The sequence below is a fragment of the Anarhichas minor genome, unplaced genomic scaffold (genome assembly GCF_050575085.1).
Source record: "Anarhichas minor isolate MPS153535 unplaced genomic scaffold, ASM5057508v1 ptg000021l, whole genome shotgun sequence".
Taxonomy (NCBI): Eukaryota; Metazoa; Chordata; class Actinopteri; order Perciformes; family Anarhichadidae; genus Anarhichas; species Anarhichas minor.
The window spans coordinates 1,554,117-1,625,000 of NW_027466467.1; the positions used below are offsets into that span (position 1 = coordinate 1,554,117).

The 70,884-nt window shown below is 41.6% G+C and overlaps 3 protein-coding genes across 3 annotated transcripts in view; all 3 read right to left on the bottom strand.

Annotated features, from left to right (window-relative positions):
- Positions 1-2,087: 2,087 nt before the first annotated feature.
- Positions 2,088-4,783, bottom strand: LOC142954894 (zinc-binding protein A33-like). Its single transcript, XM_076096239.1, has one exon. It carries the CDS (start codon positions 4,529-4,531, stop codon positions 3,101-3,103), a length of 1,431 nt encoding a protein of 476 aa, XP_075952354.1. The 5' UTR covers positions 4,532-4,783; the 3' UTR covers positions 2,088-3,100.
- Positions 4,784-14,013: 9,230 nt separating this feature from the next.
- On the bottom strand, positions 14,014-16,809 carry LOC142954846 (zinc-binding protein A33-like). Its single transcript, XM_076096125.1, has 2 exons — positions 16,781-16,809; positions 14,014-16,249 (listed from the first exon to the last, which is right to left on the bottom strand). Exon 2 carries the CDS (start codon positions 16,230-16,232, stop codon positions 14,856-14,858), a length of 1,377 nt encoding a protein of 458 aa, XP_075952240.1. The 5' UTR covers positions 16,233-16,249; positions 16,781-16,809; the 3' UTR covers positions 14,014-14,855.
- A 27,984-nt stretch (positions 16,810-44,793) lies between these two features.
- Positions 44,794-70,884, bottom strand: part of rnf123 (ring finger protein 123) — a 105,659-nt gene continuing 79,568 nt past the window's right edge. Inside the window, 3 exon segments of the mRNA XM_076096003.1 lie at positions 44,794-49,075; positions 50,614-50,699; positions 69,322-69,416. Coding sequence (XP_075952118.1) covers positions 48,976-49,075; positions 50,614-50,699; positions 69,322-69,416 — 281 coding nt within the window. The 3' untranslated portion in view covers positions 44,794-48,975.

Consider the following 70,884-nt stretch of genomic DNA (forward strand, 5'->3'; position numbering starts at 1 on the left):
TTCCTCCCTCTTCTGCTCTTTTTTTTTTTTTTTTTTTTTAACATGCTTTGTGGCTGACTTTGTGTGTGTGTGTGTGTGTGTGTGTGTGTGTGTGTGTGTGTGTGTGTGTGTGTGTGTGTGTGTGTGTGTGTGTGTGTGTGTGTGTGTGTGTGTGTGTGTGTGTGTGTGTGTGTGTGTGTGGAAGAGATGAGTTGTTTGTGCCATGCTCCTTTTAAATCAAAGGCGAAGAGGAAGGCTGTGCTTTAATCATATTTCACGCCGACCTCACTTATCTCCCTCGCCTGTTGTTTAAGGGCTGTCACTGCAGATATATCGGCCGGCGTTTGACTGCTACAGCACGGGGAGTTCGGAGGCTATACACACACACACACACACACACACAGAGCCTAGAGTACATGCATATTCTGTATTCATGTCCTCTCACACACACAGCGAACAAATTATGTAAAGAAAAAGAAAACATAAGTCAAAGTGCAAAATGGCTGACAGGACGATGTAAAGGAGTGGGAATGTGTTAACATTTTCTTCGGAAATGCCAAGGTCTCACATTTATTTTACATTTCTGTCGTGAGCAGGAGGTCAGGCCTGCTGTTCATGAAGTGTTTCTGTGACAGCACACACACACACACACACGCACACGCACACACAAAGCCTGAAGGTTACAGCGACAGGGTTCCGACCTGAACGAAATCCTTGAAAATGAAGATGGAGGCAGCGCCGGTGCGCCGAACGAGTCAGAGAGCTGGGTGGGAGGCAGAGGCCACGTCTGATTGTGGGTTTTTAAAGGCCGACATCCACCTCAGATAAAATCGAGATGGTAGCTGTGACGTTCAAAATGACTCCCTGTAGCTTATATAAAAATGTAGAGGATACACTTTAAACTCCATAGCGTCACGGTATACTACTCTGATACAGATTTGTGTCCGTTTGGACCAGACTGGTTACTTCCAGTTCTGGAAAGTGAAGCCGATACATGAGTGGCCTTAAAACCTGCATTCTCTCTACTGACCATCAGGGGGCGACTCCTCTGAACATAACGAATGAACATAAGAGCAACAAAACATAAACATCAAATCGTATTGACCTGTGACTTCTTTGAAGATGAATCTTATTTCTTCCCATTAACACACACACACATACACTAACACACACACTAACACAGTGAACAACAACACTGATGTTGTCAGACTGTCAATCAGTCTTCAAAAGCTGAGACCAGGAAGTGGTCACATGTTCGGTCTGTTTTTAACTTTGAAAGGTGAAGTCAGAGTGACATCATCAGTCAGCACCTGCAGACTGAAAACACAAACACACACACACACACAAAGCTGCAGCTACTTGAGAGACAAGAGACTGAATACTACTGTGTGTCTGTCTGTGTGAACATCCATCAACCAAACTGTCAAACAAGTCTCAACAAACTGCAATAATATCCACAGGCCAACAAGCTAACAGGCTAACACGTAAACACGCTAACAGGCCAACAGCTAACAGACTAACAAGCTAACAGGCTAACATGTCTGACTCTGGCACATGAAGCTGTTTCCTGCTCCGCCCTAATCTCTCCGTGTGTGTGTGTGTGTGTGTGTGTGTGTGTGTGTGTGTGTGTGTGTAATAAGGGCGTGCACATGCAGGAGTGTGTTCAGCGTGTTGTTTTAATGTAACATCAAAGATGAAGCTGAAACTCAACATGCAGAGACTTGAAGAATCCAACATGTCCGCTCTCATTGTTACTGAAGTTAACTACCTGCTCCATTTCTTTATTTTACTCAACTGTAAACACAAGTAGTTATAATATTAATATTGTCGTTCCAGAGCTCTGTGTTGGCTGCTTCTGTTGCTCATTTGTATTTTTATTAGTTAAAATATGAGTTAAACATTGAAGCAGGAGACAAATAAATGAGATGAAATATGAAAAGAAGACAAATACTATCCTCTAATAACAACAAACTAATACCAATGAAAGGTTTTATACGTTTATTTAAAAGATATTTACATTTCAAAGACAGAATAAAGAAATATAATTATTTAATCATTGACACTGAGTTTAAAACATTTTAACATACTTAAATGAACAAATATGTGATTTTATACTGTAATATAATGAATTTATGTTTCTCTATAAATTACAGATTTAGTCGATAGATGATTCAATCATTTTTAACAAAATCCCAAAATGCTGCCGTCAAAGACAAAGACAGCAAACAGAGAGCTGCAGATGACGTCTTTTTGTCGTCCGACTCCGGAAGTTCCCTCGACTAAAAGTCAAAGCAGTTATTGATAAACTCCTCAAGTCTTTATTTGGATCCCATCACCTTCTGCAAAGTGGCTCCTGAGGTCTACATCTCTTTCCCCACATCCTCGATTCCTTTCCTCGCCTCCTCTCCTCGTGTCTTAGTCCGGCCCAGGGGAGACGGGAGCGGAGGAGGCGAGGAAGAGATGCAAGGAGAGAGGAGTCGAGGCAACAGATCTTCATGTAATTATTACATCGCTGCCTCGGAGCGTAATGTTGTTATGAACAGTTACATTTGTAGAGTCCCGCCATGTTAGAGATTATTCCAGCTGTGTTCAATGTCTCTGGTTTGTTTACGTTCCTCAAAGGATGCACCGATGTCTCCTCGCTCACAGCTCCTCCAGCAGGCCTCCTCCATCCTCGAGATGCTTTTTAGGAACTAGGACGTCCTTCAAGACGGAGCGCTGAGATCGATATCTGGGTCACACGCCGGAGGACACAGGAGACGAGGAGACGAGGAGACGAGGAAGCTTAAAATCAGGGAATGAGAGACTCCTGGTCTTCATGGCTCCAAACACATGAATCAAAATAATCAAGAAATGAACAATTTAAAATGAAACCAAACATAAAGATCAGAAACTAAGTGAAACATTTTTACATATAAAAAGGTTCACAATAGAAACAAAAAGCTAATTGTTGAACAAATTAAAAACAAAAATAAAATAAAAACAAACAATAAGTGAAAGAAAACTCAACATGTTTTAAGTAATGAGACACCAGGAGGACAGGTTCATCTTAACAGGTTAAATTCAGGGACTTTTACCTTTTAAGGAATAAAGATCGTAAATATATTCATCCTCTTCATCTCTAACTGCTCTGTTCCACTGTTACACAGACCTTCAGTGGTGATGTCTTCACTTTATCTACAGTGTAAATGAATGGAAACATCCTCTCAGTGAAAGTGTGTGTGAAGGTGTGTATGTGTGTGTTAGTATCAGGATCAGAGAACGACAGCTTTCCTCTGTTCCAGTCCAGATTCACTCTGATCCTCTGGAGCTTTTTCTGCACCAAGAGATCAGTGAGTCGACCTGGTAGTGACCATGCTGAGTATTTATCTTTATAGAACTGTATTAGCCATAATCCAGACTGTACGAGTCCCTTCCTCTGGACAGACTCTGCTGACACACCCAGTGACCAGCCTGTACTGTCTCCAACCTGGACATCCCAGCTGAGAGTCCCTGAGTTAAATCCCTCAGAGCCCAGAACAAACAAGTGTTCATCAAACCTCTCTGGATTATCAGGAAGCTGCTGTTCCTCTCCAAAACTCACACTGGTCAGATCTTCAGACAGGATGAGTTCTGGATGAGCAGTGTTTGGGTCCAGAATCAGAGGAGTGTAGGAGACCATGTCCTTCATCTTGTTCCAGATGTTGAAGGCCAGGTTGCCCAGGTGTTTGGCCTCGTCTATCAGAGCTCCTGAGAACAGCTGTGGATCCTCCAGCAGGGGGCGCTGCTGGACTCTTTCCACTGCAGCCTTGTAGTTGTTCAGGAATGAGACGTCTTCAGCTCTCAGCTCGTCCTCTGTGGCTCTGACTGTGTCTGAAAGAGCTGCTATCTCTCTGCTCAGAGCCTCCATCTTCTCCTTCATCATCTGACTCTTCTGCTCCTCTTCCTCCCTCAGTGCAGCCATCCTGGCCTCCTCTTCCTCCTCTAGAAACTGGTGAAGCTTCTTAAACTGCTCCTTAATCTGCCTCTCTGTGCGTCGGGCCTGGACCTTCATGTGTTCTGCTGTTTGATCAGACTTCACTTTAACTTCTTCATAAACCTTTAACTTCTCCTTTAAGGGCTCCAGAGTTTCCTGAAGGTTCTTCTTGTGTTGTGGAGCAGCTTCATCGATGGGTCTGAATCTGTGGTCGCTGTGTTTCTCTGAATCTCTGCAGACGAGACACACTGGCTGCTGATGGTCCAGACAGAAGAGTTTGAGTTTCTCAGAGTGCAGACTGCAGAGAGGCTCTGAAGCTCTCTGATCTCTCTCCAGTAAGAAGGACTCACACAGGTTCTTTAACACCAGGTTACAAGGTGGATCCTTTGAAGATCTTCTCTTACAAACTGGACACTCCTGAGTTGGTTTCTCTCTCCACCAGCTCTTCAGACAGTCTTTACAGAAGCTGTGGCTACATGACAGAACAACAGGATCTCTAAAGACTTCATGACAGACCGGACAGCAGAGATCCTCTTCTGATCTGGAAGACATTTTGTCTCTGAGTGAAGCTGAAAACACAGAAAGTACATCAGTCATGGCTCCCCTCCCTCCTCTACTAACTTCACTGTTTTTAGTCAAACTCACATTCAGTGTGTGGAGCGTCAGCAGGTTGAAGCAGCAGTGTTGTAGTTTTCCTCTTTTCTCTCCTGTAGCTGAACTCACTCAGAGGAAGTTGTTAGTTTGGTCTGAAGGTGAATCTGATCGTCTCTCTCTCAGTCTGTGTGTCTCTCTTTAGTGAGGAAGAATCAAAAACTGTTTGTCTCAGGTGAGTCAGGTGAGGGGTGGAGCTTTGTCACTCCTCCTCTGATAAACACTTCACCTGTAACACAGGGGTGTGTTTCACTCCTACACCCCCTCTACAGCTCACTGGTTAACAGGTTTTACCTCATTTTATCTGCATCAGGAACATTTTCATAAAAAGTCAGCAGCAGGTAGAAGTACTTCAGTACATTATTACTTCAGTACATTAGTACTATTACATTCGTACTGCAGTACTGGTTGTATAGAAGTCTATGAGAAAATGACTCTACTTCTCTCTTGATTTATTACCTCAGTAAACATTGTAAACATGAGTTTATGGTCTCAATCTCTAGTTTCAAGTCTTCTTCAATACAGCATGATGTTCATTTTGTACATTGTGGTCCATTTAGAGTCAAACAGCAGTGACTTAAAATGTTTCTCCCTTCATAGTAATTTGTGACAGACTGAGCTAAAAAAAAAAAAAAAACATGGTGAAATCTTTCAATTGATCAGTGAAGACTAAAAGTGACCAGAGACAACACACACACACACACACACACACACACTCACACTCACACTCACTGGCTAACACACAACTTGTTACACAAAAAAAACATTTTACCCTCAGAAAGATGAGTTACTACAAACAAACAACAGAGACACAATAATCACAGCCATCAATTTAGCAGAGGGGGAAAACTCAGTGTTTCACAGTGCTGACATCAGCAGACATCAAGCTGTACCACACTACACAACATGCATCACACACCACACGGTTATACACACTAATCGTAGGGTTGGTGCCAGGCGGCAACCTGTAGTTCTGAAGAGTGAAGCCAATGTTGAAGTCCCTTAAACCTGCATTCTCTCTACTGACCATCAGGGGGCGACTCCTCAAACATAATGAATGAACATAATGAGCAACAAAACATCAACATCAAATCGTATTGACCTGTGACTTCTTTGAAGATGAATCTTATGTCTTCCCATTAACACACACACACTGAACAACAACACTGATGTTGTCAGACTGTCACTCAGTCTTCAAAAGCTGAGACCAGGAAGTGGTCACATGTTTGGTCTGTTTTTAACTTTGAAAGGTGAAGTCAGAGTGACGTCATCAGTCAACACCTGCAGACTGAAAACACACAAACACACACACACACACACACACACACACACACACACACACACACAAAGCTGCAGCTACTTGAGAGGCAAGAGACTGAATACTACTGTGTGTCTGTCTGTGTGAACATCCATCAACCAAACTGTCAAACGAGTCTCAACAAACTGCAATGATATCCACAGGCCAACAGGCTAACATGTCTGACTCTGGCACATGAAGCTGTTTCCTGCTCCGTCCTAATCTGTGTGTGTGTGTGTGTGTGTGTGTGTGTGTGTGTGTGTGTGTGTGTGTGTGTGTGTGTGTGTGTGTGTGTGAGATAAGGGCGTGCACATGCAGGAGTGTGTTCAGCGTGTTGTTTTAATGTAACATCAAAGATGAAGCTGAAACTCAACATGCAGAGACTTGAAGAATCCAACATGTCCGCTCTCATTGTTACTGAAGTTAACTACCTGCTCCATTTCTTTATCTTACTCAACTGTAAACACAAGTAGTTATAATATTAATATTGTCGTTCCAGAGCTCTGTGTTGGCTGCTTCTGTTGCTTATTTGTATTTTTATTAGTTAAAAATATGAGTTAAACATTGAAGCAGGAGACAAATAAATGAGATGAAATATGAAAAGAAGACAAATACTATCCTCTAATAACAACAAACTCATACCAATGAAAGGTGTTGGAGCTATTTATTTGATATTGTATTTTGTTATTTCATTTATAAGTATTGTTTAATTATTGTAGATGTTTTATATATTAAGATTATTTTTCTCTTTAATAGTAATTTGTTTAGTTATATTGTTTTTTGGGTAATTACTGTGGGCACCTGTTGCTATATATATGAGTAGAAGGATAGGACCAGCATGCACCGGGGTGGGCGTATAGTTTTTACCAGCATATCACATCACAGGAGAGACAGCACGACAGGAGTTTTGTTAGTTCGTTTGTTTGTTCGTTTGTTTGCTTTATTCAATAAACACGAAAATCGGAATCCTGCATGGACAATCCACTCTCTTCTGGCTGCGTAAGAATACCGACCACGGTGCATCAGTGGCGTTTGATTATTGTTTGTTTAAATTGGATTAAGTCGACAAATGGCCACTACATAAAGTAAAAACTACGCCCTTGGACTCAAAGTAAAAACTTCGCCCTTGGACTCAAAGGACCGATCCCTCATCGTTGGACATTGGATCGTTTTGGATTTCGTATGGATGATCAAAGAGGATTGTTTCATTCATCACTCTTGGATTCAACGTCAGCGGGACAACTGCTTTGGAGCGGATCAACAAAGCGCTGAAACATCTCAGAAGAAACGGGTACGTGATACGACTGCCGTATAGGAAGACGGTGAAACGAGTGGAGTTTAAAAGTCCGTATTCACAGTGATGTACATGCTTCTGGATGTTTAAACCTGACTGCGTTGAATCGCTACAAATGAACATTGCGCAACACCCGCGCACCACTATCGGCGGCTTTCATTCATTAAAAAACCCGACTTCAGTGTGTGTGTGGTGAATTGGACCTGATCGGCCTGTTGGCACCGTTGCTGTTTTTTGCTGCACTTTACCTGCATTCACGTCCGACGGATTTGATTGATGTGCGACAAACAGTTTGGAAGAAGTGTTCAAAATGTCTGACGTTCAGTCGAAGGATGTTGAAACGCCTTCAGCAAGAAGAGACATTAAAATGACTTCTAAAGGCTTGGAGTTCTACACGGAAATGTACCAGCAAAAAAGGACTGCAAAATGCAAACAAGCCAAAAAGTGTTTGAGAAACATAAGTGCATTAATGACTTCCAATGAAAATGTAAATTCAGTGAATGCTGAGCTTTCTATGTTCATCAAGTGTTACCAAGATGCAAATGACATGCATACATCTTTTGTGAGCTTACCTTTACCTCAAGATGAAGTTACAAGGCAAAATCAGTACTTCAAAGAACAAATGACAATGTTCTGTGACTTCACTGAAAAGGTAAAATGCTGGCTGTCTGAAATGGGTCACCCATATGTGCAGCCAAATAAAGACTCTCTCGACGACCAAAGTGTTGCAGATGAAATAAACCCTGAAGATAGTGCTTCTAATGTGTCAAGTGTAAAGAGGACATCTGTAAAGACACATTCCCAGCTATCACGGATTTCATCTGCACGCATTAGAGCTGAGGCCGACAAGGCAGCACTGACGGAGCGTGTTGCTGCTCTAAAAAGGAAACATTTAATAGAAGCTCAAGAGGAGAAGTTGGAGAGAGAAAAGGAAAAGTTGAAGAAAGAAACTGATAAGTTGAAGAGAGAAAAGGAACAATTGGAACTTGAAACGGAATTGGCAGCTACAAATGCAAAGCTTCATGTCTTGGAAATCAATTCATCCCAGCGTGGCTCAAAATGTTCGGACGGAATGAACTCTTATTTTGAAAGGAACAAATCCAAAGAAGCAAGACAATTGAATCCCCATGCCTACACCTTTGTTCCTGTTAAAGTGGATGCTATTTCTGTGTCTGATCCCATAACACAACCACAAGTTGTTAGGCCTAAACAAAGGTCAAACACACAAATTGATGAGATGCTATTAAAGACTGATGCTCCAGTTCAAGCAACACAAACTGTGAATGAAAATCAAGCAGGACTTGTGCAACCTCAACCCCATCAGAATGACATTGTAAATGTGATGCAAAGACAAAATGACATCGCTGCTCTGCTGGTCCAGCAAAATCTGTGACAGATCAGGGATACCACCGAGCCAAAAATCTTCTAGCAGAGCACTTTGGAAACGAATACAAAATTGCATCTACGTATATGGAAAAGATTCTCAGCTGGACGCCTGTTAAAAGTGAAGATATTAAAGCATTGCAATCTTTTTCCCTGTTTCTTCGAGGATGCTCAAATCTAACAGAGCAAATGATGCATATGAAGGAACTGGACCTACCATCTAATATGAGGAGCATCATCTTGAAACTTCCTTATAAATTAAGGGAACGGTGGAGAAATGTTGCTTGTGATCTGCAAGAGCGAAGTGGCCAGAGAGCACTGTTTAAGGATCTTGTTGCTTTCATTGAAAAACAAGTCAGAATTGCCTCAGATCCACTTTTTGGCAACATTCAGGACTCTCAACCTACCAACTTGAAGGTCCCCAACGTTAGTCACTTGAAGCAAAGGAAAAAAGGAAGCAGCTTTGCCACCAACGTTACTGCAGTAAAAGAAGGAGTCATCACTCAGTACACAGGAAACAAGACTAAGTCTTCCTCTATTAACAACTGTCTGTTTTGTACACAAAGTTGTCACTCATTGGATAAATGCTCACAGTTTAAAGTGAAAGGACATCGTGATAAAATAAACTTTATCAAGGAACAGGGTATTTGTTTTGGTTGCCTGAAAGTAGGCCACACAAGCAAAGACTGCAGGAGTCGTTTGGATTGCAATGTGTGTCACCAAAAGCACCCAGGAGTCCTTCACATAGAGTGGCAAGATAAAAGAACAACCTTTCAACAAGCCCAACAGTCTGTGAGCCCTCCAAGTGTCTCAACCACCATGACTCAGACCTGCGGCCATATTGGGGCTGGTTATGAAGATAATTCCATCTTTTCTATTGTCGCTGTCAAAATCAAGAGCCAGAGGGGTAACAAAACGGTGCAGACATATGCCTTCTTGGATCCAGGGAGTTCCGGCACATTCTGTACAGAGAACTTGGCAAGAAAACTGAACTTGAAGGGTAAAAAGACCAGTATTCTGCTGAGAACAATGAGTCAAAAGAAGATTGTAAATGCACATATTCTGTCAGGTCTTGAAGTGTCTGGTATGAGCACAAATGATTTCATTGAGTTACCTGATGTTCTAACTCAAAAGAGCATGCCTGTTTCTATACTCAACGTTCCACGAGAGGAGGATCTTGATCAATGGTCTTATCTCAAGGATGTTAAGCTCCACGACATTGACGCAAGTGTTGAGCTACTAATTGGAACTGATGCTCCAAAAGTGATGGAGCCTTGGGAGCTGATAAACAGCCAGGATGAAGGACCTTATGCGGTCAGAACCAGAGTTGGTTGGGTCATTAATGGTCCACTTCGCGGCGGAAGCAGTAGGAGTAAGAGTGGCTGCCCTGCTGTAACAGCCAACCGAATATCTGTGGAACATCTGCAAGGAATGCTGGTTAAACAGTATAACCATGACTTTAATGAGAGATCAGAGGAGCAGATTGAAATGTCCAGAGAAGACATCAAGTTCATGAATGTTATGAGCAACACAACAGTATTAACTGGAGACCATTACTGTATTGACTTACCTTTCAGACAGGAAAATTCTGTCTTGCCTAACAATCGCTGTGTTGTAGAACAGCGCCTCCGAAGCCTGAAAAGAAAATTTGTCAAGAATGTTCCATTTAAGGAGGAATACACCGCATTCCTAAACAACATGATAACTCAAGGATATGCCGAGATGGTACCTGCTGATCAACTCGAACAAAGTGATGGAGAGGTGTGGTACATCCCTCATCATGGAGTCTATCATCCCAGAAAAGGCAAACTGAGAGTTGTTTTTGATTGTGGAGCAACTTTTAAAGGGACATCACTGAACTGCCAGCTCTTGCAGGGACCTGATCTTACTAACACTCTTATTGGAGTCCTCGTCCGATTTAGGCAAGAGCCCGTTGCAGTAATGGCCGACATCCAAGCCATGTTTCATCAAGTTCATGTCTCAGAAAAGCACATCAACTTTCTCCGCTTCCTCTGGTGGTCTGATGGTGACACTGCACAGTCTCCACTGGAGTATCGGATGAAAGTACATCTGTTCGGAGCTGTATCCTCACCAAGTTGTGCAAATTATGCTTTGAGGAGAACTGCAGATGATAATGTCCAACATTTCCCTCCAGAAGTGACAAATACAGTCAGACATAATTTTTATGTGGATGACTGCCTGAAATCCATGGCGTCAGAGGAGGAGTCACTGCAAATGATCAAAGATTTGAATGCTCTCTGTCATAAAGGAGGATTCAATCTTTCAAGATGGATCAGCAACAGCCGCACAGTGCTGCTGTCAATCGCTGAGGACAAAAGACCAAAAGAAATGGTGGAACTGGATTTGGATACAGACCAACTTCCAATGGAGCGAGCACTAGGACTAGAGTGGTGCATTGAAACTGACAAGTTCAAGTTCAGGACATCATTACAAGAACAGCCAAACACCAGAAGAGGCATTTTGTCAGTGGTCAGCTCACTTTATGACCCTTTGGGATTTCTAGCCCCATTCAGTATGCCAGCCAAGCTGTTACTGCAGGAGCTTTGTAGGAGAAACCTGGGGTGGGATGATGCTATTCCCCACTCTTTCTCTGAACAATGGTCTAATTGGCTGGAGGACCTGAAAAGGATGTCTGAGTTCAAAGTGGACCGCTGTATTAAACCCAGAGACTTTGGAGAACCTGCTACAGCACAACTTCACCATTTTTCGGATGCCAGTCAAGTTGGCTATGGAACTGTGTCTTATGTGAGATTGGAAACTGATGATAAAGTACATGTTGCATTTCTCTTGGAAAAGGCCAGAGTTGCTCCACTAAAGCAGACCACAATTCCTCAACTGGAACTTACAGCCGCAGTTCTTGCTGTTCGTGTGGATAAAATGCTTCGGAAAGAGTTGCAACTCAAGCTGGAGAAGTCGGTCTTCTGGACGGACAGCACAACAGTCCTTAAGTATATCTCTAGTGAAACCAGACGATTCCACACTTTTGTGGCAAACAGAACCTCTTTCATCAGAGAAGCAGCAGATGTGGATCAGTGGAGATATGTGGGTTCCAAGGAGAATCCAGCAGATGAAGCATCAAGAGGAATGAGAGCTGAGGATTTCCTGAAAAGCAGGAGATGGATAAATGGACCTGAGTTTCTCTATCATTCAAAGGAGTGGCCTAAACTGGATGTGAAGCTTGATGTGATTTCTGCAGATGACCCAGAGGTCAAAAGGGACTTAATGGTAAATGCTATCATCAAGGATTTGGAAAATGCCACCAACCACCTGATCTACTATTTTTCATCTTGGACTAGACTAAAAACATCTGTCGCTTGGTTTCTGAAGGTCAAGGAACTTCTCCTGTTATTGGGACAGAAGAGAAAGGAGTTTTGTGCTTCTGCAGGCATCAGGAAAGATAATCAGGAGCATGAAGTGGAAAGAAAAGTTCAAAGCTTTAAAGCCACACTCAAAGGACAAAGCCTAACACCTGAAGATCTTGCTAAGGCAGAGCAGTCAATCATTCAATATGTACAACGACACAAGTTCAAAGCTGAAATTGCCTCACTGAAAGGATGCTTTAAAAACGTCCCCAAAGAAAGTCCGCTGTACAAACTGGACCCAGTAATGGATGATGAAATCCTCAGAATTGGTGGTCGGCTAAGTAAAGCAGCACTGCCAGCAGAATTCAAACATCCAGTCATTTTGTCCAAAGACCTGCATGTATCCACGCTGATTTTGCGCCATATCCATCATCAGCTGGGACATGCTGGAAGAAATCACATGCTGTCAAGGTCACGGCAGAAGTACTGGATCATTAATGCAAACTCTGCTGCCAGGAAAGTCATATCTGATTGTGTTGTTTGTAGACGCAACAGAGGAAAGCTTGGTGAACAGAAGATGGCAGACTTGCCGGAGGAGAGAGTGTTTCCTGATAAAGCTCCTTTTACAAATGTTGGAGTTGACTATTTTGGACCCATCAATGTTAAAAGAGGTAGAAGTCTTCTGAAGAGATATGGAGTGCTTTTCACCTGTCTTACCAGTCGTGCTGTACACTTGGAAGTGGCATATACACTGGACACAGACTCCTGTATAAATGCAGTACGAAGGTTCATCTGTAGACGAGGTGCAGTCTCCACTATCAGGTCTGATAATGGCACAAACTTTGTTGGAGCCAACCGAGAGCTGAAGGAAAGTCTGGCTGTTTTGAATCATGGCAAAATTCAAAGGGCTTTGGTCCAGGATGGCATAAAATGGAACTTTAACACACCAGCAGCTTCCCATCAAGGCGGCATCTGGGAGCGCCTGATTCGTTCAGTGAAAGGTGTTCTCACCTCAGTGCTTCAACAGCAAATTCTGGACGATGAAGGACTCCAGACTATTTTCTGTGAGGTTGAAGCAATTCTAAATGACAGACCCATCACAAAAGTCTCAGATGACCCAGATGACCTCGAAGCTCTCACACCAAACCACATTCTAATGTTAAAGGGCAAACCAATCATGCCACCAGGACTATTCGATCAAAGTGATCTATACAGCAGGAAAAGGTGGAAGCAAATACAGTACATGGCTGAACTCTTTTGGAAGAGATGGATCTCTGAGTACCTACCTATGTTGCAAGAGAGACAAAAATGGACAAGGCCAAGAAGAAGCCTCACTGCTGGAGACATTGTCCTTGTTGCGGACACCACAGCTCCAAGATGATCTTGGATAATGGGGAAAGTTTTGGATGCAAGACCAGATACAAAGGGGCTGGTGCGGTCTGTGCGACTTCAAACCAGGACCAGCATTCTGGAGAGGCCGGTGACGAAGCTCTGTCTGCTATTGGAAGCAGCAGACTAAACATCATGGACTGATGTTTTCTCCACCTCTATCTTTCTCTACCTCTATTTTCTCTCTCTCTAATCTTTCTCTTCTTGTTTGTCGTAGGTGTCAAGAAGAAGATTAACTTTAGGTCATGTTTATTGTAGGAATAGCTCGTTTGAGAATAATAATTGTGATATTATGCACAATTAGGGGCCGGAATGTTGGAGCTATTTATTTGATATTGTATTTTGTTATTTCATTTATAAGTATTGTTTAATTATTGTAGATGTTTTATATATTAAGATTATTTTTCTCTTTAATAGTAATTTGTTTAGTTATATTGTTTTTTGGGTAATTACTGTGGGCACCTGTTGCTATATATATGAGTAGAAGGATAGGACCAGCATGCACCGGGGTGGGCGTATAGTTTTTACCAGCATATCACATCACAGGAGAGACAGCACGACAGGAGTTTTGTTAGTTCGTTTGTTTGTTCGTTTGTTTGCTTTATTCAATAAACACGAAAATCGGAATCCTGCATGGACAATCCACTCTCTTCTGGCTGCGTAAGAATACCGACCACGGTGCATCAGTGGCGTTTGATTATTGTTTGTTTAAATTGGATTAAGTCGACAAATGGCCACTACAAAAGGTTTTACACGTTTATTTAAAAGATGTTTAAACATTTCAAAGACAGAATAAAGAAATATAATTGTTTAATTATTTAACCATTGACACTGAGTTTAAAACAATTTAACATATTTAAATGAACAAATATGTGATTTTATACTGTAATATAATAAATTTATGTTTCTCTATAAATTACAGATTTAGCTGATAGATGATTCAATCATTTTTAACAAAATCCCAAAATGCTGCCGTCAAAGACAAAGACAGCAAACAGAGAGCTGCAGATGACGTCTTTTTGTAGTCCGACTCCGGAAGTTCCCTCGACTAAAAGTCAAAGCAGTTATTGATAAACTCCTCAAGTCTTTATTTGGATCCCATCACCTTCTGCAAAGTGGTTCCTGAGGTCTACATCTCTTTCCCCACATCCTCGATTCCTTTCGAGCGCTGAGATCGATATCTGGGTCACACACCGGAGGACAGAGGAGACGAGGAGACAAGGAGACGAGGAGACAAGGAGACAAGGAGACGAGGAAGCTTAAAATCAGGGAATGAGAGACTCCTGGTCTTCATGGCTCCAAACACGATGAACATGAACATGAACAATTTAAAATGAAACCAAACATAAAGATCAGAAACTAAGTGAAACATGTTTACATATAAAAAGGTTTACAATCGAAACAAAAATAAATTTATTGAACTAATTAAAAACAAAAATAAAATATAAAACAATAAGTGAAATAAAACTCAACATGTTTTAAGTAATGAGACACCAGGAGGACAGGTTCATCTTAACAGGTTAAATTCAGGGACTTTTCACTTTTAAGGAATAAACATCGTAAATATAATCATCCTCTTCATCTCTAACTGCTCTGTTCCACTGTTACACAGACCTTCAGTGGTGATGTCTTCACTTTATCTACAGTGTCAATGTATGGAAACATCCTCTCAGTGAAAGTGTGTGTGAAGGTGTGTATGTGTGTGTTAGTATCAGGATCAGAGAACGACAGCTTTCCTCTGTTCCAGTCCAGATTCACTCTGATCCTCTGGAGCTTCTTCTGTACTAAGAGAACAGTGAGTCGACCTGGTAGTGACCATGCTGAGTATTTATCTTTATAGAACTGTATTAGCCATAATCCAGACTGAATGAGTCCCTTCCTCTGGACAGACTCTGCTAACACACCCAGTGACCAGCCTGTACTGTCTCCTACCTCGACATCCCAGCTGTGAGTCCCTGAGTTAAATCCCTCAGAGCCCAGAACAAACAAGTCTTCATCAAACCTCTCTGGATTATCAGGAAGCTGCTGTTCCTCTCCAAAACTCACACTGGTCAGATCTTCAGACAGGATGAGGTTTGGATGAGCAGTGTTTGGGTCCAGAACCACAGGAGTGTAGGAGACCATGTCCTTCATCTTGTTCCAGATGTTGAAGGTCAGGTTGCCCAGGTGTTTGGCCTCGTCTATCAGAGCTCCTGAGAGCAGCTGTGGATCCTCCAGCAGGGGGCGCTGCTGGACTCTTTCCACTGCAGCCTTGTAGTTGTTCAGGAATGAGACGTCTTCAGCTCTCAGCTCGTCCTCTGTGGCTCTGACTGTGTCTGAAAGAGCTGCTATCTCTCTGCTTAGAGCCTCCATCTTCTCCTTCATCTGCTCCTCTTCCTCCCTCAGTGCAGCCATCCTGGCCTCCTCTTCCTCCTCTAGAAACTGGTGAAGCTTCTTAAACTGCTCCTTAATCTGCCTCTCTGTGCGTCGGGCCTGGACCTTCATGTGTTCTGCTGTTTGATCAGACTTCACTTTAACTTCTTCATAAACCTTTAACTTCTCCTTTAAGGGCTCCAGAGTTTCCTGAAGGTTCTTCTTGTGTTGTGGAGCAGCTTCATCGATGGGTCTGAATCTGTGGTCGCTGTGTTTCTCTGAATCTCTGCAGACGACACACACTGGCTGCTGATGGTCCAGACAGAAGAGTTTGAGTTTCTCAGAGTGCAGACTGCAGAGAGGCTCTGAAGATCTCTGATCTCTCTCCAGTAAGAAGGACTCACACAGGTTCTTTAACACCAGGTTAACAGGTGGATCTGACCTTGAAGATCTTCTCTTACAAACTGGACACTCCTGAGTTGGTTTCTCTCTCCACCAGCTCTTCAGACAGTCTTTACAGAAGCTGTGGCTACATGACAGAACAACAGGATCTCTAAAGACTTCATGACAGACCGGACAGCAGAGATCCTCCTCTGATCTGGAAGCCATTTTGTCTCTGAGTGAAGCTGAAAACACAGAAAGTACATCAGTCATGGCTCCCCTCCCTCCTCTACTAACTTCTCTGTTTTTAGTCAAACTCACATTCAGTGTGTGGAGCGTCAGCAGGTTGAAGCAGCAGTGTTGTAGTTTTCCTCTGTTCTCTCCTGTAGCTGAACTCACTCAGAGGAAGTTGTTAGTTTGGTCTGAAGGTGAATCTGATCGTCTCTCTCTCAGTCTGTGTGTCTCTCTTTCGTGAGGAAGAATCACAAACTGTTTGTCTCAGGTGAGGGGTGGAGCTTTGTCACTCCTCTGATAAACACTTTTCCTGTAACACAGGGGTGTGTTTCACTCCACAAACACCTACCACACCTCTACAGCTCACTGGTTAACAGGTTTTACCTCATTTTATCTGTACGACGAACATTTTCATTACACGACAGAAGCAGGTAGAAGTACTTCAGTACATTAGTACTTCAGTAGTACTGCAGTACTCTAGTACTTGTACCTGTAACTGTCCTCAGTTGAAGTCACAGCTTTGTAATAAAGGTAAATCTTACCGTCTGTCTGTCGGTGAGTCTCTTCACACTGAGAACTGAACAGTAACAAACTGTTTCCTGTTTGTCTCAGATGATGTCATGTAAGGGGCGGAGCCGTTGAGCTTGATGCTTTTTCCTCCAGAATGTAGAGAAAAGACGTACAGACGTATTGACTGTTAATGTTAGCTAATGACATCAAATCTACATCGCTTTAACCACTGCTGATTCAATTTAGTTTTCTTGTCCTTTGCTCACAGTGCTGGTGTTCGTAAAGCCCACTTTCATGTGATCATATGTAATTAACACACAACATCCACATCAACACCTCCTCCACCCGCTGCACTCTGCTGGACCTGATGCTCCATCTTTCCCTCTGTTTCACAGAGGCTTGTGTTTATTTTGTGCGTCTTTAATGCATTTTATCTCCTTTTCTGTCTTCCATTAACGTGTTCAGTGCCTCTGACTGCATTTATAATTACGCTGCAGACAGACAGTTAAATTGTGTGTCACAAAGGAGGAGGAGCCAGCAAACAGTGAGGGAGGGGTTGTAAACTTCAACTGTGTGAGCTAACAGGCTAACAGGCTAACTCGGCCTCCACAAAGTTTAAATTTATACAATTTATTAAACATTTGACTTAGTCAGCGGCTGGTTTTATTATCTTACCTGCAGCTATAAAACAAGAATATAAACACATTTCTGACTGATATGTGACTGCAGCATTAAAAATAACAATTAATATAATATACAATCATGAGTACTGTTCGGAGTATTTCCTTAGATGTAGTTGAAGACCACTGGATCCTCATGTATTCACACAATGGGTCCATCCTTCAGCTGCTGTCGTCGTAAATCAGGAGGTAAATACTTCCAGCTTGTGGCTCTAAATTCAATAAAAAGAACGTTAAGATGTTCTGAGTAAATCTGTCCCTGAGGTCTCTACAAGGCTGAATGTTTGTGTTCAACATGTCCTCACGTGTTGGCTCAGCCTGAAAGAGTGCTGTGTGTTGACAAAAACACTCTGAGGAGCGACCGTGAGAGCTGCAAACCAAACCTCCAATAAAAAGGAATCTGACCTTTCTCCTGAAGAGAATTCAATCAAAATTCATTCACAATTCATTCTTTCATCCAAAGGTTGAGCCCAAACACCCACAACCAAAATACTGAGAAATATAATACTCACAAAGAAAACACTCGCAAACATAATACTGACAAATATAATACTCACAAAACACTCACGAACAAAATACTGACTAACAAAATATTCACAAAATACTCGCAAAGAAAATGCTCAAAAACAAAATACTCCAAAATCAATATACTCACAAACTAGTCAAAAAACAAAATACTCACAATACTACCATGAAAAGGATTTCTCACAACCAAAATACAACCACAATAATCGCAAATGAAATATTCACAAACAAATTACCCACAAAAATAAAATATTCTGGACTGAAATACTCTCTAACGAAATACTCACCACTCAGACTTTTATTCTTCCACCGTTAATTAAATCTGCAGGACTTCCATGTTTGTGGCCACATTGTTTTTACATAAACGTTATTTAGACAGATACTGATTTAACTCATAACTCAAACTTTACAGTATTTGTTGCACACAGAAATCCTGCCGGTCAGCACCTGAAAAATAGTTTATTTGATCAAAATAAATAACAAAAATACTTAATTTCAAAGCGCTTCTCTTCAAATGTCATGGTTTAAAGTTTCATAATCATTATACAAAAAGTCTGGAGAGTTATCTTTTTCTTAAGTTTAGTTTAAACATCCTATAATTCATGAGGACCCGTATGGAGGCTAATGTCTGTCTGTTGGTCCACCACTTTGGTCCAGACTGAAACATCTAAACTACTGTTGAGTTAATCATGTTCCCCTGAGGATGAACTGTAATAACTTTGTTGGTCCTCTGACTTTTCATCTAGCGCCATCATCAGGTCAACATTGAAATGTGTCCAGTGCTTTGGTTTATTACCAAACGACATTACCATTCAGCGTTAAAACACTTGGTGAGCAGACTGTTCACTGCATTCCTCACTACAACCTGTCTGTGTCTGTACTTCACAGGACTCCCAGCTGTCAGGTCCTCAGAGACAGATGGTCCAGTCAGTGACGATCACACACACACACACACACACACACACACACACACAGACTTTACTATCAGATAAACAGAAGCTGACAGGAGCAGGAAGCCCAAAGGACCTGATGTTACCTCCAGCTGTGGAGTGACGGGGGTTAATCAGAAGAACAGACTGTTCAGAGTTAAAGTTGGGACAGACTCACTGACTGCAGCTTCCGTCTACAGCTGCTTCGCTGACTGACATCCAGCTGACGTCTTCACAGAGACACATGGAGACAAATCCAATACAAGGGATGTGATGTTTGTCTCAATCAGACGCAGCTTCTTCAGTGTGAAACTTTTGGTTTGGATAAGAAGATAAGACTAGAGACCATCTTGCAATGCGAACAAACCAACGGCTAACTGGGCCGGGGGCGAAAAGTGATTTATTGATTTCACGACCAAACGCTGGTAAGACCGGACCTCCGCCACAGACTGTATATAAGAAGTGGACGTAGTCATCGTGGCATCACCCATTGGAGGACTGCCATTTTGAAGCCTCGAGTTCGGTGATATCGCCGTCGCCATGTTGTTTTTAACGCATCCAATGAACAGAAGTGACCATATTTGAATGGCGAGTAGTGACGTAGAGACGCCATATACGGCTCTGGTAGCGGCAGCGACCTGTCAATCACAGTAAGCCCTGCCCTAAAGCATCCCCTGCTTTATGGTCTGTTTGACTCTAAATGGACCATAATGTACTAAATGAACATCATGCTGTATTGAAGAAGACTTGAAACTAGAGATTGAGACCATAAACTCATGTTTACAATGTTTACTGAGGTAATAAATCAAGAGAGAAGTAGAGTCATTTTCTCATAGACTTCTATACAACCAGAGGAGTCGCCCCCTGGTGGACACTAGAGAGAATGCAGGTTTTAAGACACTTCAGCATCATCTTCACTCGACAGAATCCGAGGTTGCCTCCTGGCCTCCCTCAGTGTGTGCACAGACGTCCCTGCAGAGGTTTCTTTCCTTGCTATTAGGCGGGTTTATCTGCAACAGTTTTCTGTTCTTTCCTGCATATTGTAATTTTTCCCTCTCTTTGTACAAATGAGTCCCTTGTGTCCGGTAGTCCATCACAGCGCTGCTCCTCAACAGGCTGCTCACCTGTATTTCTTGTGTATTTGCTATAGTAATGATAGTGAAAACCAATTTGTACAACAACTTCACCTTCTGGAGGAAAACTGAGAGGGGAGGAAAAAAATAATAATAATAAAAGGACGTCAAGAAATAAGTGATTGCCACCTCGATCCCAGCTGGTCGCCAATTTCCGTCCTTACCAGCGTCTGAAAGCTGCGGCACAGACGGGCCCCTGAAATCCATCCATTTCAAATGAAACAGTTGTTGCCCCCCCCCCCCCCCCGTGATTAATACGTCTCGCCGGTAGTAACACGGAAAAACCTTGATGTACCTGTCAAAAGTGGGCAGAAAAATAAACGACGAAGAAAAGAAACACAAGTCTGAAAATGATCTTTTGAGTGCAGCGGGTCGCTCGAGCTGTGTTCAGCTGCTGGAGGCCTGTGAGAGTTAATCCACATGCTGTGTCTACAGGTACAGGTACGGAGGACGCGTTTCAGGGTTTTTACTGTAAGACATTTGAAAACACTATTCCTATATAAAGAATGAAACCATAGCTGCTTCCAGTTTGACGGTAGAAGCAGTAAATGTTATCATCGCTTGTTGACAGACTGCAGTTATTTAAACCAGCGGTAAAAGAACAGAAAGCTGTTCTCTGTGAAGTGAACCTTCATCACAGCTCAACGTGTCACATCAGGAAGAAAACACTTTGCAGTCAACTCTTTGCGTGGTTTGCACGTGCAGAATGTTCTTTAAAAAGGATCATTAAAAATGCATCATTAGCTCGCATCAACAATCTGCAGCATTTAGAAGGTTCCGTAGCGCAGTTGGTTAAACCCTAATTACCAAATGTGCAGATGTCTCTGGGCAGTGCCGTCCTACAGCCCCGTCGATAATGCAGCCTCGGGGGGATTTTGCTCAAACCTTTTGGCCTCTGCCTTCCACGGGTTGCATCGGAGAACGCTTGGATGTCTTTTGGTCCAATTAATGTTCTGGTCCAGCCCTGATATGTTCCACTGTGTGTACTATTTACTGTAAACAACGTGTCCTCACACAACAGTTCACATGATATCTTACGAAAAGTTACTCCTCATTTTTCCCGTGTATTTCTGCGAAAGTCCAGCAACACGTGTCGATATCAGCTCTACACATTCATACAGGCTTTTCAAAATAAAGTTCCATCTTCACAGGAAACACAGTTAGGTTTAGGCACAAAAACTAACTTAGGTTTAGGAAAACATCGGAAAATACTTAGTCAGGTTTAGGAAAAGATCGTCGTTTGGGTTACAATAACCACGGAAGTGCCGTCACCGAAGTACGCAAGTGACACTGACAAAAACATCGACGTTGACTTCTGGTTCCATGCAGGGAACGAACATCGGTCTCCTGGCTGAATGATCTGTGTTTGTTGGACCCATCCACTCCCACCCACGTGCTTTAGTATTCCTTATACTTCCTCGTTCATGATTACGTGGATAACGTACACATTTCGTGGGATATCTTCAAATTACGGCGCATTATTTGTTTGTAGCTTCTGTTATGAATGCTTGTTGAATCCAGCCTGCTGGAAGCACGCGGCTAGTTGTTTGTGCTGTGCAGTGAAATGAGTTTGGTCGATTATAATTCCTATCGTTGTGTGCATATATATTCTCAACTCTATTGTCATGTAGATGTTGTTTAGTTTCAGAGTAGCAGTGCTCTATGTGTTCTGGATTTCATGCGTTCTGTGACTTTTTTTTCTTCCATCCGACCTGCCGATAATTCCTGATTTACAAATTAGGCATCGTCAAACATAGAGGAGGGTGAGACAGCTCTGCGTTGGCCAGTGGCTGGAAGTTTTACTTTGCTTTGATGTTTACAGCGTCGAGGGTTCTCTACGGATGCTCGTGTCTGTCAGTCCTCCACTTTGGTTCACACTGAAACATCTCAACAGCTCTTGGATGTATTGTGGTGAAACGTGGTTCAGACGTTCATGTTTCCCTTCAGGATGAATTGTAATAACTTTGGTATGCGACATGAATCTTAAACTTAATCTGAAACACAAGTAAAACACAACAAAGTACAATTAGTCCTGTTGGATTTGAAGCAATTCTCTACATTGTGTCTTACTTGTGTGATAATAGTGTGTGATTGCCTGTATGATTGTGTGTGTGTGTGTGTGTGTGTGTGTGTGTGTGTGTGTGTGTGTGTGTGTGTGTGTGTGTGTGTGTCTTTGTGCATGACTTTCTACGTGCGCGTGATTCCTCGCTGTGCCGCAGCAATCCTTCGTTGTCATTCATGGTCACTGAGCTCTCGCCGGGGAAGCCTTTCATAATTGATTTGTTTAACCGATCGCAGCGGAACATAATTGACCGTCAGACGCTGGAAAAGTCTCGGACCAAAACATCCGAGTCAGAAGCTGCAGCCCTCAAGATCGCTCAGGAACATAATCCTCCGTGAGGTTTACGAGTTCAGCCTCTTTGGTCGAAATGCTGCAGTTTTATGTATTTTTAACGCGGTTGTTTCTGTGATGATAACAAACTTTATTCCTGCAGCACATTCCTGATCAGAGATGTAAACTGTGTTGCAGAACACCAGAGAGGCAAACACAAATATTTAAAGTTTGGACTTTGTAATTGTTGGTTCTAAGACACGCAAACCACCTCTTACCATCTATTGTTAAAATGTCCTTCAGAACCAAACCAGACTAAACCAGAGAAATAGCTGAGATCCAGAACAGAAAGACTAATTATTAACCATCTCTGTGAATAACTCTGTTCCCTGCAACTCGTCCACTTGGCCTTTTCCTTTCATGACAACATATTTTTAGTCCACTCCCACAGTAAATTAAGGGAAAAAGAAATCTCCTTCAATGCATAGTGTATAAAGATTATCAGATGAATGTCAGAATTCAAGTTGCAAAAACAATCAGCCACGTGCCGTTGAATTGATGAAAATGAGTTTTAACAAATGTCGATTGACAAAGAAAGAAGAAGTGATCATATGAGTGCATCGTGGGACACTTGATACCAAATTTGTTTACCTGCAAAGTCGTTTATGTGAAAGAAAACGCAAATTTATTTGCAAAAAATCAAATGTGATCTTTTTTTGCTGTGTTTTAAAAAAATTAAATAAATTTAAGTGTTCGATTGTTGATGTGAAGTTAGATTTAGGCAGCAGAACTACTTTTTCCAGACCAGATGAAACTTTATAACCATCTCTGTGAAAAACTCGTCCACTTGGCCTCTTCTCTGAACCTAACTACGTAGTTTTGTTGTTTAGGTTTAGTTCTGATAACTGAGGATGATACAGAAACATTTTCATTGTTTTATGATCATTGAACATCAGACTAATGACACCAGCTGTGCTGTGAGATCGACTTAACCGACATTTAAAATACGAGATGACGGAGAAGTCGAGGTTATGAAAGGTTGTCACATTCAGTTTACGCCATGAAACATCTGATGCTTAATGAGCTGCAGATGTGTACTCCTGCAGTAAAACAACTATAATGTAAATGTGTCTCCTCCTGGAGAACAGATGTTTCTGAAAGGTTTCCTGTGCAGAAGCTGTTCAGAGTAATCCACCTTCAATTATCTCCAGTTTGAACAAACAAGAGTTATCACATCATAGACTCGTACTCATGAAACGAGAGGTCAACATTGAGTTATTTGTTATTTTAACCCAAACGATGATCTTTTCCTCAAACTGAGTAGTTTTGTTGCCTAAACTTAACTAAGTTGTGTTCCGTGAAGACGGAAGTTTATTTTGTATTCATGTAACGAGCGGAAATTGACTCGTGTTGCTGGCATCGTAGAAAAACACACAATGTGGAGTAACTGTTGCGTTAGATATCATACGAACCGCTGGATGAGGACACGTTGATGATAAACCTAAAACTACAGAGAGAGGACTTCTCTGCTCTACAATTGAACTCTGTAAAAACACACAGAGGTTTCTGTGTTTACAGTGAGCAATATTATTAACTACAAACAGAGCATCTTGTGTTTTATTCATCATATATCTGTCCTTCTACTTCTTTTATTCTGGATGTAAGCCAGACACGCGACCCTTTCTCTGCTTAGTCAGACTGCCCTTTCAAAATAAAAGCCAGAGCCACAATAAAAACAGCAGGTTTGTGTGTTTCCTCTGCAACAAGTGTGATCTGCAGACGCAGCTGCACCGCTTCTGTCTGCTCAGCTCTCAGCGCAGCCGCTCTGACACAACTGACTCTTTCTCTTCCTCATAACAGATTCATTCTCTTTTTTTGGCCCATTTTTCAGTTTGAACTCCTCGGTAGTTGTTGTTTAACAAAAAGCACGATGTCCTGAGGAAATAGCATCGTCGACACCGGGGACAGTTATTAATCGCGGAAATAGCCTCAAAAGTTGAGTATTCTCCCCTCCGGATGTGGGGATTTAAACTTTAATAGCTGCGTTTAAAAGATAGCAATTTATTTTTTTATTTATGGTCCAGATGTCCTTCAACTTTATTAATCCCTTCCTCCATCCTCATCCCTCTTCTCTCCTCTGCAGCATCCCTCCAGCTCCTCTCTCTCTCACTCTCTCTCTCTCTCTCTCTCTCTCTCTCTCTCTCTTCTTCTTGTCCCCCCCCCCCCCTCTCCTCCTCCCCCCCTCCTCTCAGTGTGCAGCCCTGATGCAGTAATGGGGCAGTCTCAGTGGATCAATGACTTGGAGGGGAGAGACAGACGGAGACAGAAGAGGTTTTCAGGAATCAGCCTGCAGGAGATAAAAGAGAGGAAGGTGAAGGAGGGAGGGAGGGAGGAGGGGGAGGAAGGTGAAGTAAAGGAGAAAGCTCTGTCCATCGATGTGTGCGTATCTGCTCCCATCACTTCTGCTTTCTATACATCGTCCACTGCGACCCTGTTTGTGTGATTCGCTGCCACTCTAACACGCTGAGAGTCATAAAGAGTTTAATAAACCTACAAGCAGATGTTTGTGTTGAGACATCGGATATATCGGCTGAATTAAATGTGTTTTTTCAGTGAAACATTGAGCAGACACCGTGATTTATAAATATATAGTTTGACGGGCCTTTATTATTCTTCTTTCTTCCATAAAGATGGTGAATATAATAAACATTAGAGAACAGACGGTCACATCCAGCATTCGTAACTATACCTACCAGAAAATAATGTGTCGTAACTCGTAGATATCCCTCCAAATTATTTTGTATCTTATCAACGTAATGGTGAACAAGGACTCGTACCTTTTGTACTTCAGTAAGGTACTTTTGTGGTTATTTTAACCCAAACGACGATCTTTTTCTAAACCTAACTCGGTAGTTTTGTTGCCTAAACCTAACTGAGTCTCTTTATTAGTTCATTTTGAGTTTATTTTGAGTTTGTGTTGAAAGATTTGATGCAAGAGGATGCGTTGCTTCAGTTCAAGTGCGCGCTTGAATGCATTTTGAGATGATTCTGGCGCCCCCTGTGGACATCAGCGGTAGTATTTCCCATGAGCTCCACCGCCTCCTGTCGTTAAGATGACGATCAGGCCGGAAATTACATTTTTGCAGGATGCATAGTGTGGAGGTGATGAATCTGTTACTATGTAACATAAATACAAATGTTGAGACAAAGCAAAAAAAAAAAAAATGATATATTCTTCTTCTATTTTTTTTTTTAGCAATTGGCTTGAAAATAGTTCTCATATGCATATGTTTTTTCTGTTTCAGTCGTCAGATAACTGAACCAGGATGATACATTATTTTATGATTGAACACGTCAGACAGCTGCGCTGTGAGATCGACTTAACCTGCATTTAGAGATGACAGAAAGTTAGAGATTACAAAAGGTTGTCGCATTAAATTTAAGCCACGGAAACATCTGTTGGCAACCTAATGAGCTGCAGATGTTGTATTTATGCAGTAAAACTTGTCTTTAAAACAACTATAATGTAAATGTGTCTCCTCCTGGAGAACAGATGCTGGTGAAAGGTTTCCTGCGGAGAAGCTGTTCAGAGTAATCCACCTTAAATCATCTCCAGTGTGAACAAACAAGAGGTATCACATCATAGACTCGTACCCATGAAAGTAAACACCAAATTTATGTTCTTGGGGGGGGGGAATCAAATCCGGTCAAGTGAGAAAGAAGAAGAAGTGACAGAGAAGAGACGATGGAGAGGGAGGAAGAGGAGGAAGAGGAGGATGGAGACTCTAAAGAGAAGTGAAAATCACTTTCATGCTCCAGATGGATGTCTGGGTCGATGGGGGTCTGCAGAGCCTCACAGCGGTTCCTGAACACGAATCCTCCATAATAGGCACCGAAGGGAGAAACGGGACACACACACACACACACACACACACACACACACACACACACACACGTCATCAGGTCCTTCTGTTGATTCCTCTTCCAGAGATATTTATGGTCGAGAAAAAGAAAAACAGTTATTGTCCGGCGGGCCAGCGGGCGATTTATCCCCTTTAACTGTGGCCCCTCTTCTTTTTTTTTTACCTCCTCAGCGACGGGACGCCACATCGCAAGAAGTCAGAGGTGACGGCGGAGTCCAGAGCTCCGGCTTCTACACAGAGAGCTAATGATCCGTCGGCTGCAGGAGAGAGCGTATCGCCTCGAGCCAGAGCTGCAGCTGAGAGACGCTCGTGAGGGATGGAGTCGGTCAGTCTTCCTTTTTCTTAACGGCCGTCTCGTCCTTTTTGTGTTTCTGTCGTTGGTGTCGTGGCAGATTATACAGTTAATGAGGCACCAAAATGCACAAACACTATATTCATCTATCAAGTCTCCTAAAGGTCTTTGATGCCATTAACAGTAAAAGAAAACATCTACATGCCATAAATCACATTCCCCTTACAGGTGCCCTCCATGTAAGCAGGAACATCCAAACTGCAGAGGATCTAACGGCGCTTACAACATCTGTTCCTTAAAGATGTCAAAGCTATAAGATTACATTTCAGAAACCCTTTAAAACCACAATTTACATGACATCGGTTTGATTGTTTTTAACTCTATTGGATGAGAACGAAGGCCCGACCGGGACTGGATTCATGAGGTCAGCAATGATGTGTTTTTTTGTACATTCATTGAAAGATAAATGTGTGTTTGGGGCAATAACGAGTAGACTGACGTCCCGGTCACACCGCCTGCGTGAGCAGCACGTGTGCTTCACAGAAGCTCTTCTTTATTTTGGCGGCCATGTTGACAACTCAGAGATTTGAGGCCTATTTCTCCTCGTCGGTACATTGACATCATTCAAGCAACATTACTACAGTTTACATCTATATCTCTAAAACATGTCACAGACATGAAACATACTGTCATTTTTAACTCAACACTTCCTGTTAACTTCTGTCTGTTGACAGAATCCCCTCATTTGTCAACACAAAGCTTTTATTCTGAAATATTTGCAGACCAGTGTCGTGGAAAATGCAGCGACTTTTGCACAGCTCCATAAAGTAGTAGGGTACCACCTTTAATTCAGGATTTTCACTGTAATTTACAAATTAGTGCAGCTTTCTTAACCTTTCTCCGTCCAAAAATAATATTAATGACATTTATAATTAATTGCAAACCCAGCAGCAGCAGCAGCAACGCTTATTGTCGAGACGCCACACACATAAGAGACGCAGCGGTTCAGCGATGCAGCCGTCTGCTTAGTTTGGGTGTTGCTACCAGTCCGGTCTCTGTACGAGCACTGGGCACACTGGTCTGGTTGTGTGTTGGTCTTTGGTGGAGAGCTGGAGGAGAGCGGAGCCACTTAGCTTCCACCAAAAACAGGAGACAATTTCAAGAGACCTGCCAACCTCTGAAATCAGGATCAGACAATCTAAACGTCAATAACCGCATAGAGCACACCTTCAATTATCAGCACTCTCATCACAAACTGCCTCATTGACTGTTTGAATCCGCCTCCCACAGTCGACATCACGGAGTCTTAATAGACGTCTGAAGGTGGTGGAGACTCTGACTCTGTGTTGTGTTGTTTTCAGTGAATGTTTCTGTTGGTTCAAGTCTGTTCGGTTGAATAGCTGTAGATTTATTACTTGGACTGCGAACAGACGCTTTTTATCTGAGTTTCCTGGTTTTATTTTGAGCCATTTCTTTGGTTTTCGGTTGAGTTGGTGGTTGAACCCGGAGAGGCATTTTGAGTTGTTGTTGTTTTTCTCTTGAGGAAACTGAACTAAACTGGTGGTTTTTATTCAGAGGTAAGAAGTGCTGGAACAAACGTTTCTTTTTATTGGAATGTTTGAACTTTTTAGTTCCGCACACTGAAGCGTTGCACCTCGTCCTCACATCCTGTGCATGTTAAGTTTCTGCAAACCAAATGTTTCATATCAGTCTAATATCACGTGTGCAGGTCAAACAGGTGAAACGTTTAGGTTCAGGCAGCAGAACTACTTGGTTGAGTTTAGTAAAAATATTGTGTTTTTTTGTTGAAATAATAATGTAACAAGCGTAAAAACGTAACTACCGTAGATAATTAACATCCGCGCTGAGCGGACCTTCTTAACTAACGTGACGTAACAAAGCGTTTGAATTAAAGTCAAGCTCCTGTGTTCGTACACTCCTCCTCCCACTAGCCATCAACGGTCTTTCTCTCTCATCGTACTAATTATTATAACATGTAACCGTCAATAACTGTCGCGTTAATGTACTACGTCACTTGCAAAAGGTTCACACACACACCGATTGGGCGACGGTGGCTAAGTGGAGAGCAGGGCCGTCCTTCAATCAGAGGGTCGGCGCTTCGACCCCCGGCTCTGTCGATGTGTCCTTGAGCAAGACGCTTAACCCCAACGGTGTATGAATGTGATAGAATCTGAATTGTAAGTCGCTTTGGATAAAAGCGTCTGCTTTTATTTGTTGTGTTGACGTTTATTATTTCCGTGAGATAGTTTGTACGATTTGAGTTCAAAATATATTTGAGCTGACGAGCATTCTACAACCATCCTGTGTTATTCTATCATACAAATAACAAAAAAGAAATGTTTAGATAGTCATTGTGATTGTGATTGAGGTTAAGTATGTAAAGAAACAACCAACATGCGTGCGTCTCGTTATGAAACGCACAGATGGACGTGATGAAAATTGCAAATATACATTATTAATACAGCGAACATACAGAGGTACTGAGATATGTATGAGACGTCAACACAAACATACAACTGTCAACAGATCTACAAAGATGTTGTGAAAGTAATGATTAGATATGTATGGAATGTGCAGGTTTGGAGGTCAGCGCTGTGCAGCAGCTCACCGCAGGGAACCCGGACAAACATGTTGCAGAGCGCAGACACCTCCTCCCTGCTCGCTGTCTGACAGGAACCATTGTGCAGCCAGACGGCGATGACGTAACTATTTCTTTTACCTCTGTAGTCTGTGGAGTCTGCAGACACTCCTGCCTTTGTGTGAGCTGCACACTGTTAATAACTTCCACCTCCCTACTTTATGATACAGCGCTGATTTCCAGCCAGCCAGTTGCTACGGGATACGAATAGCTCAGCTAATTTGAAAAATAGAAATTGTGATTTAGTGTTAAAAAATGAATCCATGTATCGAGTCAGTTTTAAGTCATGAGCTTTGTTTTGATTTGTGTGAATCTTATGTGTTTAGTTTTTATCAGGCGGCAACCTAAACCAAAGCTTCATGTGTTAAACCTGCATTCTCTCTAATGTCCACCAGGGGGCGACTCCTCTGGTTGTATAGAAGTCTATGAGAAAATGACTCTACTTCTCTCTTGATTTATTACCTCAGTAAACATTGTAAACATGAGTTTATGGTCTCAATCTCCAGTTTCAAGTCTTCTTCAATACAGCATGATGTTCATTTAGTAAATTATGGTCCATTTAGAGTCAAACAGGCCATAAAGCAGGGGATGCTTTAGGGGCGGGGCTACACAGTGATTGACAGGTCGCTACCAGAGACATATACGGCGTCTCTACTTCTATACAGTCTGTCATCTTTATACATCAATTTCATCCAATGGAAATCTACCTGTAGCACTAGACTTTAATGATGGTGCAATAAAAATACGTCGTAGGCCAAACTCCTAAATGATTCGTATTTCATGTGACGGGTTAACGTGCTGTCAGTTAACGGGACAGACGAGATAAAGGAGCAGAAATAAAAGGATTGACTCTGCTGCTCTTTTTTCTGCAGTGGATCAATGAGCTGCCTCAGAGGTGATCCAAGAAACAGATAACACGTCTGCAGAACGAGACAGAGACCCAAACTTATCTGCACCGTCAGACCTTTCTGTGCGTCACGCTGCCAATCACACACGCACACACGCACACACACACACACACACACACACACACACAAGCAAAGACACACTTTTACTAAAGCACAGACAAGACCTCTTACAGCACACACACATTTTCCCTCAATTAATTAACTCTCCATCATATTACAGTTCATATTTTTTCTCTGGTAGCTACGTACGTGTGTGTGTGTGTGTGTGTGTGTGTGTGTTTAAAATGTGGATTCCATTTTTGATGATTCAGCAGCAATACAACCAGTCTGTAGGAATAAATACACTATTTTTTAAAAATTGTGAGGATCTCCTTGTACTATTATGGACACTTATTGAATACTTGGCGCAGTGGGAGCATACAAGAGATTAAAAGAGGACCTAAGATCGAGCCTTGGGGGACGCCTGATCTCTCCAAATAAGATGCCAAAGTGTCATTTCACAACATTTAGCCTGTACTGAATGTAACATAACCCTGTCAGTTTAAATATGCTACACTGAGAGCAATTGTAAATAAATAACCAGAAAAACTAAATATGGTGAGCGGGAGGGAAGGTGGATGAGTCAGGAGACCGGTGATCGTGTCCCATGTGGAACCAAAAGTCTTGTTTAGAATTGTTTAGAATAAAGTCATGTTTTTTTTCCATTCTGATTTGATGTAGTTTACGTACGTGTTTTAACGTCGTTAACGTGTGACGACCCTCCTCCTCCCTTATACCAAGTGTCCCTGTTGTGGTTGCTGATGTGTTGCAGGTGCTGATTGGAGGGTCGTCAGCTGAATGAGCCACACCTGAGCTGAAACTTTAGTTTCATGCAACAGAACTACTTCGTTAGGTTTGGAAAAAGCATCATGGTTTGATCTAAGCTTAAACTGCGTATCATAAATGTCCTTAAAAAGTGTCTTGCTATTTATACGCCTTCCCATGAGATCACGTGACCCTTGTTAGCACACCGTACGTTGGAGTGGGTGCAGAGAAACTAATGGCATCACAAAAGGTAGAAGCGAAGCCTCAATATCAAACCTACTGTGTGAAATTAAAAAACAAAAATCAATCACAATGTGTTGACGTTTATCCTTAAGTGGATCTTCTGTCGCGTCTGATTCAGGATTATTTATCTGTGGCGCTCTCAGAGGATTCAGCCCGTCGCTCACAGACTGATAATGTGGGCGAGAATCGCTGCCAGGCAACGATCAATACGGAGTCATTTAGACTTCTAACCTTGTGAACAGACACAGCAGCTAACCAACTCCATCTGGAACAGCTGAATCACAATTAAACGTCTCCGTGTGACTGATTTAGTGACGTGAGTTAGTGACGTGAGTTAGTGAGTCTCGCGCTGACGTCAGAGCACACATCAAAAAAAATGTATATAAACTGTAATCTGGATCAACACAATACACATTTCATGATAATAAGGTGCAGTTAGAAGTTTTATATTACCCACCTCCTTCTCAACGTCTGCTTTTAACACACAAACATCATACATCACTCATTAATTAAGTTCACTTCATTCTTTGGTCTCTATACGTTATCTTAAGCTGAATAATTCAGTTTTAATGTCAAACACTCAAACTGAGTTACAGCTGATATCAACTCAAACTTCCTCTGCAGGGTTTTTTTTCTCTGAATCAAGAGTCAAAATCCTGTGTTTTCCTGCTTTAAGTTGGAAGAGTTTTGGTTTGCATGTAGGAGATTTTAATTATGATCATGTTTAATTGTACAAACTATAATCATTCATGGGCTGACTGTTTACATGCACCAAATATTCAGATTTGCTCTTATTATTCCAAAGACAATATTCCTAATAAACTGTTTACATGGCTGATGAAAATGAATATTTCCGTTTACATGCAGCCGTCCATACTCCGGTTGACGTAAAACGACCCCTCATCACGTAATAAATCTGGAAAAGTTGAACGTTAACAGCCGCTTGTACCTTTGTGCTTCTTTGCGTCTTTCAAAGTGTTCCACCGGTGGAGGAACACTCCCTCGGCCTCCCTCTTTCATTCCTTCAAGCACCTTCTTGAAAAGGTTGACGTTGGGGGATGGGATTGATACGTACCCAGTGGCAAGTTTTCAGCTTAACAACAAAGCTCCATTAAAATGTTTAGTTGCTTTACTTTGGTTTGGACGGGGCTCAACATGAACTTTGTACATACTTTATTTCCCTCCTTTTTTTTTGTTCAGGTTCGTCTGGTTGTTTAGCTGTTGAATCAATTTGCACATTTGTTTGTGTCTTACCAACAATTGGTTAAAAAAGAGCATAAAGAACTACTAAGAGACCATAACGACCGATAAGTCGACTAATTGACCAAGAAGAGAAATAATCAGGGTTAGATCTAAGAAAAGACGTTCTCCGGTATGAAGCTATGGAGGATGAATCAGTGAGGAAGCAGGAGGAATGTTGCTCTCATGAGGATCGGGTGAACTGTACTGCTGGAGCAGAAGGAAAATCTAAAAGAAAATTGACATAATTATAGATGCAGCAATGTGATTCCTGTGTTGTGGGAGTTTCTGTAGAAGTTGTGCAGCAGCAGTTGAGAAAAGTTTTGAGGCTCCCAAACTCCAAAATAGAAAAGGGTAAAGCGTGGGAATTAGAGGGGAAGGAGTTATTCTGTTACTGTAGTTGGCTGCAGAGCAGCGTTGTAATCAGTGAAGGGTTATCGGTGTGTACCGGAGAGACGGGTTGAAGATGTGAGAGACCTTTGAGAGCAGTTATAAGATCCGATCTGGTTGATCACCAACCAGCTTGAAGCGTAGACACAATGGAGATACAGCGAACACAGTATAGAATTAAAATGATGGGATTAGATATAACACAGATATAGATATAAGACAGATATAACACTTACCAGCACATAAAGGAGTCAAAAGAGTTCAAAGGAAGCAACAAAACAAATGGCCTTACAGTACTCTTTAGTAAAATACAAGTTAAGGCCACAAATGAAGCACGAGGAGAACACGGAGAGAGGAAACAGTGATATCCAGGTTACGTTGAGGTAATAGTACAAAAGCTTGTTTAACGGCCTCCGGCCGGCTATTACAGAAAACATAAGAAAGTTACTTTAGTTACATCGGTTGTGAATCTAAAGCATAAAGCAAATAAATAATAAATAAAGCGAGTCGTGAAGGTTAGAGGAACTAAAAGTAGGAACGTGTTTCTTAAGCGAGTGAAACAGGTCGGTGCGATCATCTTTCCTTTACATCAAAGCTGAGGCGGGAGTTCCTGTCATGGCGGCGTTGTCTTCATGCTGAACACGACTTTGGGTTTTCTGTGAACACAATGGCTCCATCTCTGAACCTCCTGATGTCTGGTTTAAAGTGAGACAGTTAAGAGATGTGAGGGGAAGTTAAACCTGAAGAAGAATCCACACATCAGCTGTGACTGAGGAAGAGGAGGAGGAGGAGGAGGAGGAGGAGGAAGATTAGCCCACGTTACTCCGCTGATTACTGGAGTTCAAATAAACCTCCACCTACACGTGTTGCCAAATGAACGATTAAATACTTTAAAGCAGCTTTAAATAGATGTTTTAATTCCACAGCGGAAAACAAGCTGTAAACAACTGACAGATAATCACCGTACTCAGAATGAACAGAAGGGAACTGTTTAATATGCTCAATATGTGCATAAATACAGGCAGCTAATGCCGTGAAGCACACGGAGAAGCTTTGAATCAGGTTCAGCATCAGGAGGGAAAACTTCATGACATAAATACCATGAATACTAATAATAGGATAATAACACTGTTGATAAAGAGCATTGTGACACATTTAACACTCAGAAAAACTACTTCAAATATTCACGTGTAGTCGCGTGAAACATGTAATTATTTGGATGTAGGTAGTTATATGTCAAGATCCACTGAGGGAAGAAGTAAAACATATTCTATATATCACCTTACTGCGTCACAAGAGCTTCACGATTAAGATAAAATAAAGACGCACGGAGATGAAAATAGAGAATACGTTTATATGAAAACAGACCGATTTAACTGCACAGGATGAATATAATCAAGCACTGTACTTGAATGGCACTTAAAGGAGCAGCGTGTGGGATCTAGTGACATCTAGTGGTGAGGTTGCAGACCCGTCCGCTCACTCCTCCCTCTCCTAGCGTGTCGGAGAACCACGGTGGCTTTCAGGTAAAAAACGTGAAAGTCTCTCTGGAGCCGGTGTTTAATTTATTTATTGTTATAAATTAAACTACGCAGCAGTCTAGACGTTCGTTAAAGTGAGAACCACCTTTACCAGCTGCAACAAAAATGTACTAGTACTTAAATGTATATTTTGATGCTAATACTTTTGCTTCAGTATAAATGTTTTAACTGAGGTATTCTACTTTTATTGACGTAAAGGACCTGAGTACAACCACTGAGTATTCTTCTTGCCTCCCTTTGTAAGATCACCGTCTCTCCATGAGGACGTCTGTGTTTCACGATGTTTATGGAACTCTTCTATGAACCGCCCGAGGTTCACATTGGACTTTCTTTTTAAGCAGCAAAAATGGATGGCTTGTTTTTGAAATGATGTTCTGACATTCATGTTCCCCTCCGGATGAATTGTAATAACTTTGGTGATCCTCTGATCGGGTCAAAGTTTAAACGCGTCCGTTACTTCGGTTTATGAACAAATACCTGCAGAACTAATTGCATCTCCACGTTCAGAAGTGTGACATTTCTGTTCACGTCTGTGTTGCTGCTGGAACTGTGTGCAGCAGCTCTGCAGCCGTGAATCACAGCTCAGCCTCGGATGTGGCAGCATCATAATTGCATCGTGTTTTTCTGTGTGTGTGTGTGTGTGTGTGTGTGTGTGTGTGTGTGTGTGTGTGTGTGTGTGTGTGTGTGTGTGTGTGTGTGTGTGTGTGTGTGTGTGTGTGTGTGTGTGTGTGTGTGTGTGTGTGTGTGTGTGGTGCTGTTTGTGCACGTAGGAAGTAAAGGGTTGAAAAGAGACTCAGAGGGCTTCAGCCTTTAGAAGGGGGAGAAGAGGAGCGAGTGAAGTGAGGCATTATGGGTCGCCGGTTGGTCAGGGTCAGCAGAAAGTAAAAAAAACAGCTTTGTAGTGAAACCAAAGCAGAGAAACTCTTTACTGGAGGACCAGGAGGCCGAACGGAGACGTCTCATGACGTCTGACTGGACCGGCTTTGTCTCTTTTAAAGGGGACACATCAGGACAGACTTTTGTTTTCAGTCCTCGTGCATGACGGGCACCTGACTGTTCTCAAACAGCTTTCGTAGCTAAATTTAAGAAAGAAATAATGCAAATGATATTCGTAGATATCTCGAAATATATGTAATCAGGAACCAGGAAGTACAGACCTCAAAAATGTACACAGGGCGGTCAGGAAGTCTTCTTATCGGCTCCATCATCTCTGAGACTCTGCTGCAGCTCCGAGCTCAAACTACAATAACCGACTTCCTGTCGTCGTTACAACACGTGCGTGCACCCGACCCTTCACCTCTCGCTCTATTTCTGCCTCACCTCTCGCCCTCCCTCTGAAACCACAGCTGGCCTCTGTGTGTTTAATGAGCTCGTACCATCACTGGGTGCCAGATATGACTGTTAACATTATGACAACTGTTTTCAGTATATTAATAGGAGACAAACACAGAACAGTATGTATCACAGTCAGTTACAGACGCACACTTTATATTGCTCTGTTGAACACGCTTAAATAAATCTGTCCTCAGTGATGAACTCATGTGTTCATTGTCCATCGTTGGCCATCATCACGTATCCGTGAAATCACAATTATTTACAACAAACTGAAAGACGTGATTTGTTAAAACTCTCATAGCAGTAATTTTTTGCAAGTTTAATATTTTGTACTGAAGTTGTTTGTAATAATTGAGGTTTGCTCTACTTTTCACTGTATGCAGAGCAGAAGCAGAAGCACTCGTTCACAGCAGACCTGTTACTGCTGCATTGGCAAAAAACATCTGAACATAAAAGTAGTAGCAATATGTCTTTATAAAATAGAATATAGATTTTCTTCAGTAGAATATATACACCAGTTGATATGTTTTGATGGCAGTGTTGCCGGGTTAGACACTGATGCACTGGTAGACAAAAGGTTTCTTTAATGGGATTCTTTGGGTGCCTTCTGATCGATTTAAGGTCACGTGGCTGTTAGTGAATCTCTTGGTTCCACCTTAAATCACCGATTCCCCTCTCAGCCTTTCCTCTGAAGAACAAAAAGACTTCATTTTCACCTCATCTTACAGAACAGCAGAGCCCTCAGCGGCTGCTGCATCGACTGGGAGACTGGTGGTCAGATTGTCAATCAACATGATTGATTTGAACTGCAAGCTTGATGAATATACAGGTCGTCCCTGAGGTGTGCCCTCTGGCCCGATGGCGTGGATTGAAAGTCTCTTGGAGGCAGTGCTGTGTGTGGTTCCCCCCCCCCTCGCTTTTCATACAGAATACACAGATGTTAATGTGTTTCACTTTTTATTAGACGTTTATTTGTGACATTAACAATCATACGCAGTACAACGTGTAGTAAAATACATGTTTAGCGTCATGAAAAGTAAAGCTGGCCCCCAAGTACATTTGCCATAAAAAGAACAGTAATGTCGGCGTTAACAAAAGTAAGTCGGCATCTAGAACAGTAATGTGGATAAAAGTAACGTTAGTGTAAAGAAATGAATGTAAATATTTTATGATCCTCTCAGCATTCGTCCTACACCTGAGAGTTCACATCCAACATCACCAAATGAATAATACATTAGTAAAAATATATATATATATATTCTGCAGAATATTTGATATTGAAAATAATCGTTAGTTGCAGTGAAGCCGAAAGTGTCCTAAAACTTACAGAAAATGACTCTACTTCTCTCTTGATTTATTACCTCAGTAAACATTGTAAACATGAGTTTATGGTCTCAATCTCTAGTTTCAAGTCTTCTTCAATACAGCATGATGTTCATTTAGTACATTATGGTCCATTTAGAGTCACACAGACCATAAAGCAGGGGATGCTTTAGGGCTCGTTGCGAAAAAACCAACAAGGTGACGGCCGTAATCCAAGATGCAGTCCACAAACCAACGGGTGACGTCATGAATACGTCCACTTCTTATATTCAGTCTGTTGCAGCCCCACTCTTAGTATCTGAACTTAACCTGATTTTTTTTAAAGAATACTGTCGTTGCGTTATCGGGTATTAAGTCATAAAACAAAAATTTGTTGCCAGTAAGCATTTTCTTTGACACGTTCAGTATCAACATTTCGTGACCTGACGGATATTTAAATGAACATTTCTTCTTCATGTGAATAGAAAACATTAACGGTTCATAAACCGACTCCCCCCCCCCCCCCCCCCCCTCAGGGTGAGCCAGCAGCTGAAGCTCACTGTACACATCATTAGTGACGACTATTGATTGTTTCATTACGAAGCTGATGAATGGAGAACAAAGCTGGAGCTTCTGGGAGATCATGCGTGTTCAGAGCCGATGACTGAGGGCGTGTAACACTTCATGGTACTCTGTTTCACAGCCACACATTATTCTGTGGCATTCAACCCTCAACATGTTCAACATACAAGGATACCTTCTGAACAAACAATAAACTACTGAAGGAACAACCGTCAGAGCAAAATGTGAACTTATTTCTCTAAACATTAACTATGCAAAGTGATCGTAAGGGTAAAAAATCTAATTATTATCATTTTTGTAAAGGAACAGTTCACTCTCCTGCTGTTTAAAACAGTTCAAATACATTTTGTATTTCTAATTATTATTTAAAAATCACAAATAAAAACAGAAAACAATGATATGAAGTCATGAGAAATTGGCGTAATATAATAATGAGACATGACTTTAAATAATGATTTGCTTTACATTATGTGTTCATTTATTTCTACAGCATTTAGGCGTAAATATATATAATGTGTGTTCATATGGAGGACCAACAATACGTTCACTGGTTAGACAGCAGTGAGTTTAAAATCTCTTTAAATGCTCATTAAGAGGAGACGTCTCATTAGTTTCATACATGAACAACATTTGAAGAGGCCTCATGTTGTATTAATATGATGATGTATTAATATGATGATGTATTAATATGATGTTGTATTAATATGATGTTGTATTAATATGATGATGTATTAATATGATGATGTATTAATATGATGTTGTATTAATATGATGTTGTATTAATATGATGATGTATTAATATGATGATGTATTAATATGATGTTGTATTAATATGATGATGTATTAATATGATGTTGTATTAATATGATGATGTATTAATATGATGATGTATTAATATGATGATGTATTAATATGATGATGACGAGCAGCTGTTTGAACTTCAACAGGAAGTGGAAGCTAAAGTTGTTATAAACATTCAGAACATAATTTACCTGATGAAGTTTTTCTTTGGTTGTTTGACGTGTTTGTTGATCACATGATCACATGATCACATGATCGATCAACTATCTGCTCAGAAGTCCGTCTGTCTTTGAGCTGTTCTGAGATCAGATTCCCCAACATGTTGATGTTGTGAAACTGTAGTCAGCTTGTTTTAAATATTACTTCTGTTGTACTTTACATATTAAGCTGTCGGTGACATAAAACGGCAGAATGAGTAACTCATCTTCCGTACTTTTCTTTTCTTCTTACGTAGAATCTAAAGTAACGCTGCCTTTCTGTTTCTGTCAACACTTTAAGGACGTGTTCGTCTTGTTTGAATAAACTTTATTAGAACTGTCGGTGCACAAACCCGTCCAGAGGTTCAGCGTTCACGCTCAGTCTAAAGATAAATCTCTGAATATTCCAGAAATCAAAATTAAAACATTCCAGATTAATAAAACACACAGCTGAGCTTCAAGTACTACTCAAGTGTTTTATTACCTTTAACTTTACTTTGGTACACAAGTCAATGCTGCTGATAATACTTCTGTACTATTGAGTGCAGTACTTTTTTACATTGCTGTATATTAGTACTTCACCACTGCCAAAACCTCTTAACCCCATGTTAGATGTTCACACACACACACACTCACACACACACACACACACACACACACACACTGAATCAGCTGAAATCAGACCAATCAAACAGCTACAGGGTGTGTGTGTGTGTGTGTGTGTGTGTGTGTGTGTGTGTGTGTGTGTGTGTGTGTGTGTGTGTGTGTGTGTGTGTGTGTGTGTGTGTGTGTGCGCGTGTGCTTCTATCTACCTCATTACATCAGTGGCCCTGGCGAACATAATCAGAATTCAGAACTGGAAATGAATCACAAACTGTCTCTCGCACAAACACAAAGTCTCAGACAAGCACACACACACACACACCTACCTACACGTACACACACAGACATGCGAGACACACTTAATCCAGTCGTAGTGAGTGTGTGTGTGTGCGCGTCACCTTCAGAATAGAATGAAATGAGCTGTCAATATGTCATTTTAAGATGCTCGGCAGAGGAAGGAATGCAAAAGTGAAACGAACATAAATCACACACACACCTACACACACACAGACACACACCTACACACACACAGACAGACAGAGACACACACACACAGACAGACATATGAGATGAAAACCTTCCTGATGACAGACATTTGTTGATTGGACTTCTCTCACACATGAAAACCCACAACTATACAGACAGACACACACACATGTACATATTGTACACACAGTACACACACACGTGTACACACACATGTACACACAGAGAGATGGAGGTCCAGCCTCAGAGTGTTGAGGCCTCGGTGAAGCTCAACACTTCCATCTGCTGTCACAACAGAAGCAGGAAGGAGGAACGTTGTCGTGGTTTTTATTAAAGTTTTGTTACAATTAAACTCCAGTTAATCAATTAGTGGAATCCATAAAGAAAACAATCTCTGGTTAATACTTCATGATGAGTACAGTACAACAGTAAAACCTGCTTTTACATTAATTCATGAGCAATAATAGTTTTATACTTCAACTACATGTTCCTCGTATAGTTATACTTTTACTGAAGGAACATTTTAAATGCAGTAACGTATCTTTACAGTGTAGTATTACTGCAGTAAAAGTCCTGAATACTGTTTTTATACACGCAAGAGGTGGTAATATTTAGTTTACTCTGAACTCCTCCGTGTGACTGAAGCAGCGGAGCAAAGTACTCTGTATACTCTGTATATACGTAGTATCTGTGTATTTAAAGTACAGCCCCAACTTTTTTTTGGGATGACGTCACGTTACGTTACAAAAACACTTGGTCAGGTTTTGTAAAAAGCACCGGAGTCTAAAATAACAACATGCGTTTATGTTCAGGAAACAAAAGCACGACAACACGTTGGGACATCCCACCAACATAAATGGACTTTTTCGATATTAAATATTACGTCGGTGGCATCGTCACGCGGATGCGTTTAATCCGAGTCTCCACTAGGAGAAGGATCCGGATTGACTTTCCGTCGGCATCATTTTTTGTCCTGAGACACAAAAAAAGGACAATTCACGTCCATGTAAACCAAACCCACAGATCTCATTTCGTGACTGTATTTCGTGACGCTGGGCTACGAGCTGCTGCATCTCCGCTTCATCCCGCACCGATGGAAACAGGAAACTTGTGTAACATGTGTTTGTGCATCAAACACCAAGCAGCTGGTTGGTAGTTTGAGTCTGAACAGGTCAGATCTTTGCTGAAGTCATCACGTTCACTCGCTGCTGTTTTCAGTGTTTACTGATGCGGAACTGTTTTACCAGCGACGCTCTGACACAGAACGATGGATCGCAGCATTCAAACAATGTGACGAGGTTTTACCACCACGATGAAATATGTCCTCCTGAAGCAAAGAGAGAAAGAAAGGTTCCGACCGACGGGAGGAAAACATGAGAAACTGTCTGAGCCTGCGGGAAACGTATCAACGTGTAATGAGCTTTCCGGTGTCAGACCGCCCCGTAACACATGATGCATGTGACACAAAACACGGCAAAGTGAAACATCTGTGATGTTTATAGACCCGAGGCTGTGAACAAACACACAGATATGAAGCACAAGTGACCAGAGACGCTTCACACAAACAGAAAGCAGAGGAGCGTTAAACTCTCAGCTTATGTTCAACTGTAGAAATAGAAAAGACAGCGTTGGAGAAGACCCTGTCCCCCCAGGTCCGGTGCTTGGACAGAGAAGGGGGGGTAAGGAGGTTGGCGTTGGTGGATCTGAGGTTGCAGGAGGTCTACAGGTATGAAGGGGTTCAGGGTTGTGGAGGACTTTGTATGTAATGAGGAGAATCTAATACTGGATTCTTTGCTGTGTGTGGAGCCAGTGGAGGTTTTGAAGGACTGGGGCGATGTGGTCTCTGGTGGACTGGGACAGCAGACGGGTTCTGGATGTGTTGTAGTATTTTGATGATGTTGGTGGATGAGCCGTACAGGATGCTGTTGCAGAAGTCCAGTCGAGAGGTGATGAAGAGGAGGAGGAGAGAGGAGATGTGTGCACATAGAGACTAAAGCCACTCTCATCATCACTTTAGTATCATCATTATTATTATTATAACTCTAAACATTTAATATCATTATAGTGTTTTAGTTCACTCGTGTTTGATCGAGCTCCAGACTTCCTCCTCCTACACTTAAATAATATGAATCATCATAATAATAATAACTGACTTCTACAGAATCACACACATCAGTCTGGTTCAGTATTAAACTTTTTGTTCTTCTTCAGTCTCGATCACCTGCGTGCGTCTGTGATGTGACGTAATAACACGAGGAGAGCACGTGTTCCTGTCAGTGTGCTGTGCAGTCTCTGTCCTGTAGGGGGCAGCAGCACTCCGTCACTCCGTCACACTGCAGCCGAACACAGCAGCTCATCTGAACGCAACTCTCTTTATTTACTTCTTTTATTTTCTGTTTTCACTTCATAAGATTCTGATATAGTTAATAATAATCCAATACTACTGCTACTACTACTATTAATATTAATAATACAAATCATAATAATAAACATGTTTATTAGTCATTAAATTACTTACGTGAAATATTTTATATTTTTATTCCTCAGGTTTGACATTAAGTCCTCAGGATTACATGTTAAATTATTATTAATATGAATTATTTTTACTTTAATAGAAACATATATACAGATATTTGTGTACTTTAACTGTATATGGACATCTAATAATACAACGTATGATAATTATGATTTAAAAATGCTAATAATAGCAATAATGCTACTACTAATATTAATAATTATAATAGTAATAGTAATAATAATGCTGTAGTTTATACCAGCAGTGTGTGTGTGAGTTTAGGACAGTAGGTGGAGACAGCTCTCCATATTCACAAACACACACAGTGTTCACAAAGTGCAGCTAATATTCATCATTAGAATATTCATCATTAGAATATTTATTATTTATGCATTTTAATCTGTCTTCAGTCTAAACTCTACTTGTCAGTTATGTTTAATAAATAATCTGTTTCACTGAAGTACAAACTTCTGATTTACATCAAATTAAACAAGAAACAAACTCGGACAATAAAGAATTATATTTTTAATAAATGTTAAATGATGTGATTGAATGTATATTTTTATATGAAGCACTTTTAGGTAAACTGTCTGTATCTTGCATACGAGACATAAAGGCACACGTTGTCATGGAACGTCCCAGGTTGTTGGTCACATGTTGCATCTCTTTGTGGTTCTTTTGTGTCTCTTTTTGGGCATTTTGCCGACATGAGTCTTTTTGATTTTAAGATCATTTTTTGGGCATTAATGTCTTTATTTGACAGCAGCAGTGGAGAGGACAAGGAATGTACATCAGCGCCTATGTGGTCTACTCCCTAACCACTCGCTCGGTCTCTTTGTGGTGTTTTTGCCGACTATTCTGTGTGAATCAATATTATTTGATTGAATAATTTTGCTCTTAGGCGAGTGCGATCATGTTTACTCTTGAATGTGTAAAAAAAACAACATTCAATGCAAATGGTGAACACAAAGCTGCTGTGGACCACAGAAACCTTCTGTCTTTGCTCCGTCTCTCTCATTGACCCATTTATTATCTCACACACACACACACACACACACACACACACACACACACACACACACACACACACGGTTGTCATTAGTGGACAGGTCATGTGCTGCTCTGCTTCCATCGATCTGGGGAAATAAAAAAAGAGAAAGAAAGCTCCTGTTCCACTATAAATACACTCGGCGCTGCCATCGGTGTCCTTGTGCTGTTCTCCTCCATCTTTGCCTCCTCGTCCTCCGTCTTTCTTTCCGTCCCCTCTCTGCTGCAGCTATTTCTGTCTCGATCTATAAACTGTGGTCAGTCGGCCGGGTGTCGGGCTGCTGGACGGACCGACGGGTGACGCTCACAGAAACACTCTTGTGACTCCAGTTTGATCAGATCAGACCAGACCAGTGACTCGTGTCACGTTTGCCATTTGAGGTCGACTTTGCCATTTAAAGGACAGGTTTGTTCAGCTGTCCACATGCGTTTAAAATGTACTTTCAGTGTCAGTGATGGAGGAAAGAAACCACAATCCCTGTTCTGTGGAAACTCTATAATATATATTATAAGAAGTTATTATGAGCAAATAGAAAATCATGTTTCAATGTATACTTATGGGCACCTGGCTGTTTGAGGACAGACTTGAATAATTGTCCTTTAAAGTCTATTTATCACATTTTGTATGATTACTTAACATGATATTCTAGCATATGCCGTCAACATATATACTCCTGTATAGTGTTTTTAGTTCTATTAAACTTATTCTTATACATGTATGTATATATGTTTATGTACTTATGTGCATTAATGAATGTATGAGTACTATGAACAATACTGTTAAAACGTTATGAATCAGCCGTTATCTTGATGTTTCTCTTCTGTCCTTCAATTATAACTATTTTAACAAGTATAAATCAGACAAATTAATGTATTATTTACACTTTACATAGTTTTGGCCCCAAAAGGAGAAGAATGAATTTATTAAACTTGCGTTTAGTCGATGTCCACAACGTTTTACATGACAGAGAATACTGATGGAAACTTGTTGAATTTGTTCTACGATTAAGAAAACCGTCGGAGACCATCGATCATTATTGAACCACAACGTCGCAACAGAACTCTAAATTATATATTTAGTAATTTTTTCGACATACTGTACTGTGACTTTATTAAGACTTTTTTCAACAAACTATTCTGTAGTTTGTGTTGCGTGTTGATGAGGTTGGATGTGTCGAGGGATTCTAAGACTCATAAAGAACCATTTCCTGTGTGAAAGGTCTCCTCTAGTCCCGACAGTCCAAGGGCTGAACCAACATTAGCAGAGGAAGGGTCTGCTGGAAGGCTGGCCATTCTTCTTAGATGCTAAGAGGAGCTTTAAAGCTTTTACTCCATCGGTGGATGATGCTGCGCTCATCGCTCTTCCCACCAATTACCCAACAGCCCCCTCTGTAAGAGAGAAGACCTCGCTGGTGGATCTGTGAAGCTGCAACGTGACCAATCGAAGGACTCTCTTCACTCCGGGCAAAGCTCGGTGGGAGGAGCCGGCCTCCGACTCTCAGAAGTGCATCAATGGAGGGATCCTCCTCCTCTCTCTGACCCCGCCCCCTCCAGGAAGAACAGCACACACAGCAGCTGGTCAGTTTCGGATAAATAATTTAATGCAGTTACAATATATATGTGTGCACTCTCACTCACAAAGGAGAAGTAGAAAGCCGATGAGCCCGTCCATCCCGACATCTCGCCCCCCCCTCATCCCCAAAACGGGTAAACAGGAAACAACAAATAAAAGGGTCGGTGTAATATTACTCTCTGTAAACCGGCACAACAAACAGTCTGTTCACTCAAACACATGCTTTGGATATAAGTACCTCTATCGTCTCGTATAGTGAGGAGAACACTGAAGACCCCACAACTTAAAACTAACACTGACCTCACGTCAACACTCAGAGAGCTTCAGATTCAAGCTGAGCTTTCATCCTGTCACGACAGATAAACAGAAACATCATCATCTCACCGGAGATTCACTCTCGCTTCAGATCATCATCAAGACTTTGGACAATAGAAACTTAGACAGAAAAACAAAACAAAAAAACAATTGTGGTTAATATTCAAAAACGCAACAGAGACGAAAATGAAAACAAACAATCTGTGAAATAGTGAAATAGTCCTCGTGTGCATTTAGCATTGTTTTGTTTAGCATTAGTTTGTTTAGCATTGTTTTGTTTAGCATTGTTTTTCAAATACTTTTATTCTACCAGCAGTAATATTCTGCAGGATTATTTTACCAGAACTAAAGTTAAAGGGGAATAAACTCGTATACATTAGTTGTCATCAAGTTAACCAATATAATAAGTTTGTTTCCCATTTACACGTTTAATTCTAACTCTGGGTAGAACGATCGGGTCACAGCTGAATGCTGGAAAAAGAAAACCGAAAAAGAGAAAATCGGTTATTGAGACGACAAACTGATATTTAGATTTCAGGACCGTTTGATCCCAAAAGTAAAACAAAGATAAGTTTATATCTTAAAGTCCAGGTTCAGTAAACAGTTAAACACATTATTCATGTTGGAAAGACTGAACTATACTGAAAAACTCATGTTTATTTTTAATACCTTTTATTTTTGTTACATATATTTAAATTTTTAATTGTATCCGTTACGCTGAAGCTTTCCTAATGCCACAATTATTAATTTCACTTTCCATTTACAAACTCATATTTCACAATATCAGTTTTGTCACCTCAATATCCAATAACACTATTTAACACTTTATTCATCTTCACGCTCCTGAAGACAGACACAGTTCTAACAGTCAGAAGGCTTTCAACATGCAGGACACGTACAAAAAATATATATTTATATATTTGAAAGTATGTTTGTTATCAGACACAAATATTTAAGACTGACGTCATTTTCTGTCTCAATGAAATGCAGCATAGTGAGTTACACTTTCCTACAGATCAATCATCTCACTGACAAACGATAATAACCGCTTTCTTCTTGATCATTTAATAAATTATGGAGTTGTTTCTGTTCCAACCAGATCACAAACTAAATGTTCCCGTTCAGAGAACTTTAGGATTTAGAAAAGTACGTCTTTTGTTCGGTAAATGCTCAATTTCATGACATGGACAACAGATGTTATGTTTTATTGAATCAGTTTAAAGTCAAATACCAGCCAGTGATGGTTTTAATATTATGAAACGACATATAAGAGAACCCGGTTCTTTACCCATAACTCCTTTTTGTTTTCCAGACGTCTATCCAACACATTATGATTGACTTTGCTTTTAAGTGTGTGACTGTACGCTGTGTGTGTGTGACTGTACGCGACTGTACGTTGTGTGTGGCTGTACGCTGTGTGTGACTGTACGCTGTGTGTGGCTGTACGCTGTGCGTGGCTGTACGCTGTGTGTGACTGTACGCTGTGTGGCTGTACGCTGTGTGTGACTGTACGCTGTGTGTGGCTGTACGCTGTGTGGCTGTACGCTGTGTGTGGCTGTACGCTGTGCGTGGCTGTACGCTGTGCGTGGCTGTACGTTGTGCGTGGCTGTACGTTGTGCGCGGCTGTACGCTGTGCGCGACTGTACGCTGTGTGTGACTGTACGTTGTGCGTGACTGTACGTTGTGCGTGACTGTATGTTGTGCGTGACTGTACGTTGTGTGTGACTGTACGTTGTGTGTGACTGTATGTTGTGTGTGACTGTATGTTGTGTGTGGCTGTACGTTGTGTGTGGCTGTACGCTGTGTGTGACTGTACGTTGTGTGTGACTGTATGTTGTGTGTGACTGTACGCTGTGTGTGACTGTATGTTGTGTGTGACTGTACGTTGTGTGTGTTGAAACTGTTTGTCAAAGAACCTTAACGTCTTTAAAGTCTGTTTTCAGTAACGATGGCTGTAAACCTGCTCCCTGCACCAGTGGTGGTAAACATAGTGTGTATTTGATCCTGTTTGCAGTACGTTGATGTGAAAGTATATGTGCACACCTGTAGGATGGGTCATGGATGGATTATGAGACAACGGGCTCCCGGACTCAGACATATAAAAAAGGCCCCGTGTCTTTTTGTGGTGGATTCGAGTCTCTAAATGTTTTGAGTCTCGTTGTCGTTTTGAGTCTCGTGGTTGTTTTGTGTCTCTTTGTGGATTATTTGTGTTTTTTTGTGTTTTATTTGAGTCGTTAATTGTTTGTTTTTTTGTCTCTCTGCAGTCCTTTTGTGTCTCTGATTGACTTGTTTGTCGTATTGATTCTCTAACAAGTATATTAAGTCAGGCTCGTTAAGTAATCCATACAAAGGTAAACTGATGGTTGAGTTTTCCATTGTTCTGCCTGTGTGTGTGTGTGTGTGTGTGTCTCCACAGAGGTAGAGGTGAAATATGGCACACGCCTGCCATCCTGTAAGAGCTCGTCTGTGTGTGTGTGTGTGTGTGTGGTGTACATGTACCGACAGGTAGAGGTGAATTGTTGTGCTAATATGACACCTAGTTCTCACACTGAAGGACGCTGCTGTCCTCCATCGAGGACTCTGTTTTATATATTGAGGGCTGACTCGGTTTAGTGTGTGTGTGTGTGTGTGTGTGTGTGTCCTGTTCTCTTGGTAAGAAAAGACAGTCGCTGCAATATGACCTGTATTTAAAGTAGAAGTCTGTAAACTGTATCACACTACAGTTCAGTAAATGTTACAAACTCAGGCTGGAATCTATGAAGGACGAAGCTAGAAAGTAAGTTAGAAAATAATAACTTACGACAACAGATCCTGTGACAGCCGCCATGTTGGATATCAGAGCGTGGAAGAGCTTCATCAACAGCTCAGACGATCAATCAAACAACGAGACCTCGAACTGAACGTCGAGCGACACTCAATCTACGCAGAGATAAAATAGGGCTTCGTCTGCTCGGCATCAGACGCCTGACTCACTGGAGGACTGTTCAGGACGTGGCCTTTTCTCTCTCCCAATGCATGCTGGGAGTTCAGGCTCCACCCACAAATGACCCTGAACAGGAGAAGTGAGCATATAAAAGCGATGGAGGGGAAGTATTTGCTTTATATATAGAAGTTCGTACCTGGATTTCATAAATCTGACCCTGAAATGAAGCGATGTCGTGAACTAACGAGGCCGTATTAAAGACGACGCCTCGGTGTGGACGTGAAGTGTGAGGAGTTCAAACAAAAACAGACTTCAGATTGTTTCATTTAATATATGTAAGGAAAGGAAATATGTCCGTGCTGCATTAATGTGTGTGTTGCATTGTGACTCCTCTGTATCCTGCTGTCTAGTTTAATCTACATCAAAGCATCACATTCTATCAGATCTTCATGTGAGAACCACGTATCTCTAAAAACAAGAGCAGCGTAGCGGCGATGCTTTTTCCAGCTGATCCAAGAGGCTTTTTAAAAGGTTTATTTAGCTTCATACGTTTTAACACAAACACATAAAAGAACACAAACACATCTGGAGATACGTGGTTTTCACTGATGAAGTAAAAAGTACAATAACTACCTCTGAGATGTCGTGGAGGGGAAGTAGAAAACCACTGCTTTGAATGGCTTTACGTGGATTAGATATTATGTATTCATGACCAATAAATAAATAAAGTATTGTTCTCATGACGTATCGACTCACACTAACTGTGTCCTCTGTCCACCGTGAAGTCAAACTCAAGATAACTTCCTCTCAAACCACAACTGAAGATCGACAAAACAGCCTCCAAGATCTGACACGTGGGATGTTTGAGGGGCTTTGAACGGGAGACGGTTTGACACATCGGCCCTTTACACAGGGAACAGCTAACGTGTGTGTGTGTGTGTGTGTGTGTGTTAGGAGGCGGCAGGCTTGCTGTAGTCTTCCACCCCGGTGATGGTGGCTTTGCAGAAGAAACAGTCCTTGTTGTTCATCAGGTGCTGGTTGATACAGGCTCTACACAGAAACAACAGAAACACATTTAAATCATCATCCCCATCAACCCACGATCGCCCGATGACCCAATCACAAAACCTCAAACAGCAGCTTCCTGCTCGCGTGATCATAGTCTATATATGACAAAGTAAAAGACAACATTTAGACTTTTTGATGGTTTACAGACTTCAGAGCGGTTCAAATGAGTCTGGATCCTTGTAGACCAGCTGCTGTAATCTAACAACAAAGGGATCTGGATCTGTTCATATGGATCAATGATCGGTCATTAGAATCAGATCCCTGGGAGTTATATATTTGCTCCCTTCTTTTCTTTCGTGCTGATCCGATCTGATCCGTGAGTCTTATGATCCGTCGCCACATCTCCCCTCATATTTCCCTCCTTTCTGCTAAAAAGCATGAGCTTCTACAACAGCAACGCCGCGTAATGCAGCAGTGAAGGAGAGTAAAGAGACTGAATGAGGAGCAGAAGAGAGAAAGAGAAGTGAACACAGAGCGATGTACAGAAGTAAAGGAGAAAAGAGGTGAAGCGTCCACAGCGCTGACAGATGAGGTGGGAAGGAGCCGGAGTTTTGGCCTCGGAGCTGATTACAAATCAGCAGTGTGGTTTACTCCTCGTGACAGCGCTCTCAATCAGCGCCCAAATAATCCATACGGCTGCTGAGCTGGCGTGCAGGCCAAGCTAAATCAAGCGCACCTCCAGGAGAACATGAAATATGCATCGAGGTATGAATTGAACCGAGGTCTGCTGCCCACGGCGCTGAGGAGGGGTTTCAGCCACTATCAGCTGTTACCAAACAGCTGACTCACACACACACACACACACACACACACTACACACGTGTGTGTGTAGTGTGTGTCAGCTGTTTGGATCGATGAGGCCCTCAGGAAAGAGGCTCCATCATCTCAGAGGCTGAGGGCGAGTGAGACGACATAACGGACCTCAGTGGAGACGTTTAGGAAGAATCCAACATTATTATTTATAACAGAATCAATTTGTTTACATTACGTGTTACAGTGTTTATAAATCTTTGATTTTTCTGTATCTCGTCTGGCTGTTTGCGTTGTAACTTTTAAGTGACGGGATTATTTCTTCATTCTGTGTATATATATATATATATATACAGTATATACACATATATATATATATATATATATATATATATATATGTATATATATATATACAGTATATATAGATACTGAATAAACACCAACAGGAAGCTACAGAATGATGTAAAATTAATAAAACATAAACATATTAATAATGAAACCTGCTTTATTTAATCATTATTGTTTAGGTGTGTATGGCTGTATTCATGTATATATACACGTTTTATTCTTAAATACATATTTTCTGGATCATGTCTGAGCATCTCACTTCGTGACTCCTGCAACACAAACTTTTTTCCTCCAGATTCTGCAGAACTTGTGTTTGTGAGTGAGGAGGCAGGAGATGAAATGTGTGTGTGGGGTGTTACACATGAAAGAGTGTGTGTGTGTGTGTGTGTGTGTGTGTGTGTGTGTGTGTGTTTGGACTCACTTGCAGGACTTGTGGGAGCAGGGCTTGAAGACGGCGGAGATGGAGTGAGCGTAGCAGATGGGGCAGAGGTCTTCTTCACTGGTCGGCTATGACGGAGAAACAAATCAGTTTGTCAGAACATCTGGAACATTTTTATCATCATCATAATAATAAAAGGAACAGCTCAACATTTAGTGAATCCTCTTCTTCTCTTTCTTGCATGTTAGCGTAGCTTAGCATAAAGACTGGAAACGGAGGGGAACAGCTAGCCCGGCTCTTTAAGGTAACACGGTGAAGCTCAGAGATTAATGTGTTAATAAAAACATCTTTTAAAGACAAAGACGATACATGAAGGTTTGTTTAACCGCCTCATTATTGAAAAGAGAAACCAGACATTTGTTCTTTTTAATCAGCAGAATAACACCATGACTTTCCTATTGGTATCTTTAGCCCCAGTGCATCATGGGACGTCGAGTTAACACCACAAGTGTCGAGAAAAACGCCTTTCTGGAGGGCGTCATCATCATCACCACCACCATCATCCTCATCTTCACACCCTCTCTCAGTCTTCTTCTTCACTTTTCGTCCATCTGTTCACTTCATATGTTTTAGCTTCACAACCTTTCTTCACTTTCACTGACTCAGACCCTCCTCCCTCTCTCCCCCTACTCTCTCTCCTCACCCTCCCTCTCTTCTCTCTCCTCCTGCCTTCTGTCCTTTACCCAATCTCCTCGTCCTCCTCTCTCCGTCCTTCACCTCTACTCTCTTCTCCGTCCTCCATCCTTCCTTCCTCTCTCCCCCTCCCTCTCTTCTCCCTCCTCCACTCATCCGCCCTCTTTCCACCACCCAGCCTCCTCATCCTCCTCCTCTCTCTTCTCCATCTCTTCTCTCTCCTCAACTCCTCCTACCTCTCTCCCCCATCCCCACTCTCTCCCCATCCCCACTCTCTCTCCTCCTCCCTTTCTTCTCCCTCCTCCACTCATCCTTTCCTCTACCTCGCCTCCTCATCCTCCTCCTCTCTCCTTTCTCCCTGCTTTACCCCTACTCTCTTCTCCGTCCTCCATCCTCTCTCTCTCGCCCATCCCTCCTCTCTCTCCTCCTCCACTCATCATCCCTCTTTTCTCCAACCACCTCCTCCTCCTCTCTCCTCTCTCCCTCCTTCACCCCTCCTCTCTTCTCTGTCCTCCATCCTTCCTCCCTCTGTTCTCTGTCCTCCTCCCCTCCTCCTCCCTCTCACATTGGAGACGCTGTAAACAATAAATAGAGTGCTGCAGGATGATGTATTTTTGTAGGCCAACAGAACTTAGCATCACTGGTTCCCGCCACAAAAACGTTTAGTCGTCTCATTTAGACTCTTTTAAAAAAACGTAAAACATCTAAATCCACCAGATGAATATTTACGGACCATCATATCGTAGACAAAAACTTAAAAATCTCTTAATCTTGTGTTATTTCAGCCATTTATCCAAAAAAACACATTAAAAAAACAGGAAGTAATTTACATATTTTAGGACTCATTCCTGCTTCCTGTTCGATGACATCACATGAAGGACTCTTGACTCTCATGCTGCATGTTAAGAGTTTTACTGTTTAACGGCCTCTCTCACATAGTTTCATAGTTTATTAAACAGATTTATTTGAGACTGAGATGATACAAACATAACAATGATGGAGAGCGACGTGTTTAATTATCTTCAGATTAACGTGAGGAGGTTCAGGTCTCAAAGGAGCTCTCCATGTTTTTTCCGATGAAACTTTTACTTTCTATCTTCGACTTTCACTTTCCTCCCGTCTGTCGTATCCACACAGAACGCTGTCTTCACCCCCCCCCCCTCCTCATCCTCTCCTTTATACCTCCTCCATATAAAGTACCACCTTTCCTTTTTCCTCCCCCGTCACTCTTCACCACCCACAGCACCTTCACTGGCTGTCAAACTGCTGCAGAGCTGGAACATTACGCAAGAGGGAAAAGAGCGTAATTACAGGTGAAGGATTGATTGAGCGCTTGTGGAATATTATTATTATATTAGAGGTTAAATCAGGATTTCTGTCTCGAGGTTGAAGAGGTTTAACTGTCTTCATGCAGTTCAGGTGTTTTACAGTGGACAGACGTCTCTGAAACCTCCTGGAAAACCACCACAGAGACTCAAAACCATCGCACAGACTCAAAACCACCACAGAGTCAAAACCACCACAGAGACTCAAAACCACCGCACAGACTCAAAACCACCACAGATTCAAAACCACCACAGACTCAAAACCACCAGAGTCAAAACCACCGCAGAGACTCAAAACCACCGCATAGACTCAAAACCACCACAGAGACTCAAAACCACCGCACAGACTCAAAACCACCACAGAGTCAAAACCACCACAGAGACTCAAAACCACCGCATAGACTCAAAACCACCACAGAGACTCAAAACCACCGCACAGACTCAAAACCACCACAGAGTCAAAACCACCACAGAGACTCAAAACCACCGCATAGACTCAAAACCACCACAGAGACTCAAAACCACCACAGAGTCAAAACCACCACAGAGACTCAAAACCACCGCACAGACTCAAAACCACCACAGATTCAAAACCACCACAGACTCAAAACCACCAGAGTCAAAACCACCGCAGAGACTCAAAACCACCGCATAGACTCAAAACCACCACAGAGACTCAAAACCACCGCACAGACTCAAAACCACCACAGAGTCAAAACCACCACAGAGACTCAAAACCACCGCATAGACTCAAAACCACCACAGAGACTCAAAACCACCACAGAGTCAAAACCACCACAGAGATTCCAAATGACCACAAAGAGACTCAAGAACTACCACAAAGACTCAAAAAAGACACTTAAAAACGACCACAAAGACTTGAAACGACCACAAAGAGACTCGAGAGTCGTACTTTGTCTTCTTCTGCTGCTCTCTTTGTCCTCTTCTCTACCAGCAGCAGTTCTTTGTCTGCCTGTCATGCTATTAGACTTTCTTCACTCCCATTCATTCATCAATGCTCCAGTTTCTTTCTTTCCTTCTCCTCTTCATCAATCTCAATCCCCCCCCCCCCCCCCCCCCCTTTGCTTTCACTTCTTCAATGTTCACACCTGGTCTCCTTCTCCGTTGATTGCTCATGTAAGTCTCTCAACAGCTGGACCTTTTGACACCTGCAGTTGATATTCATCTCACATTGTCAGCTTTAACCGGACCAGCTGACTTTGTGTGAGCAGGTAATCGTTTAGCGTCTGCAGCAGTTTGACCGCAGAATATCAATGAAGAAATGATCTGCTGTCAGAAGCCAATCTGTGATGTTCTCTTCTTTTCTCGCCTCTTTTCTACTGTGAATAAAACATCAACACCTCCGACAGCAACTACTCCCTTTCTATTTTAGTAGCTTTTGCTTTTAAAGCGAGAGATGAACATTTAGTGTTCCTCTCTTGAGATGGAGGATTTCGTTCTGACTAATTTAATTGGACCAACAACATGAACACAGATGCAGAAATGTTGGATTCCTCGTCCATCCAACCCCAACAACTAAAGGCCAAAATCTAAACTTTCATTGTTAGCAAAGGGTTTAGAAGAGATTTAAGTCCCAATTAAAAGAGGTTTTATCATTTATATCTTAATGACTTACAGTCTGGTTTTAGAAAATAAAACCGATGAAGGCTGTCGTCTGTTTGATGGTTTGAAAATGACTTGAGTGGCACAACATAGTGTCCACGGTGATGGTCTATTTTCTAGCTTTTTTAATTAATTTAAAAAACGGTGTCCCTCAAGGGTCCATATTAGGTCCCATTTTATTTATAATTCATATAAATAATTAGCGTTGCAATGTTTTTAATAGTACATTTATTTTGTAACTGTCTTATTTGTTATTTGTGTTTTTATGTGAAACTGTAATGCGGCTCACTTGGCCGAGACTCACTTGTAAAGATATTTTGAATCTCAATGGAAATATCCTGGAAACATGAAGGTTAAAAATGAAATAAGATCCATAAACTGGAAAGTAAATATATTGAACATTAATCGGCAATCGTTTTGATAACCAAGTAACCATTTCAAGCTAAAAAGCAGTTGTTTCCAGCTTCTCAAATGTGAAGATTTGCTGCAGTTTCCTTTTGTCTTATGAGATAATAAACAGAATGTGTTTTTGTGAGTTTTGGACTGTTGGACGGTCAAAACAAACTATTTTATCACCTCATGCTCTGAATTTATAGACCAAACAAATAATCCGGAAACCAGTCTTCCGACTTTGTTCTGAACTCTGTTTCCTTCATTCATGTAGATTTTAGAGTCTTTGAGTCCTGGTCAGTCTTTAAGCTCACCTACTTCCACCTTCACATAAGCAAACCGACACCTTCTGCTCCACTGAGTCTCTCTTTATTCTGCCTCATTTAAAGGCACGATATCTGCTATATTATATTTTGTAATCAGCCGATCCCTCCCACGTGTCTCATCTCCTCAAGAGGTTTCACTCAGTGGCTTTCACTCTGCTCCTGTACATACTAACGATCAGTGTACTCACACCGTGCATCGGTAATACAGATCCTGGAGAACTTGTTATATGTTGGAAATAGTCATTAAATGTTATTAAAATAAAGGTTATAATCTACAAAACAGAAACCATTCAGTTAAATTTAGTCAAGTTTGTAAAGACGATTAGATGACATGAAATCACTTTTCCTTTTATAAAGATGGACAGATTTCTCGTCAAAAGACTTGTTTGTAGCTGCATCAATTACAGTCATCTCTACTCGTTGGACACATCTGTATGAGGTTCACACATCTGGTTCTGAGGAAGTTCTTAATGTGACTCGACAGTTGCGTCTGAAACAGACGGCTGACAACAACCTACAAGAGACATTCAAACAAAAAGGAAATCACTCTGACGCAGAGACGAAATATAAAAGACTTAATCAAATATTAATTTAGCTCAGAGTCCAAACCAGGTGTCAGGAGTCAGTCCTACCGTCAGGAATACGGATACATCAAAGTGCAATAGAGCCCCTTAATCCAGCTGTCAATTAGATGAAATTTGAAGTCGCACAATTCAAAAGTCTCTGTAAGCCTTTTATCCTTTCCATCGCAAAATGTGTTATAATCCAAAAGTCAAACAGAGTTCAAAAGGGGGAGATGAAGAGAGGGACAGAAAGGATGAGAGTGAAGGACGAAGACGAAACAAGAGACAGACAGAAAAGATGAGAGAGTGAAGGATGAAGACTAAACAAGAGACAGATGGAAAAGATGAGAGAGTGAAGGATGAAGACGAAACAAGAGACAGATGGAAAAGATGAGAGAGTGAAGGATGAAGACGAAACAAGAGACAGAGACAGAAAAGATGAGAGTGAAGGATGAAGACTAAACAAGAGACAGATGGAAAAGATGAGAGAGTGAAGGATGAAGACTAAACAAGAGACTGAGACAGAAAAGATGAGAGAGTGAAGGATGAAGACGAAACCATAGACAGAAAAGATGACAGTGAAGGATGAAGACTAAACAAGAGACAGATGGAAAAGATGAGAGAGTGAAGGATGAAGACTAAACAAGAGACTGAGACAGAAAAGATGAGAGAGTGAAGGATGAAGACGAAACCAGAGACAGAAAAGATGAGAGAGTGAAGGACGAAGACGAAACCAGAGACAGAAAAGATGAGAGTGAAGGATGAAGACTAAACAAGAGACTGAGACAGAAAAGATGAGAGTGAAGGATGAAGACGAAACCAGAGACAGAAAAGATGAGAGAGTGAAGGATGAAGACTAAACAAGAGACTGAGACAGAAAAGATGAGAGAGTGAAGGATGAAGACTAAACAAGAGACTGAGACAGAAAAGATGAGAGTGAAGGATGAAGACGAAACCAGAGACAGAAAAGATGAGAGAGTGAAGGATGAAGACTAAACAAAAGACAGACAGAAAAGATGAGAGAGTGAAGGATGAAGACGAAACAAGAGACAGAGACAGAAAAGATGAGAGAGTGAAGGATGAAGACGAAACAAGAGACTGAGACAGAAAAGATGAGAGAGTGAAGGATGAAGACTAAACAAGAGACTGAGACAGAAAAGATGAGAGAGTGAAGGACGAAGACGAAACCAGAGACTGAGACAGAAAAGATGAGAGTGAAGGATGAAGATGAAACAAGAGACAGACAGAAAAGATGAGAGAGTGAAGGACGAAGACGAAACCAGAGACAGAGACAGAAAAGATGAGAGACTGAAGGATGAAGACGAAACAAGAGACAGAGACAGAAAAGATGAGAGAGTGAAGGATGAAGACGAAACAAGAGACTGAGACAGAAAAGATGAGAGAGTGAAGGATGAAGACTAAACAAGAGACAGAGACAGAAAAGATGAGAGAGTGAAGGACGAAGACGAAACCAGAGACTGAGACAGAAAAGATGAGAGAGTGAAGGATGAAGACGAAACCAGAGACTGAGACAGAAAAGATGAGAGTGAAGGATGAAGATGAAACAAGAGACAGACAGAAAAGATGAGAGTGAAGGACGAAGACGAAACCAGAGACAGAAACAGAAAAGATGAGAGAGTGAAGGATGAAGACGAAACAAGAGACTGAGACAGAAAAGATGAGAGAGTGAAGGATGAAGACTAAACAAGAGACTGAGACAGAAAAGATGAGAGAGTGAAGGATGAAGACGAAACCAGAGACAGAAACAGAAAAGATGAGAGAGTGAAGGATGAAGACGAAACAAGAGACTGAGACAGAAAAGATGAGAGAGTGAAGGATGAAGACTAAACAAGAGACTGAGACAGAAAAGATGAGAGAGTGAAGGACGAAGACGAAACCAGAGACTGAGACAGAAAAGATGAGTGAAGGATGAAGATGAAACAAGAGACAGACAGAAAAGATGAGAGAGTGAAGGACGAAGACGAAACCAGAGACAGAGACAGAAAAGATGAGAGACTGAAGGATGAAGACGAAACAAGAGACAGAGACAGAAAAGATGAGAGAGTGAAGGATGAAGACGAAACAAGAGACAGAAAAGATGAGAGAGTGAAGGATGAAGACTAAACAAGAGACTGAGACAGAAAAGATGAGAGTGAAGGATGAAGACGAAACAAGAGACAGACAGAAAAGATGAGAGAGTGAAGGATGAAGACGAAACCAGAGACAGAAAAGATGAGAGAGTGAAGGATGAAGACTAAACAAAAGACAGACAGAAAAGATGAGAGAGTGAAGGATGAAGACGAAACAAGAGACAGAGACAGAAAAGATGAGAGAGTGAAGGATGAAGACGAAACAAGAGACTGAGACAGAAAAGATGAGAGAGTGAAGGATGAAGACTAAACAAGAGACTGAGACAGAAAAGATGAGAGAGTGAAGGACGAAGACGAAACCAGAGACTGAGACAGAAAAGATGAGAGTGAAGGATGAAGATGAAACAAGAGACAGACAGAAAAGATGAGAGAGTGAAGGACGAAGACGAAACCAGAGACAGAGACAGAAAAGATGAGAGACTGAAGGATGAAGACGAAACAAGAGACAGAGACAGAAAAGATGAGAGAGTGAAGGATGAAGACGAAACAAGAGACTGAGACAGAAAAGATGAGAGAGTGAAGGATGAAGACTAAACAAGAGACAGAGACAGAAAAGATGAGAGAGTGAAGGACGAAGACGAAACCAGAGACTGAGACAGAAAAGATGAGAGAGTGAAGGATGAAGACGAAACCAGAGACTGAGACAGAAAAGATGAGAGTGAAGGATGAAGATGAAACAAGAGACAGACAGAAAAGATGAGAGTGAAGGACGAAGACGAAACCAGAGACAGAAACAGAAAAGATGAGAGAGTGAAGGATGAAGACGAAACAAGAGACTGAGACAGAAAAGATGAGAGAGTGAAGGATGAAGACGAAACAAGAGACTGAGACAGAAAAGATGAGAGAGTGAAGGATGAAGACGAAACCAGAGACAGAAACAGAAAAGATGAGAGAGTGAAGGATGAAGACGAAACAAGAGACTGAGACAGAAAAGATGAGAGAGTGAAGGATGAAGACTAAACAAGAGACTGAGACAGAAAAGATGAGAGAGTGAAGGACGAAGACGAAACCAGAGACTGAGACAGAAAAGATGAGTGAAGGATGAAGATGAAACAAGAGACAGACAGAAAAGATGAGAGAGTGAAGGACGAAGACGAAACCAGAGACAGAGACAGAAAAGATGAGAGACTGAAGGATGAAGACGAAACAAGAGACAGAGACAGAAAAGATGAGAGAGTGAACGATGAAGACGAAACAAGAGACTGAGACAGAAAAGATGAGAGAGTGAAGGATGAAGACTAAACAAGAGACAGAGACAGAAAAGATGAGAGAGTGAAGGATGAAGACGAAACCAGAGACTGAGACAGAAAAGATGAGAGTGAAGGATGAAGATGAAACAAGAGACAGACAGAAAAGATGAGAGAGTGAAGGACGAAGACGAAACCAGAGACAGAAACAGAAAAGATGAGAGAGTGAAGGATGAAGACGAAACCAGAGACAGAAACAGAAAAGATGAGAGAGTGAAGGATGAAGTGGGAGGCGGAAAATACAACAAAGATCTCTGCATTGATTCAAGGCCAGTGGAGATGAAAGTACCAGGAGGTGGTGTTCACTTGTGCAGGTTGTTTCATCAGTGTGTACACAGACCAGCACACAGGAAGATCGAGTGAGCAACATGTCCCTGAGGCAGAACTGTCACCTGGACACAGTGAATGCATGAGCGACCACAAAGAGACGGAAGACAACCACAAACTGAATGAAGAGGTAAATTATTGGAGCACAGTTAACATTTCATTCATTTCAAACATACACATTCAGAAACTAGGGCTGTACCAAATAGTCCAAAGCTTCATTCATTTTAACATTTCAACATTTAAAGGCTGCACAGACTTTTTTTTTTTGCACGTCTGTTCAATTTGCATGAATCCGGTATTTCTGCAAAGGTGCAGATGAAAGTGACAATGGGAGAACCAGGAGGTGCTGTTTCTGCAGGCTGTTTATCAGTGTGTACACAGACCAACACAGTCAGAGTGCCGGAAGATCAAGTGAGTCACATTTCAGGAAGAACTGTCCTCTGTGAATGCATGGATTCACAGAAAACAACCACAAGAGTCACAAAATGACCAAAAGACTCATAACAGCCACAAGGACTCAAAATTACAAAGAGGTGCAAAAAGACAGAGAAGCTACATTTAGACTTAAATACCCACACATGTATATTCAGTAAAGAAGTTATATTTAATAGAAAATAATCTGACGAAGTACTTTACACAGATTGAATAGAATAGAAGCTTCAAATGTGAGAAAAGGAAGCATTTGGTCCGGCCCTAATAAAACAGAGCGGTGGTTACGACACTTTGCATCAGCAGCAATGTTCTCATTGGAGGCAATTACGAACTAGAACTAGTTTACATCACTCGGTCATTTCATCCTATTAGACATTCATGTAAAGTCTTTGGATTACGGCCAAAAATGTGTTTTTGTGAAGTCACAGTGACCTTTGACCACCGAACCCGAATCAGTTCATCTATTTGTGCTCAATTCAAAAATAAATTCCCTCCAGGCGTTCAGTCACAGCTGAGTTCAGAGAGACTGTCGAGTGCAGGACTAAAATAAATATCACAACGCAATCTGTCACATAGAGGCCTGTGTTAATGTGTGTGTGTGTGTGTGTGTGTGTGTGTGTGTGTGTGTGTGTGTGTGTGTGTGTGTGTGTGTTCACCCTGCAGGCTGCACATGTGCATGTTTGAGCCAGAAACAGAGTCCTGATGGTTTGAGAGTGGGGGGGCCCAGAGGAGGACAGGGGTGATGCGATTGGTGCAGGCGCTCGGGGAGCCAGCGATCATCTGAATCTTAAAATACATTAAATACATAAAGAGGAATGTGTGTCTGGTGTCAGGGCGAGTCGAAGGGAGGCCAAAAATAAATAAGAGTGGCAGCTTGTGAAGGAGAAAGAGCCAAACATCAACAGATGAGAGTGAGAGACGATCATGATGAGGAGGAGAGGAGAGCTCTTAAATTAGGAATCATACCAGGAGTAAAGAGGAGGCCGACGGGAATGTCGTTGGTATTTTGTCATGAATTAAAACTGAACCTCAGAGATTTTCCAGGTGTTTCCAGATGTTGGGGATGTTTCTTGAGTCGGTGTGGGTTTGAAAAGTAAACGAGAGTTACGGCCTCAAGGTTGATTTCACATCCAAATGTGTCCGAAATGTCATAATTTGCATTTTAATTCCTCAGTTATAGCACAAAAGAAGCGTGTTTAATGAGGTCACAGTGACATTCTAATCAGCTCAACCTTGAGAGCGAGTGATCGACGCGAGTGCAACATTTGACGACATTTGCTGAAGACGTTCCTGAGATTTCACGAGAATGCAGGCTAGCATAACACATCACAATCTGTCAGAGGGAGAGCTGCATTGTGGGTAACAAATAGGGACAATGTTTTGACAAGAAAGAATGTTTTTTTTTTACTATCCGCCGTGAGTACGTGAATGTTGAAAGAGTGACATGATGAATCTTTGACCTGATGAAAAGCCAGAGTATCGTCAAAGTTATAGCAGTTCACCCTGAAGAGAACGTGGACGTCTCAGAGAGAGAGAGAGAGAGAGAGAACGTGGACGTCTGAGAGAGAGAGAGAGAGAGAGAGAGAACGTGGACGTCTCAGAGAGAGAGAGAGAGAGGACGTGGACGTCTCAGAGAGAGAGAGAGAGAGAGAACGTGGACGTCTCAGAGAGAGAGAGAGAGAGAGAGAACGTGGACGTCTGAGAGAGAGAGAGAGAGAGAGAGAAAACGTGGACGTCTCAGAGAGAGAGAGAGAGAGGACGTGGACGTCTCAGAGAGAGAGAGAGAGAGAGAACGTGGACGTCTGAGAGAGAGAGAGAGAGAACGTGGACGTCTCAGAGAGAGAGAGAGAGAGAGGGAACGTGGACGTCTCAGAGAGAGAGAGAGAGAGAGAGAATGTGGACGTCTCAGAGAGAGAGAACGTGGACGTCTCAGAGAGAGAGAGAGAGAGAGAGAGAGAGAGCGAGAGAGAGCGAGAGAGAGAACATGGACGTCTCAGAGAGAGAGAGAGAGAGAACGTGGACGTCTCAGAGAGAGAGAGAGAGAGAGAGAATGTGGACGTCTCAGAGAGACAGAGAGAGAGACAACGTGGACGTCTCAGAGAGAGAGAGAGAGAGAGAGAACGTGGACGTCTCAGAGAGAGAGAGAGAGAGACAACGTGGACGTCTCAGAGAGAGAGAGAGAGAGAGACAGAGAGAGCGACAGAGAGAGACAGAGTGTGTGTGTGTGTGTAACTGTGTGTGTGTGTGTAGACATGTAATGGACTGTGTGTGTGTGTGTGTGTGTGTGTGTGTGCGTGTAGACGTGTAATGGACTGTGTGTGTGTGTGTGTGTGTGTGTGTGTGTGTGTGTGTGTGTGTAGACGTGTAATGGACTGTGTGTGTGTGTGTGTGTATGTAGACGTGTAATGGACTGTGTGTGTGTGTGTGTGTGTGTGTGTATGTAGACGTGTAATGGACTGTGTGTGTAACTGTGTGTGTGTGTGTGTGTGTGTAGACGTGTAATGGACTGTGTGTGTTTGGAAGCTGTGGAGGCTGAAGCTGAGTCAGGACGGTTCAAAGTGTCTGTACAAGACAAACTGCATGTTCTCCTGAATGTGCAGAGTGCTTCTGTCCGGCTGCAGCCGTCACATTCTGTGCTGAGTGGGCAGAAACCAGATGAAGGTCACGCATATAAAAAGGGAAATATTACAGACTGTTCGGACCTACTGACCAGGAAACATCTCTCGCTGCCGCATCAAAGGCATCAATCTCAGGAAGAGCTGCTTAGAGTTCCCCCTTTATACAGACAACCTCCATGTCATTAAATACACGTTGCTGTCCTCTGCACTCAGTCCTGAACCTGAAGCCTGTCCACTTCCTGGAGACATCTAGAGATATCTTCCTCCACAGATGGCACAACATTTGTAAAAAAGTGAAACCGTCCGTAGAAAAAAACGAAGCTAATAAAGTGTCGACTGCGTCCTCTCTGCTGACCGTCCATCTGCCACGTTTGTTGTTGTTGGATAAAGACGACCTCACCATCTGGTTGGATTGTTCCAGATCAGGACGACGAAGCGGCGTTCAGAAACACGATATGTTGAAAAAATAATGAAACAACAGCCAGAACACGAAGACTAAAATAGATATTTTCTGCTTGTTTACTCTTCTGTTGAGCACCGAGGGCGTCGTAGTAGAACCCAGGACCCAACACTGAGCTGTAGCGGTGCATGCCGGTAGTTGATGCGGTGTTAGTACGGCCACTAAACCTGTCGTATCAGTTAGTAGCATCTGTATGCCATATTCTGCGTGTTGTCTGATTGTTATGTGTAAGAAAGTATTTCCAAAGCAGCAAATGTGGAAGTATTAACAGAAAATATAGCCTCAGACTTTGGTCAGGTTCAGGTCTCAAATTTGGCAGGTTTAGACGGGTCTGAGCCAGGAAGTCATGTGACGTAGTCTAAAGACAAATGCAGGACTTTCACCCAGGAAGCCACTGTTTGTGTCGGGGCCTGAAACCTAAAGTCAGCGCTGTCTTATTATAAACACTTGAGTTACGTAACGTACTTCGCTTACATGTCGTACGTAAAGAAGCCCACTTAACTACCAAAAAACGTTATTTAACCAAAACCTCCTTTGTCCTAAACCTGACCGAGTGTTTTTGTTGCCTTAAACTAAACGTGTTGGTTCATCCAAACGCAGAAGTTTATTATGAAAAGTGTATGCATGCAACGGGACAAATGTACACATGGCACTAGAGGTGTACGTAGAAAATGTCACAAAACGTCCAAAAGACCAAAGTCTGGTTTTACTGAAAAAGGTAAATTTGGGAATTAATGACCAAAGTTTCTTTAGAGTTAACTCCATCTCTCATCTCTCATCTCACACACACACACACACACACACACACACACACACACACACACACACACACACACACACACACACACACACACACACACACACACACACACACACACACACACACACACACACACACACACACACACACACACACACACACACACACACACAGTAATAATGAAAGGTCATGCAGAGCTGCTCAGTCGGGGCTCACTTCATCTCACGTCTCTCGCTTCTGGACATAAAGGAAATGAGATTGTTTCTTAGAAGAGGACGAGCTTCAGATCTCAGGACTCCAGATGACCCGCAGATAAACAGCCCACTTGGAAACACTGCTCGTCAGTTCGCCGCACCGTGTTCAGCACATGCACACATTTTGAAATGTCAAATAAGTGGGTGATTTATGTTGAGACGCTCACGGCTCTTGGTTTAGGGTTCACAAAGATCACAGTTTGGTTTAATACATGAAGACGAGATGTGTTAACTGTTTACTGAGGTGAACCTCGGTCTCTGGACTCAAAGTCCAGCACCTTTTCACATTGTTCCCCACAATAATATTTGATAAAACATAAGTAGTATACATATGGAATGTACGTATAAAGGAGACAGAGTTGTGTTTCTACGTCTGTGTTGTAGAGGAGATCTCAGTCTCAATTAGTAAGTTTACATGCACACAAACAAACAGGTAAGAACCAGTAGATATGATCAATCATAATGTTAACCTGTGGTTACCGTGTAACCTAAGTTATCTTTGCTGTGTTTCGGACTGACGGTTAAAACAAACTTATTCAGACTTCTGAAGGAAACAACTCGTCTTCAGGTTTGTCCAGTGGTGGAAAGTAAGAGAAAACATGTATTTAAGTACTGCACTTACGTACAAATTTGAGATGTTTGTACTTTACTTGAGTATTTCAAATTTCTGCTACTTCATACTTCTCTTCCACCTCATCTAATATTGCAGTTTTTACTCCACTACATCTGCCTGACAGCTTTAGTCACTTTTTAGATGAATTGTTCCTTTATGCGTTGAGAAAATCCTCAACAAAATGCATCGTCCGTATTGTTGTGATAACTGTACATTACTCATAACGTTGTATTTAATATGAAAAGCTAGTTTGTTTAACTGATGAGAGGAAATGAAACAGATGAGGAAGTCCGTTAACTCTGTTTAAGTGCATTTATTTGGTCTCACTTATAAATGATTTAACATGTTTTCTTGCATAAAACAAAGATGTAATTCATCATTTACACATAATTCCGACTCTTCTCACGATTTACAGACAATGAAATGTGAATTTGAACATTTAAGGCGACTAAACTGTTGTTCTGCTCGTGTGATTGAGACTTTCTTGGAGGATTTATTATGTTTGTACACTTGTAGCACAGGAGAACAAATATTTAATGAAAACTCATCTTTAAAATTACGCTGAGCTGACATAACGGGCTGAAGGAGATTTCTTCTTTAACTGAAAACTAATAACAGTATTTCTTCCCTCAGCTGTTTTATTAAACACATTTATTTTCCTTGCGGATAATAAATGCTAAATCGGCTTACTAACACAATGTCTTACACTGTGTCCAAAGATTAAATATGTATTTGTGTGTATCTTCATAAACGCAGACAGTTGTGTGTTGACTGGAGATGTGCAGGAGGATTCATTAGCTCCTATACGTACGACGTTACCAGACGGACTCAACATGTACCGGAGTGAGGACTGGAGCTGCACGATTATGGCCAAAAAGATTATCTCGATTATTATTATTATTCATTGATTGTCGGGACGAAATAGTCTTTCAAATTTATATATAAACAGTTCACTGCTTTAACTTCCATGTTGTGCTAAATTACTTTTAATGTATAAATCTTTGCATCAAAACGAGACTTAAAATATGGTTTATTCTTGTTGAAAGAATGATATAAAGTATATCGTATATTACTTTTCTAGTCTGGATTGCAGCTGCATCATTTAGCAAAGTTTTTCCACAGGCCACCTCTGCGGGGTGCACGCACACAGCTGGTGTGACGGCTCCCCAAAAGTGAAGCCAAAACATCTGGATCTCCCTCCTGGTGGCCGGCTGGGTTTCTGGAGCACGCGGCGTCAATGACAAAATCACAGTCGATCGTATTCATGTAATTGTGGGAAGCCAAAATGGCGATCTCGATCAACATTCGAACATTCGAAGTGAAGAACGTGTCTGAAATAGTCCACAATGCAACGTGTCCTCGTACATCGGTCCGTACGATATCTTACGAAAGAGTTTCTCCTCATTTTTGATGCGTTTTTTCTCTGAAGCTCCAGAATGCAAACAGTCTTTTTCAAAAAAAAACTCCCGTCGTCACAGGAAACAGCTTAGTTAGGTTTAGAAGAAGATCGTGATTTGGGTGAAAATAACTACAGAAGTGCCGTCACTGAAGTCCAGAAGTTAAAATAAATCAACGTTGACTTCTTGTTTCACACGAATAACTGTCTTCTGTAGGTACGGCCGCACACTGAGAGACCACCAGAGATAAATGCATATATATATATATATCTGATATATATATATATATGACTGATTTCAGACGTGGAATATAAGATTGCTGCAGCACCAATAAACACAATCCTAGATTCCCTGTTAGCTGCTCGCTCTTTACAGCCGATGATCTTTCAGTTTATCCCGCCGAGAAGAAATCGACGAGATCAGATCAGAAAGAAAGTGAGTTCTTCGTCTCGTCGGACCACAGATTGTGAGGAGTCGTCCCCGGGTAGAATATGAGGTGTTGACTGTTTCATCTTTATGGTAAAACATTATTTCGTTCTAGTCCACCACAGGCCAGAAACACTACTGATCACATCCAGTGTGAACACGCAGCTCTCAGCTGGAAGAACCTCGGCAGACTTAACATAAAGGTCATCAGACACTCGTCTCTCCTCCTGTTCCTCTGTTCATTCTCTCTCCCCCCCCCCCCTCTCCCCCATTTTGAGGGGAAATCATTAGAGCTTTAACGCCGTGGATCTGGTTGCCCTGACACCCCGAGCTGTTGTCTTGGCAAACGTAAGCAACCGAGAGAGAGCGGCCGTCCTCCGAGTGCTGATGGATTTGTGAACCCGCAGAGCAGTTTGGAATATCTGTGTACTTGCGTGTTAATCGTCTACGGAAAACATTCAGAGTAAAGAGCGCTCAGACGCCCGACAGCTTTTCAAACAGTCTGATGATTTAATTCGATAACAAACAGGCAGCTGAAGGTGCATCGAGAATCACAAACAGGACCAGCTCCTCTTTCTGTCACACGAGACTCTCTCTGCTTCTCTAACAAATGAATCCTTCAGCTCCTTCTGCCTTCCTTTGTGTGTTTCCTTGAGCTCTAACAAACATTTCCTTCCTCGTAGAACATTTGAAAAGCAGATTTAAATAAATATATATTCTGCGTTGTTTACGTTAAGTCTTCTTCTTCTTCACTGTCTTTGTTACGGCCACCTGTGAATCAGTGGAAAAGTGCAAAACGACTCTCTCTTAAAGTTAAAATAGCAAATATGGACAATTACAAGATACAGACGTCTATGTGAAAAAAGACAGATTATTGGTTATCATGCATATGACTTAGTGATACTTATTACTGTGCATATGCAGGATGTAGACATGACTACATATGCACACACTACACGAATAAAGAAAAGAGATAGAAAGCCTGAGCAGGATTTATATTTTATTTTATGACTATATAAAATGTGGATGATTATTATTATTAGTCACATTTCTATTCCTATTATTGATATCATTCACGCTTTTATCATCATTATTATTCATCTATATCCACGGCTGCTGTTATTACTAGTAGTCATTATTCTGCTCACTACTCTCCTGATATGAACCCTTTCTGTCGTACGCATCGACTGTGTTGTAACTCTTATGTTGTTCATTCTGTACACATGACATCTGTCCTCTGTTGCTAGGTCAACGTCCCCACAGGGCAGCGTTAACGCCGAGGCTGAACTTCATGTTCAGAACGTCATCAAGTGATGTCTGACGGGGGAACCTTCAGGTCAGTGTGCAGCGTTCTGTGATTCCAACTCTTCACAGCATTGTGCAGAAAACAAGGTGCTTTATTTCGCTGTACTTTAAACTCAGAAACTGAAATGTATTTTATTTCTTATTTTCAGGAGGAACATAATATTCCAGGGGGTCCATGAAAAGTTTTTTGGTTTCATTAATTTAAATTATGGTAATACTTTGTTTAATATATAACAATCTATAACTCCATGAATCTAAAAATATGTTAAATACATCTCTAATATCGTTTTTCTGGGGTTGTTCCTTCACATATAATAGAATAATAATAAGATTCTAGAAGTGTGTTGCTCTTTCTTAAGAGCACAGTCGTCTCATTACCGTCCATCTCCACTGTGTATTAAACACACGGACAATGTTTAATTCAACCTCAGCAGCCGCTCTGCAGGAACAAATGACTGCTGCCTCACAGCTGTACACCGTTTATTAGTCGGAGTGATTGGACTTGAGAATACTTTCCAATCACGTGCAGAACTCCAACATTAAAGAGAAAGTAATTTCCCAGCTCGAGCCAAGTGAGAGCAGAGTGCATCTCCTCTCAGCGGAGAACCATTAGTGGCTTTGTGCAAATGCTCCTCAGGCTCTGGACTCGCTGCACTTCAATCTACCGAGCAATCTACTTTGCTTCGCTATCGCTCCACATCTACGGTCCGTCCTCCGCATGAACAGAAGCTGTTCACTACGGCAGGATATTCTAATAACATCGTCGAAGAAGTTTGATCGGCTAGTTGTTGAAGCGTGACGTAGCAACAAAAAAAGACAGCAAGAAAAGTGGTTTATACCACTTTCCCCTCCATCTCTTCCCTTTCTCTCTCTCTTTTTCTCCTCCTCCTTCCCTCATCAATAATAAATCCTTTCTCCGGACAGTTTGTCTCTGTGGTGGAGTCTGAAAGGGAGAGTAAAGGATTGGGTTTCCACTGCGGAGGAGGAAATGCTTTTGTCCTGAGTTGACCAGCTTCATGCTCAAGGGCAGCAGGCTGTCTAAACCGTAGACTGTCTATAAGAAGTGGGCGTGGTCATCGTGACGTCGCCCATTGGTTTGTGGACTGATGTTTTGAAGCCTCGAGTTCGCCGCCATCTTGGATTACGGCATGTTGGTTTTTTTGCAACCGGTAAACAGAAGTGACCATATCTGGACTGAGGAGGAGTGACGTAGAGACGCTGTATACGTCTCTGGTAGAGACCTGTCAATCACCGTGTAGCCCCGCCCTAAAGCGTCCCCTGCTTTATGGTCTGTTTGACTCTAAATGGACCATAATGTACTAAATGAACATCATGCTGTGTTGAAGAAGACTTGAAACTAGAGATTGAGACCATAAACTCATGTTTACAATGTTTACTGAGGTAATAAATCAAGAGAGAAGTAGAGTCATTTTCTCATAGACTTCTATACAACCAGAGGAGTCGCCCCCTGGTGATCAGTAGAGAGAATGCAGGTTTAAGATACTTCCGCATTAGCTTCACTTGGCAGAACCGGAGGTTGCCGTCTGGTCTGGAACCAAACTGCCTCCTTCACCGGCTCTCCTGCTACAATAATATCCTGTTTCCTAAACCTCCCTGACTGTTGTCTGAGAGGTTTGTTAACTGTCAATCTGAGAATTCTCTCAATTTGCGCTAACAAATCCTGAAACACAAGCGATTACATTTCTGCCCGAGACAAACATAAAACACAACCTGCATTTACCGCTACACGTTTCAGGATACAACAAACGGAGTAACAAGCTGCTGCACGAGTCTCATGAACATGAACATGACCACGCTGCTGTTTGTATGTTTGTACTCACAGCTGTGCTGGCTGCTGCCTGTTTGGATTCTTCGGTGAGAAACGTCAACATCAGCTCCACCTTCTGTTTCTCCTCCTCGCTGATGTAGTCCGTGTCTGTTGGTGGAAAACACACACACACACACACACACACACACACACAGACTAGTCAACACGTTCTGTAATTATTCTTCATGTAATTATTTCTCAGCAGGTGTTGGACCTGTGGAGTCCATCAGGGTCACATTTTATGCTTCATACGCTTCTAAAAGCAGTTGCAACAGAATCACCGCTGATTCTGATAAAATACAAACACTGAGGAAAAGAATCAGCCATTCATCACATCTCAAGATGCAAGATTCATCTATCTTGCATCTCAAGATAGACGATGAACTGTGAACGTTGTAATTAAATATTTGCCGACATGAACGACTGACACAACAAATCCAAAACAGAAATCGAGCAGCAGAGTAGAACGAACATAATTCTGAATGTTTCAAACTGTTAAAGTATGGACACTGTTTGTTCACGGTTATGGATTTAAATCAAATTTTGCCCCAAAGAATTTCATACTTCAAACCACTTCATTCAAATCATTCTGAATGTTTTAATTTATGATGTAAAATAATAAATTCTATAGATGCAGTTATTTAAGAGCTATTACTGACGACTGTTCACCTGCTGGATTCAACAAACTACAGCGGGAGACACACAACAAATATGAAATATGAATATAAAGTTGGAACTATTTAAATAAAAGGAAAAATAATTTGTAGCAAAAATAGAAGAATTTAACTTCTCAAAATAAGATAATTCATTAAAAAAAGTCAAGATGAGATATTTCCATCTTTATGTCAAGTTTTCTAAATAGTATTCAGACAGTATTCATTAGCTGGAAAAATTCATTAAGTACCTTTTATGGAGATATTAGCTCAAGAAAGGGGGAATTTGGTTGTTGTTGGTTTGTTTGAATAAATAGATTAATAATGTTTGTAGCATTCAGAAAAGTACAAACATGATTAATCTATCTATTCATTGTCCTCTATTGTATTTCTAATCGTATTATGGCCCTTTTTTAATTACCTGGTTCATTTATTAGCTGCAGCCTCTGTACTGTGAGTTTATGAATTTCTGTTAAAGTATGTTTTGGGGGAAATGATATGCTGCACTTAAAATGTCCTAAAAGACAAACTTATCATCAGAATCGGAAACGGTTTATTTCAAACCATGTTTGCACATATGAGGTGTGTGACTTGGTGACTGGTGCATTACAATAAAACAAAAAGTGCAATAGCATAAAAACATAATTATATGACATGTGTAATGTGTGAGCTGGAGAGGCGTGTAAACAAACAGAACAGGACCGTGTGATCGTATGTGATGTGCGCTGCTGTAATCGTTCCTACGCTAGACGATCTGAGGGCTGATACAGGATCAGTGTGAGACGCACAGTCTGCAAATAATGACATCTAGGAAACACTCAGAGATCCCGTTTCAGCTGGAACACCAAATATGAACCACAAAGACTAAAGGTCACATTGGGAAAAAAAAAAATATATATATATATATATATCTGAGTTCTACA

What these genes read in the sequence shown, in the direction of transcription:
- LOC142954894 (XM_076096239.1), bottom strand. Translation starts at nt 4,531, where the DNA reads ATGACTGATGTACTTTCTGTGTTTTCAGCTTCACTCAGAGACAAAATG.
- LOC142954846 (XM_076096125.1), bottom strand. Translation starts at nt 16,232, where the DNA reads ATGGCTTCCAGATCAGAGGAGGATCTCTGCTGTCCGGTCTGTCATGAA.